General features: G+C 33.7%; 5 protein-coding genes, 1 long non-coding RNA gene and 1 other non-coding gene across 11 annotated transcripts in view; 2 read left to right on the top strand and 5 right to left on the bottom strand.

Annotated features, from left to right (window-relative positions):
* LOC107952030 (small RNA degrading nuclease 5) overlaps window positions 1-2,982 on the bottom strand; it is a 5,091-nt gene extending 2,109 nt beyond the window's left edge. Inside the window, exons 1-9 of one of the 3 annotated variants that reach the window (XM_016887269.2) lie at window positions 2,679-2,982; window positions 2,516-2,572; window positions 2,355-2,420; window positions 2,102-2,235; window positions 1,915-2,024; window positions 1,109-1,228; window positions 929-999; window positions 447-506; window positions 97-152 (exon numbers count right to left, since the gene is read on the bottom strand). In XM_016887269.2, the coding sequence (XP_016742758.2) occupies window positions 97-152; window positions 447-506; window positions 929-999; window positions 1,109-1,228; window positions 1,915-2,024; window positions 2,102-2,235; window positions 2,355-2,420; window positions 2,516-2,572; window positions 2,679-2,768 (764 nt within the window). In that variant the 5' untranslated portion in view covers window positions 2,769-2,982. Of the gene's footprint in view, window positions 1-96; window positions 153-446; window positions 507-928; window positions 1,000-1,108; window positions 1,229-1,914; window positions 2,025-2,101; window positions 2,236-2,354; window positions 2,421-2,515; window positions 2,588-2,678 lie in introns of all 3 variants that reach the window. The other 2 variants (XM_041091164.1, XM_016887270.2) reach the window with 2 other exon arrangements.
* Window positions 2,983-3,498: 516 nt separating this feature from the next.
* LOC107952028 (ribosome maturation protein SBDS) lies at window positions 3,499-6,136 on the top strand. Its single transcript, XM_016887266.2, has 5 exons — window positions 3,499-3,667; window positions 3,760-3,889; window positions 3,981-4,181; window positions 4,483-4,650; window positions 5,368-6,136. Exons 1-5 carry the CDS (start codon window positions 3,534-3,536, stop codon window positions 5,839-5,841), a joined length of 1,107 nt encoding a protein of 368 aa, XP_016742755.1. The 5' UTR covers window positions 3,499-3,533; the 3' UTR covers window positions 5,842-6,136.
* A 1,435-nt stretch (window positions 6,137-7,571) lies between these two features.
* On the bottom strand, window positions 7,572-10,782 carry LOC107952027 (mitogen-activated protein kinase kinase kinase 3). Of its 2 annotated transcripts, XM_016887264.2 has the most exons (9): window positions 10,323-10,782; window positions 9,369-9,632; window positions 9,198-9,285; window positions 9,031-9,093; window positions 8,703-8,939; window positions 8,568-8,627; window positions 8,374-8,481; window positions 8,032-8,258; window positions 7,572-7,912 (listed from the first exon to the last, which is right to left on the bottom strand). In XM_016887264.2, the coding sequence occupies exons 1-9, from the start codon at window positions 10,706-10,708 to the stop codon at window positions 7,828-7,830; spliced, it is 1,518 nt and encodes a 505-aa protein (XP_016742753.2). In that variant the 5' UTR covers window positions 10,709-10,782; the 3' UTR covers window positions 7,572-7,827. The 2 variants fall into 2 exon arrangements, with proteins under 2 accessions (XP_016742753.2, XP_016742754.2); XM_016887265.2 differs by lacking the exon at window positions 9,031-9,093.
* A 2,941-nt stretch (window positions 10,783-13,723) lies between these two features.
* On the bottom strand, window positions 13,724-13,795 carry TRNAQ-UUG (transfer RNA glutamine (anticodon UUG)). Its single transcript has one exon. It is a non-coding gene; the product is annotated as a tRNA-Gln (tRNA).
* A 4,636-nt stretch (window positions 13,796-18,431) lies between these two features.
* On the bottom strand, window positions 18,432-20,244 carry LOC121216021 (uncharacterized). The gene is made up of 2 exons (XR_005911989.1): window positions 18,860-20,244; window positions 18,432-18,692 (listed from the first exon to the last, which is right to left on the bottom strand). It is a non-coding gene; the product is annotated as an uncharacterized lncRNA (long non-coding RNA).
* A 23,458-nt stretch (window positions 20,245-43,702) lies between these two features.
* Window positions 43,703-44,830, top strand: LOC107952026 (thioredoxin M-type, chloroplastic). Its single transcript, XM_016887262.2, has 2 exons — window positions 43,703-44,199; window positions 44,411-44,830. Exons 1-2 carry the CDS (start codon window positions 43,986-43,988, stop codon window positions 44,728-44,730), a joined length of 534 nt encoding a protein of 177 aa, XP_016742751.2. The 5' UTR covers window positions 43,703-43,985; the 3' UTR covers window positions 44,731-44,830.
* Window positions 44,831-44,960: 130 nt separating this feature from the next.
* Window positions 44,961-51,292, bottom strand: LOC107952025 (transcriptional corepressor SEUSS). 2 transcript variants are annotated; one of them, XM_016887260.2, is made up of 10 exons: window positions 51,010-51,292; window positions 48,893-50,283; window positions 48,691-48,810; window positions 48,431-48,479; window positions 47,986-48,200; window positions 47,831-47,899; window positions 47,394-47,491; window positions 47,005-47,098; window positions 46,556-46,625; window positions 44,961-46,182 (listed from the first exon to the last, which is right to left on the bottom strand). In XM_016887260.2, the coding sequence occupies exons 2-10, from the start codon at window positions 49,943-49,945 to the stop codon at window positions 45,203-45,205; spliced, it is 2,748 nt and encodes a 915-aa protein (XP_016742749.2). In that variant the 5' UTR covers window positions 49,946-50,283; window positions 51,010-51,292; the 3' UTR covers window positions 44,961-45,202. The 2 variants fall into 2 exon arrangements, with proteins under 2 accessions (XP_016742749.2, XP_016742748.2); XM_016887259.2 differs by having other exon boundaries at window positions 50,736-51,141.
* Window positions 51,293-71,697: the final 20,405 nt, after the last annotated feature.

The raw sequence follows: 71,697 nt of genomic DNA, 5'->3' as shown, positions 1-71,697 counted from the left end.
TTGCTTGAATAACATTAAGAGATAGTAGACAAAAGAAATATAGTTTTCATGAAACTCTACTTGGACCTAACTTCAACAGTTCCAAATACCATTTACCTTGTGTTGTAATCGGTGATAGCGTTTGATGGTTTAACCAATTTATCCAGTACAACCTGTCAACAAAAATCATTTCATTTTTAGCCAATTTATCTAGTAAATGTGTTGTATCATTTACATGATGCAGCAATAAAAAGATGGTTTACTCTTTTCTTTCTTTTTTTTCCATCTTTCTTATGGGAGTAAAAGTTCATTAAAAAGATATAGGAGTATTATTTGTATGCCTTAAATGCCAATTATAGGCCACTAGCAAAATTATCTAAAAGAAACTGACAAATAGTTGGCTAGGAAACTGATAAGAAATATTAGAAAAGAAAAAGAAAAGAGAGAAAAGATTCCATTCAACATGCCTGTCCTTCAATATCAACCAGGGTCACTCTTGTAAGCTCAAAACCCTCACTTGTTATACACTGCATTAACGTAAGCAGACAAAAAATAAGAGAAAGAAAACAAAGTCCATCATGATGAGCACACAGAATTAACTACATAAATACAAGAAAACTTAATAGCCAGAGCAGAAGGTAAGAAGCGCAATTTTCCAGAGTATATAGTAATTTATTTTCTACTTGAGCAAACAATCACATAAATTCAGATCAGAGATGAACGTTTTAAGCCACAGGTGGGTCTGGAGAGAAAATTAGTGTACCAAGGAAATTCTAGGCAAAGCTCTCAAGCTTTATGTAGGATTTTATCTAACTTCTTCAGTAGAAAGCAACAATATCTTGTCACTGTACATTCTCCAACTAATAGTTTACATGATTTTATCTTCTTTCACAATAAAGAAGCAAAAAAGACATCATGATCTAGTCATAAGCTAACACACAGGATTTACCATTTCACAGTCAAGTGCCAACATTTCATAAGGAGAAGATCCATCAGGAGCAGGACGAGTACAAAGAAAACCTACATGTAACAAATCCAAGAATGAACCAAGGACATTTGAACAATGAAGAAGCAAGATTAAGATGCTAAGAAAAGTATATGTAACAGTCAGAGAAAACATTTAGCAAACCTGGTTGATCATAACAAAATCCATTGTCTTCTAGTTCCTTTGCTGTAAGCGTATAATATGAAATGGGGAAAGGAATGTCTTTCAAGATTTCTGCAGAGTCCATTGAAGAGATGGATGTTTCTGCATAAAGATGTCATTTTATAATCAACAGGTTATTGCGTTGGTAAAAATCCGCAAATAAGTTAAGATGTTACTAAGCAAAACCTTGTAATGTTGTGATGCTGAAAGCAACAAAAGGATTGCCAAGTGGCAACATAACCTATGCAACATAATAGGAACCATCTCATCTCCTAAATATAACTTTTTGATAATTGTAGACATTATAAAGAAAAAATCTTAATCAAGATAGTGAATGATTACTATGATTTTGATTTTACAAATATGAAAAGTAAACTGGAACAGAACATAATTGTTTACGAATTTGCCTTTCTACTTATTTGAATATTTTCTTTCTCACAGAGAATTTACACTCCCAATAACCTTATTTGATATGATAAATAACCAACATGATTTAAGGATTGCAGCCCAACTCAGAGTGAATAGTAAAGAACTGGGAACACCATTTATCAACAAGTGTGGAACAGCTGAAATACCTTCATTCTGTCTCAATGAAAATTAGTTAAGACCACCAGAAGAGTACATGGCACATGTTTAAGGTCCCCAAAGCTTTTCTTTTCTAGTCACACAAGTTGGACTAGCAATCCTCTAACGAAAATCAACTAACCCTGTCAAGCACCTAATTCCAGCATACAAGTAAGAAATTTATGCAAACAAAGAAGTAGACCAAGCAAAGACGGATTTTGCACCTTGTTCGGCTGATTGGCTTACATCCCTTGCTGAATCAATTACATTTCTCTTTCTCTTCACTTTGCACGTTAGGAGTGCGTCTATTGTCTGCATCCCATCTGATACACAACTATAAAAACAACAGAACTCATAAACACAGCACATTGCATCATAGACAGGAAATGCAGAAACAAAATCATTACGAACCTAAGTGCTAAAAGTGCCCGAGGATTGCCACAACTTTGTTTAAAACCAGAAAGTTTCATGGATTGAGCTATGTACAAAGCTGCATCCAAGCCAGGGACATAAAGCATAACAACTTTCGGTATCAGCGGCTTATTCTGCAAACAATGTAAAACAAGAACATGTTTTTTATAAAACCCAATAATGAAAGACTTTGTTCCACTCATTAATGAGGAAACCAATAATAAAGTTTAATACATAACATTATATTCTTTACCTTAATAAAGACCCAGGAAGGCATGAATCCATCGGCAAGAACCCAGGTAACAAGTCCTTGAACATCCTGGTACCAAAACAAAAATCCCCAAAGTTCAACTATGTTTCTCAGAGTATAAATAATGGTTTTCCCCCTCATAACGTCAGTTTTAAGAAACTTACTTGCAAATTCAAAGTACTGTCAGCTTCTGGCGTCTTGAAAACAAGTTCTGCTTTTGCCTGCAAAAGGGAAGGCTTCAAGTTTCATTCCATTCCCCCATTATACTAAAGATAATCAATATATTCTGTACATAAAACTTGAAAGCAAGAGAAAAAGGGAGAGTACTTGAGGTCCATAAATATCAAAATAATTAGACCTCTCCTTCTTTTCCTCCTCTGGAATTGCCTCTTCACTCATTTCCTTTAGAGACGCCATTTTCTTCTTTAAAAAAACAAATCTGCTTAGTCTCTCCCTAAATTTTTTTTCTGGGAACCCAAACAATATTTTTCTTTTTCTATTTTTTCTTTTAACAAATATGGGCAATTCGGCAGAGAATGGAATTGGAAAAGTAGAGTAATGGAAAATAGTCTGAACCCTTGTGCTAATTGCTAACTAAGATTGGGAATTGGGTTGAACCGGGTTTCTTTAAGGTCCAAGCGGTGCGTTTTTAACCTTCTGCGGCTTTTAAATATAAAGTCAAAATTTTCTGTTAGTCCTTGTACTATGTGTAAATTACAATTTAATTGTTGTGTACTTTTTTAAATTTGAAATTTAATTCTTAACCTAAATGATAGAACTTAATTAATTAATTGAATAAGTTAAATTTTTATGTTAATATCATACTAAGTATAATTTGTGAATTTAAATATTTTTCTCTAATTTAATATTTTTTATTTTAATATTATCTCAAAAGTTAATAATTAAATCCATTAATTAAAATAGTTATTGTTTTATAAAAATTATGTCAAAATAATAATCTGGTAATATTTTTTACCTATAAGATTTTAAAAATAAGAGAATTTAGATGAAAGAATTTAATATATATTCGATTAAAAATATCAAATTGAAATATAAAGATTAAATTTAAAATTTACGCATGGTATAAGGACTGGTAGCAGAATTTGTCCTAAACATAACCTGGAAGATCTGGTATATAATAGGAGGGAAAGAAGCGAGGGGGCTAGAGAGATAAAAAGAAGAATGTCGAAAACGCTGGTGCAACCGATAGGGCAAAAGCGGCTGACGAATGTGGCCGTCGTGCGTTTGAAGAAACACGGCATGCGATTTGAAATCGCTTGCTACAAAAACAAAGTCCTCTCATGGCGTTCCCGGGTGTAAGTTTTTGTTTCCAAATTTCACTTACTAATTGTTGTTATTGAATTTTGATTAAATTTTTTTAAAAAGGGAAAGAATTTTATTGCAACAGCGAGAAAGATGTGGACGAGGTTCTACAGTCCCATACGGTTTACTCCAATGTTTCGAAAGGGGTTCTTGCTAAGACCAAAGATTTGGTTGCTGCTTTTGGGACTGATGATCAGACTAAAATTTGTTTGGAGGTAATTCTAAAATTTCAATTATTTTACTAAGATAAAATTATTATTGGTTAATTCTCTGTTTGCTGATTGTGGGTTTTTGTTTGGGTGGTAGATTTTGGAGAAAGGGGAGCTACAAGTTGCTGGGAAGGAAAGGGAATCGCAATTTTCGAGTCAGTTTCGGGATATAGCGACGATTGTCATGCAAAAAACCATCAATCCTGAAACTGATCGCCCTTACACCATTAGTATGATTGAGAGACTAATGCATGAAATTCATTTCGCTGTTGATCCCAATAGTAGTTCCAAAAAGCAGGTCGTTTTTTTTGTTGTTGTTGAAGTATTTAGTTATGGATTAGCAAAAGAAACTGATGAATCTTCTTTGTTCAATGGAATTTTTCATGCCATGTTGAGTAATGCTTCTCCAATTGATTTAGCATCAGATATATTATTTTTGCTTTAATTCATATTTAGATGTGCGTAGTTATGCCTGACATAAAGTTGTTCATTGGAGTTGTATTCTTGTTCATTGGAGTTGTATTCTTTTAGTTGAATTTCATGTATAATATGATGGCTTTTTGTGTTTTCTTCTTTGCCTGATGGTTTATATTTCTCAGGCTCTAGAGGTTATTCGTCAGCTTCAGAATAACTTCCCCATAAAACGGTCGCCCATGAGATTACGACTCATAGTTCCTGGACAGAACTTTCATTCTCTTTGTGAGAAGCTGAATGAATGGGGTGCTACCATTGTTTCAAAAGATGAATCCGGAACTCAGCTGTCAGTAGTAAGTGAGCTGCTTCCTCTGTTTCCTCAAGGAGAAGCATTCACTCTTGGTTTAGTCATTTTATCAATGTTCTCTTAACAATGGTTATAAGTTCACCACATTTTTAGCATTATTTACTGATATATTTAAAGGTATTTGCCTGGATGCTCCATTTGGGTAGTTATTCAAGCATCATTTTTTTCGCTAGTTATGTGAATGTCACGAATTGAATCCATCAAAATTGGAAGTTAGGATAATTTGTCAAGCAAGGATGCTTGAATAGTGTTGATGCATTTTTTTTTTGTTAATTTTGATTTTTGTTGATTTTAATAACTACATGATTGAAGCCAAATAATGTGAAGGCATATTTAACCATGCATGAGCATAAACTTTGTCAAGCAGGTAGAAGCTTGTACCCGATTGGGAATTTTACTCTTATTTTAGTTCCATGCTTCTTGCACCCATAATTTCTGATTGACCTTCACTCGAGTGGTCATAGACACTAAAGTTATATGTGCATCAGTACATTTGAGAAGCATATCTGGAACTTTCTAATTAGCACCATTATGTTTACATGTCTGTCACTTCTGTTTTTATCATTACTTAATACTTTTGGGATTAAATTAGTTTATCCAAGTGACTGAGCTGGCTGTTGATATCTATTTAACTGTGTGCTTTTCCTTTTATCTTAGGGTTTTCTTTTTCAAGTACTTAAGCTCTTGTTTGCTGGTTTTTCAGATTTGTGAAATAGAACCAGGGCTTTTCCGAGAATGTGACTCCCTTGTGAGGAATTTACAGGGTAGATTGGAAATACTTTCAGTGTCTGTACATGCCGAGGGGGATACGCAAGTGGATAATTACGATGATGAGGATATATCATCACAGCTGCCCAAGGATTCGGCCAAGTCAGCATCATCACGTTTACCCCCAGAATCTTCTGATTCAGTTATCCAACTAAGTGAGAAAATACAAAAGCATACCATCTATTCAGGAAATGGGAATGCTGAAGGGGAGGCAAAGCAACATAAGTGCAGCACATGCAATGCATTTGTGGGGGATTCCAAACAGTACAGGGATCACTTTAAGAGTGAGTGGCACAAGCATAATTTAAAACGGAAAACCAGGCAACTTCCTCCTCTTACTGCAGAAGAGTGCTTAGCTGATGTGGAATTGAGTGACTCAAAATCGGATTTGCAGGATTATTCATTTTGATTTGGGGCTAAAAACTAATGTTAGTGCATATACCATTTCTTTTCTTTTACGATCTTTCGTTGTTTTGATCAGCTGGACATGAACTCAGTTGTAAATTTGGCTTTGTATTACTCGGGTATGACCATTAGATGCGGGTATTCGGGTGTGAGTTTCAGATACGAATATGTCAAATTTTGTTTAAGATTTTTATTTAGAGGGTTTTTGGAGGAGCACATCTCTATTCAGGTATGTCTGTGACTGGCTATATATTGGACATGGATTAAGTATATTAATCTGAAGAATTTAGCTTATAAAACTGGTGGTGTACATGCATATTTTTAATTGCGTTTCAGCCAAGGTAGTATCATATTAGTGAACATATTGTTTTTCTCCTAGTATTAGTACTGCTATGTATTAGGATTAGGGTATATTTATAATAATATGGATTTACTGATATTTTTAATAAATATTTAGGATGAAATAAATTTTGGACTTTGAATTTACCAATTATGTCCACTTTAGTATTTGAATTTTTTTTAGATCACTTTGGGATTTGATTCCGTTAACGTTAACATTTGATGTTGTAACTATTGTTCTTGAAATATGACTAGATTGGTCGGTTGATCGGATTGATTGGATTGAGAATTGATTGGTACATTGGTTCAAACAAAGGGGTTGTTTAAATCGATTGAATTAGAAATTGCTCAAAATTAATAAAAAAAAATTGAAACAAAAACTAATAATTGAATAGGTTGAACCGATTTAATAATTTTTTTTAAAAATTTTATTAATTATTAATTATTGTTGGTTTAACAGTTGAATCGATCAAATATATGTATATAAAAAATTAGTAGTTTAATTGGTTCAATTATTGGTCTAGTTAGGAATGTTCAAACGGTTGATTTGTTAATATCCAAACCAAATAACCATTGACCAAATTACAGGAAATGTAAAATTCTTTAACCGTTATTTGGAATGATTTTTTTTTAAAAACATTAAACTGAACTAAAATATTTTGGTTAATTTAGTTAGTTAACTGAATTAATTGAAATTCATATTTTTTTGTCTTCTGATTAAAATAAGTATAAAATATTAAAAAATACGTTGTTAATATTCATTTTTTTAATAGTTCAAAAAATTTTAAATAGAAGCGAAAACAACAAATAAAACATTTGGAACATTTGATAAATCCTGAAAGTTGACAATTGTTAACTTTCAAGATTTATGTAATGTTCCAAATGGATTATTTATTTCTGTTAATTGATTAATTCGATTAATTACCTGATTATGAACCAAATTAACCAATAACTAAAATTTAAGAAAAAATCATTAATCGATCTCCAATCAAACTAAATTCGTCTATCGGTCGATTAACCGAATTAGGCCAGTTCGGTCAGTTAATTCGGTTTTAACGAAACTGTGAACACCCTTAGGTTTGGTTATTAGAACACTGTGTGTGACACTTTAAAATTATTTTACATCATCATTAATTTTTTATATTTTTTAAGTTGAAGGATAAAAATGAATATAATTGTGAAGTTCGAATATAAAAAAGAAATGCAAATATCAAAATAGATATTAATATATTATAACTAAGTTTATTAAAATAATGTAATTAATCAAAATAGTGGTTGGATGAAATCAAAGGCGGTTGGAGTACGATTTCAGGTCTAGGTAGGTTCGTTTCATTCTAAAGTTGTCCCAAAATAAATGCTACAATTTGACTCCTAGCTAATCCCAATAGCATAAACTTTGATTCATAAATTTACTTATTTTGATGCATATAATTCATTTCCGAAAACAAATAATTATATTAACAAATACAAAACCTCCTAATATGTACAAGCAATCTACTTTACATCTTCAAAGTTGACATTCACAAGCCAATCTATCACCTCATTTCTTGCTTCTCACCTCTCTGGAAAATTTCAAACATAATGCCTCTACTTTACTTACATAACGTGTGGGATCCCAGGGGATTTCTACATTGATGCTGAATGAAACCAACTAATAAGATGTTTGATAAGATGAACGATGAGTCGAGTTCCAGCAAGGTGATTCGGGTAAAGAAGAAGCAAGTGATATTTCATCCCTGCAATCAATGACAAGATTTCAAAGTTAGATGAATTTACTCTTCTGCTTGTGAGACGCTTTTTGTGGGACAACTATAAGTACGGACAAGGACAAGATCATGAGATGTTTAGCAGTTACCATGAGCCCTTTGAAGGTCTTCTTCTATCATCAACCAAATTGAATTTTGTTGGTTCCACCATAGATTGGTCTTGGACAAAGGGATGCTGAAGCAGTTGCAGTGCTGTAGGGCGTGCAGTTGGTTCCCTTTGCAAGCAAAGCTTTATGAAATTCTGAGCATCCTTTGAAAGGTTATTAGGGATTTCTGGAAAACCCTTACTGTTTGCTATCTTAAATATGGCTGCAACCTGGTTTAAAAACGACATAAACAAAAATAAACAAAATTTAGGGGTCTTGGTTATAATTGCAATGGATGTCATCATGATCAATTACAATAAATATCGGTGATAACGGCGCTCGTACCCCTTCGTACTGGCTCCAGGGAGGTTTTGATGTCGCCATCTCAAGAACTGTACACCCTAGGCTCCATATGTCAACAGCTAAGCTATATCCATGAGCATTCATGATAACCTGGAAAGATCAGTGGATGTTAAGATTAAACAACTTCTAAAACATGGGAGAAAAATTGTATAAAATAGATATGGAAGAATAGGTACCTCTGGTGCCATCCAATAAGGGCTTCCTTTAAAAGAAAGCATTGAAGAACAAGATGTCATCTGGATTTTAAAACACAAATTCATCAGAAACATCTTCCCTTACTAAAAACACAATGTTAATAGTTAAATCCGTACATGTTTAGCCATTCCTAAATCAGCAAGCTTGATTTCACCATTAGGATCTACCAGTATGTTGGCTCCTTTGATATCCCTATGTACTGTATTCCTTGCATGTAAGTAAGCCAAGCCACTGAGTATTTGCCTTGTGTAACTTCGGATAACAGGTTCCTTGAATGGTCCATATTCACCTAGTAATTTGTGTACTGAACCCCCTGAAACGTATTCCAAGTAAACCGAAAGCTTGTCTGATCCCTGCATAAATTAAACTTGGATTGTTTCAACTTATTGACCAAACTTGTAAACAAATTGGATTAATAGACATGTAAAGGCTGCCAAGCCGAACCAGTTCACTCCCATAATTTTGGACAATGTTTGGATGAGACAACTCACTAAGCAAGGATATCTCCTGTTTCGCATTAGAAGAAAAAGATTCTAATCAATAACCCCCAAACATTGCCATGAAAGAAACGATGTTTTAAGACACTGAGATTTTGTAAAAACCAGACCAACCTGGTTCAGTTGTTTGAGACATTCTTTTGATGTTTGATCATCTGTAATGACCTTAACTTCCTTCACTGCACACATTGTTCCATTTTCACTGTTGGAAAAAGTAATATATAAAGCTTTTTCTTTTGAATTCATTCATATGAAAGGGCAATGAAATTATATCAAATATTTTACCTATTAAATCCAGCATAAACATGTCCAAATGTCCCTCTTCCTAGAAGCTTCCCTTTCTTCCATTTAGATGGAGATTTCTTTGGAGGTTTATTAGGTGAAGTAGGAGGAGGAAGGGGAAGACGATGACATGGATGTTTCTCAGTTGGGGACTCTAAACTGGCATCCCATGGTGACAGATATCGAGGTGATTGATGCATATACGAAGCTTTTGATCCTGAATTTGAGCCTTTTGACCATAAGTTGCTGTTATTTTCTTCATATACTCTGCAACCAAATCATAAACTATGTCACTTATATATCAGAGTTTTTATATTAATATTTTCTAAAAGAATCATGTGAGCACCGTAGCTTTAATGATGTTAACAACAGGGGAACCACCAGATGAACGGTATAAAATATCCAGCTATTATATTTGCCTTTTCTTCATTAAGGCAAAAGAAAATACATTAATTAGTATTACAAGTTTGGTAGATGATAACCGACACATTTCTGCACATAGCTTTTCAGGCACTTAAATTATAAATTATATGTTAAATAATTTGTCATAAATGATAATTATATCTTCTATTTTACTTTTTTGTTTTTGTTAATAATTTTTTATGCTAAATATATTCGATTGTTTACTGTAACATTGAAGCAATTCATTTTATCATTTTTTTCTTTAATTTTTAATCAATTTCTTTTTAGTTTAAAATGCCTAAATTTACTTAAAAGTTAAATATAATTTAATTTTATAATAATTCAATATTTTCATTATTTTTTAATGTTGTATATAATTTGATAAAGAAATATAAAACAAAGAGGGTGAAGTTTTCTGAAAATCAAACCAGTATTGAGTGGAAATTTATGGAATTTTCACTAAAATCTGTATCAGATAGTTATTATTTGATCTTCATGAGCAAAACAGAAGATGAAACAAGTTTTTTAAGGAACTTGAGAATATAAGCTACAAACCTGAAGGAACTGAAATCCCCATGAATATCATCATCATCATCATCATCATCAGAAGATTCATTTGAGGTAACACTTGAAACTGACACCCTTTCTGAACCAAAACTTGAACCCCTTTGATGGGACTCCATTGATGCCCTACATGAAGAAGCTGAAGGCTGTGGCAATGGATAAGCTTTCTTCTCCCTACTTTTACTTCCTAAATCTGAATCAGAATCCCACAACACTGAACACCCATGAAAGGAGATTGGATGAACTTCAATATCATAACTGTTTCTCGGAGATTTTTTACTCGCTGCAGCTGCTTCATGCAAGCCTTTTGGCTTCTCCATGCTATGTTTATTGTTGTTCCTTGTTGTATATGTTTTCTTCATGCTCTTTTCTTCCATATAATAAAGCACTGTGTGAGGAAGAACTAAGTAAGTTTTAGGCTGAAGTTGTGCTTTATGAACCCACTTGTTTATATAGTGGTTAACATTAATGTGATACCGCGTGCTTGCCTGTATATACACGGGTGTGTTTATCTACCGAGGCCTTCCACTGGCTACTTGGTGGTTTGAAATGATTTAATGTACGTCCAATCCTACGGTAAAATTTTATGACAATCCATTTTTGATATAAAATTAACTTCAGGTATCTTTTGATTTTCGAATTAAAATGGATGGTACCTGGATAGAGTCAGGTCTTCTCCATTTTTGGTTTGTTTTTGGATAGGAAATCAATATTACTTGGAAGAAACTTCGAAAATAAGCATATATCTAAGGACATTTACTTGACTCTTTGATTATCTGCAATTAGCCTTTATATGTTCATTATAAGAGCAAAAGATTGGTCAGATTATTACATAATGATGACGAATTTATGATTCCAAAGCAAAACAGAAAAACATATTGTCACTTCTTAAATTCTCCATTTTAAAACAATAAATCAGAGCAGATCAAATACATTCAATTATGAGCATCTTTTCAACTGCACAGCCTTGTCCTTAAATATACCATTAACCACTTTTTTCCTTAACAGTCAATCACTAACAAAGATCTTGCATCTTGTTGTATCAGACAACCTTTTCTTTTTATATAGGAAAGGATTGTAACTTGTTAATGGAGGGAAACTTGCTAATAGAAGAAAAGTGTTAGAAAACCCAACAATTCCAACCCTAACTTATTAAATGTCACCTTTCGAAAGACAGACATAAGCTTTTTGGTTTTAATGCTTTGTCTTCTTCTGCACATTTGACTTGTCTGCAACTTCTCCAATACAGAAAATTGCTTCCATGAGAAAAACACAGATTTGGAAAATTCAAACAAGTGCAAGCCACGAAGACAACATTCAGTACTCATCAACTTGGTTTCAACTGCATGCATGCCGCCCTGGTGGACATGGCAGTGGATAAATTATTGATGAAATACATGGCGTCAAAATGCTCTCCGCTACATTTTAGATATTATTGGTTTTGTGTCCCATTATAATAAAACCGAAGTGGACCTTACTGCATTGATGAATTGTCTTTGTCAGCTAAACAATTTGCAAAACCAGCAACTCCCCCCCCCCTCCTCTTATGGTGGAAAACCGCTGCCTTTCCTTTTCTGTTAAATGTCCACAACCTATATGATGATGTATGTTAGTTTTCTTATTTAGGGTGGACCTTTTAATTATGCATGAAAACATATGGAAACTTTTGACATTAGAATTCACAGTTTTGGCCATTGTTTCAAAGACATTAAACTCGGCAGATGATTGGTTATTCTCGTACACACTACAAGAAAAATGAGTATTTAATTTGTAGATGTTAAATTTAATTTTTTAAGATACTAATTACAATAACTAAATTAAATTATTGCTAAATATTATAAAGTTAGCAATGACTTTAACATATGTCGTGTAATTTAATTTTCTTTCTATTAATAGTAACAACACGATTTGTCGTGATGAATTATTAGTAAAAGGTATAGCAACTAAACAAGTTGTTGCTAAACCTTAAAATATTAGTAAGAACCTTAAAATGTTGTTACAACAAAGTGAATTGTTAATGAAATTTGTAACGACTAGAAGAGTTGTTAAACGCTAAAATATTAGTAATAGCCTTAAAATGTTATTACTTAATTTAATTTTATATTTATTCATTGCAACGACACGATTTATCGTTATGGATTATTAATTAAATTTGTAATAACAAAATAAATTATTGTTAAATGTTAAAATATTAACCATAACCATAAAATGTTGTTACGTATTTTAATCTTCTACTTATTGATTACAACAAAATGATTTGCCGTTATCAATTATTAAAAAAGTTTGTAATGATAAAACAAGTTATAAGTCATTTACACATATTTAAACGTGAGTATACGTAAAAAAAACTGGAAAAAAGGGAACATGTACGTGTTCGATGTAGCTGTTTGCTTTGCCTTTCATGGAGCAAATGATTATGAAAATCTCAAATTCGATGTCCTTCTGTCTTGTCTACTCATAGTTAAGCAACTTGATTCAGTTTCCCTGGCGCAACCCTTCCTAAAATTTCTTTATCAATAAAATGAATAGGACGATCACTTATTATTTAGTGCCTGATTCATCGAACATAGTACAAGGAGCTGCTTCTCTAACAATGTTTGATACCCTTTCAAATTGAATGTTGGATATACATTCATACATTAAGTCGTCGATATTATCACTAAACTCTTGCGTGGACGAGATCGAAGAGATAGTGCTAGAAACAGCTAACTAATTTGTTGCATGCTGGTTCAAATTTATGAAAGCTGTAAATTTTCAAATCAGAAATGAGATTCAAGCATTATTAGGTTTAGATCATTTCATACCGATTGAAGAGTTGTTTTCATATAGAATGTAGGATTGTTTCTTAGCTGCTAAATACACTTTGAATTATCTTATTTCACATTTGATAGATCAAATTAGAATTGTTTAGCAAAGATAACACAAATAATTTTTTCTGTATGACCTAAATTCGAGAATGACTACACTTTGGATATTAAGTTAAAATTAATGCTTAATTTTGATTATGTATAAGTTCAATTATGTATTAATCAAGTCCTATAAAATAATGAATATTTTAAATTACATGAATTTATCAAATCCAAAAATATTTTTGTTAATTTATATATTTCTCTTGTCTGTGCTATAGTCTATGTTCAAGGATTGTGGCTACTTTTCTCAACAATATTGTCTTCAAGATTCAAACCATGTTCTTCCTTAAAAATATAATGTGTCTAATCATTGCACTCAACACTTTATACAAATATAAATAAAATTTTATGAATTAAAACTTAACTTTCACTCGGAATCGAAATAATTGGAGATGTTGGTTGGATACAACTTATATCTATATCAACATAAATGAAAAATTCTAAATTATTGGAGATGCGGAATAGAAGTGAACTATATATAAAAGGTCCTACCGGGAGTCGAGCCCAGGTTGCTGGATTCAAAGTCCAGAGTGCTAACCACTACACCATAGAACCTTATAGCCATTGGCCTCGATTTATATTATTTATTTTTAATAAAATAAAAGATCAATCGTTCCACCCTGACAAGTTACTCATTTTGGTAACAAAAGCTGGAATTCGATAAGATCTTGGGGTTGCAGGGGGAAGCTAGTTCTTGCTGGCAAATCTGTTAGGATCGCGAATACACCCTACTGCGGGGCGAAAAAATAAATTTTATCAACCACAAGTCATGGTTTCATGTGCGAGGAATGAATCGGATTGAAAAATATAAAAAAGAATATATGTATATATATAAAGGACATGATAAATTTGTTTAAATTACACGAGATAATGGAGAAAATACCGTTGATGAAATAAAACAGTTTCAAGATGCATTGTGGGTTTCTCCAAAAGAAGTTTTATGAAGGATTTGAATCTAAATTAAATGAAATATCTCCTATAGTCATTAGTTTACACTTACACCTTCAAAACAAATAAATTGTGTGCTATTCGAAAAATCAAAATCTAGAGTATGTTTTGAGATAGGATCATATATTAAGAACAATGCTCATAGAGTACTTTGCAACATGTGCAAAACATAACAAAGCAAGAGTATAAAGAGTTTCCAGAGCATTATATATGGATTAAGAAAGTAATAAACTATCAAAATAGTCGTTTTGTTTGCTTCGGATTACATTTTAGTCACCTATGTTTGAAATGTTACATTTTAGTCACTTATATTATCATTTTGTTACGAAATGGTAACTCTATCATTAATATCTGTTACCTCCCAAATGATAGTCTGATGTGGCAATTAAAATGGGTTTAAAATGCTAACGTGGATGTCCAGCTGGGATGAGAAAAGGTTTTTTTTATAAAAATAGAATACAAAATTTGCCCTAAAACCCAAATTATTCACGCTGTACATCCCAAAATTTTGTATTCTATTTTCATAAAAGAATTTAAGTTTTCTCATCCCAATTAGACATCCATTTTGGCATTTAAAATACATTTTCACTTCCATGTCGGACTGCCATTTGGGAGGTAACAGATCTTAACGGCAGAGTGACCATTTCGTAGCAAAATGATAACATAAATAACTAAAACGCAACATTTCAAACATAAGTGACTAAAATGTAACTTAAGGCAAATAAAAGTTACTATTTTGATAGTTTACCCATAAGAAAACACAAGAATGGAGAGAATAATGAAGTAGAGAGTTCATTGATCATATAAATAGTGCTAATCCAGAAGGTGAAAAATTCTACCTTAGATTATTGTTGAATCATGGTACGGGTCCAACTTTATTTCAAGATTTTTTAACCGTAAATGGTTCTTCATATTTATCATTTAAAGAAGTTGTAGAAAATAGAGGAATTTTGAAATCAAACTAGAGCACATCACATTGTTGAAATGAATCAAACGAGAGCACATCACATTGTTGAAATGAAGCAAGTACATATCAAATGTCACAAAGACTTGGAAAATGATTTGCAGTGATATTGAAACATTGTGAACAAGGAAATGTAAGAAGACTATGGGATGTATACTTTGATGTCATTTCTGAAGATTTTTAAAAGATACATGCAAATGGCGAGGCTACAATTAAATCAAACACTTTAAAAAGTATCAACTATTTCTTAGAAGATAAATAATAACAATAATACCCTTATTTATTTTAATAATATTTCTTTATTAAAAATAAATATAAAGTTTTGAGAAAACATTTAGAAAATAAAATCTTAAATAATTTTATTTTTTCTAACTTTTATGGCAGTTATGGGCAAAACTATCAATGTTAAGAATACTTCATACTGTATTTTCATATCATAAGAGGTTGTTATACATTCATATATATAGAGTACATGCATGAAGGCTATAACTACTAGTTAACTAATAAATGCTAGCTAACAATCTTTAACTGTTGAATAACAGCTTCTTTAACTGTTAGTTTAACATTCCCCTGGTTTCTTCAGCTTTTGAGAGAACTTTAAGAGTTTGTCGAAATAAGACAAATTACTTCGGGGAAATTGGTTTGGTAAGGACATTTGCAATCTGTTTAGCCGAGGGAACATAGTTAAACTGTAAGGTACCATCAAGAACTCTTTCTCAAATAAAATGGTGATCGATCTCAACATGTTTCATTTTATCATGATGAGTAGGATTTGCAGCTATGGAGACTGTAGAGGTATTGTCGCACCAGACTACAGGTGTCTGAGAAAGTGTCAGACCGATTTTATTGAGTAGTTGTTTAACCCATAGCAGCTCGGATACACAGTTGGCTAGACTGCGATACTCTGCTTCAGAAGATGATCGTGATACTACAGGTTACTTTTTAGAGCTCTATGCAACAGGGTTGGGTCCTAGATATACCACATAACATGTAGTAGAACGGCGGTCTTCAACTGATGAGGCCCAGTCAGCATCAGAGTAGCACACTACTTCAATATTTCCTTTGGAAAAATACAAGCCATGATCAACAGTCCCACTAAGGTATCGGAGAACTCGTTTCACAGTTTTCCAGTGATTTTCACCCGGATGGTTCATATATTGGCTTAGTTTGTTAACACAGAACGATAAGTCTGGCCGTGTTATACATAGGTACTAAAGCATACCTATTGTGCTTCGATATAAATGTGCATCAGGAAACGAATCGGAGGACTATCATCTACTGTAGTCAACTTAGGTGTGCTATCCATGGGAGTTGGTGTAGCAGTTGCACCCAGCATTTCAGTATTGGAAAGTATCTCTCACACATATTTCTTTTGACTAAGGAGCATCCCTTGTGTCATGTGCTGAACTTCAATGCCGAGAAAGAAACTCAGCTAAGCTATATCCTTGAGAGTAAATTTTTGTTGAGCTGACATACCACATTATTAATAGCAGCATTTGAGCTCCCTGTGATAACAATATCATTAACATAGACCATAAGAAGTAAGATGTTGTCAGATGATCTTTGAGACCATAAGAAGTAAGATGTTGTCAGACGATCTTCGAATGAACAGAGAGGTATCAGTCTTTGATGCACTAAAACCAAGCTGAGTCACCAGAAAACTTTTGAGAGTGTGAAACCATGCTCTAGGGGCTTGGCGCAGGCCATATAGTGTTTTGCTCAATCTGTACACCAGCTTTTGACCATCTATCCTAGACACCTCAAACCCAGGAGGTTGATCCATGTAGATTTCTTCAGTCAGATCACCATTGAGGAAGGCGTTATTTACATCAATTTATCTTAAGGACCAAACCTTCATAACAGCAGTAGCAAGCACAGTTTGAATGGTTGCATCTCGAACGTCGGGGCTAAAAGTATCCCGAAAATCAAGACCAGGATGTTGAGAGAAGCCTTTCGCGACTAACCGTGCTTTATACCGTTCTACTATCCCATCAGCCTTTCTTTTGACTTTGAACAACCATTTGCAACCAACAGTTCTTCGATTTACAGGTAGAGGACAAAGAGTCCATATGTTATTCTGAAGTAAAGCTAGAAGCTCACTATGCATAGCTGCTGTCCATCGTGTATTTGTCATAGCATCATGAATTTCAGTAGGAGTATCACTTGATAAATAGGTGTTTTGACCAAGTAGGCTTTAGGTTTGAAAACACCTGCTTTACTACGAGTGATCATGGCATGAGAGTTGAGAGGAGCTGAGAAGGAAGACGATGGATGGGACGAACTATTGGTAAGTATATTCAAATTCAAATTTGAGGGATGATTGATGGATATACTAGGAGAAGTGGACCTACATAGTGACTAATCAACATGGAAGGTGTTGACCAGGAGGTTATCAAGTGAAGTTCGGATGGAAACAGCAGGTATGGTGTTAGAAGAAGGGATGGGAGTAGTTAGGTGATGGGGAGCCAGTACAAGAAGTTTGGAACTAGAAGGTGGTGAATGTATAGGAGAAACAACCTTTGAACTAGTGGTTTGAAAAGGAAAGACAGACTCATTAAAGGTTACATGACAAGAAATATATGTTTTGCCATCTTGATCTTGACATCGATATCCATAATGAATAAGTGAATATCCAAGAAAAATACACTGGGTTGAGCGAAACTGAAGCTTATGTTTGTTGAATGGTCTTAGATTAGGGAAGCAAAGACAACCAAAAACTCGAAGAAAAGAATAATCTGGTTTGACATGAAATAGTTTTTCATAAAGTGTGATATTACCTAAAGAAGAAGAAGGCAACCTGTTTATCAAGTATACTGCACTGCTGAACGCATCGTTCTAGTAGGACAGAGGCATGGAGGCATGTGCAAGCATGGAGAGACCGGCCTCTACAATCTGTCTATGCTTGCGTTTAACAAAATCGTTTTGCTCAGAACTATACGGGTAGGTAACACGCTGTCGAATGCCATATTGAGCTAAGTACCCTTTTAATGCCTAAAATTCACTACCCCCATCAGTTTGCAAGGCAAGAAGCGGACATCCAAGAGCCCTTTCAGCCTACTTGTGAAACAGTGGAAAAACAGTAAGCACTTTCGATTTCGTATGCAAAAAGTAGACCCAAGTATATCGAGAGCATGCATCAGTGAACAGAACATAATAGCGAAATATGTTAGAAGAGATCGAAGCTGGACCCCAGACATCGGCAACTACCAACTGAAGCAACTTAGAATACTCAGTTAATATCTTAGGAAATGGCAACTTGTGTTCTTTTACTAAGTGACAAACATCGCAACTGAGAGAGTCTTTATTCGAAATAAAAGAGATATTACAATGATGCAGAGCTTTTCTAAGTGTAGCATTACAAGGATGTCCTAATCTAGAGTACCATAGACTCAGAGGCACAGTAGCAATAGTAGCAAAACATTGAGCTGAGGCTGAACGAACAACAGTCTTGAACTGGCTAGGTAGAGTAAGTCTATACAAGCCATCATGGACAGAACCCCGAAGTAGAACCTCCCTAGTATGAAGATATCGAACCTGACACTGTGTAGGGAAAAACTCAAACATCACCTTATTGTCTTTTGTAAACTTTGAAACTGACAAAAGATTCTTGGTTTTTCCAGGCACAAACAATAAGGATTTCATGAATAAGGCACGGGACTAAGTACAAAAAGAAGACTGACCAGTAGACCGAACAGTGAGTGCCATACCATTGCCAACATAAACTTTATCTGGGACAGTATAGGAACCACTTTCACCTAGAGCAATAGGGGAGATTATGAGATGATGAGTTACACCCGAATCAGGATACCAAGCATTATCAGCAACTGTTTCGACGTAGCGAGAAGGGCCTGAGGATTTGACGGAACTTGTTGACGTGAACCAACAGGATGCATAGAACCAGCAACAATTGGATTAGTCTATATGGGAACATGAACAGGTGAAGTAAACCATCCTTGGGGCAAGTTGTGAGATGTACCAGCCATAGGAGATAGTACCCAGGACGAGATAGGTGCGCCACTATTAAACATGCACACATTTGCTTGAGGAGGAAGGGGAGGTAGTCTGTAGTTAGTGCTCTTGTAGGAGATATCAAAACGATAATAACAACGATCAACCATGTGACCAGATTTCCCGCACAACTAACACTGCATACGAGAGCCTAAAAAATGACCACGCCCACTGCTACAAGTGTTTAAGGGGGTCAATAAGCTGGCACAGAACCACCGTCATTGCCATGCACCTCAGGAGAATGAGAAACCAGTTTTGCTAAGCTAGGAGTTTCCACTGTGGTAATTTGTTGGCGTGCTTCAGCATCAAGAAGCATCATAGATACATCTTGGACACTATAAGGAACCTTACTAGCAGTAATTATTGTAACAACAGAATCATAATCAGCAGACAAACCATTGAGAATGGTAGTGACATGTTCTTGGTTACTAATGACCTCTCCGCAGCCAGTAAGGCAATCACAATAACCTTTTACTTTCATCAAGAAGTCTCGCATGGAGAGATCAGCTTTACGTTGCGAATGTAATGCGCGTCTATAAATCATCAACTGGGATATGGTTTTGCTGCCATATACACTAACAAGTGCAGTCCAAATCTAAGCACTCGTATTGAGACCAATGAGATGAGGGAGAACAAAAAGACTTACGGAAGACAGCAACCAAGATGCGAGCGCACTATCCTGCTGCTCAAACCGATCAAACTTAGGATTGGGATGTGATACCCCAGTATCATCAAGAATTGTCTAAGGGGGGGAACAGTACCAGGATCAATGAAATGCTGAAGCTTAAACGTTTAATTGCTAAAAGAATCTGTTGATGCCATAGCAGATAGTTGTTATCATCAAGAAGGACACTGATCTTCTTGGTAGAAAAGAAATGACTGTTAACTCCATCGGAGAAAGCGGACGCCATCATGTAACAGACTACTCAATAGATGGACTGGAAGACATAAGGCACGCAACAAATCAAGAAGCAGTTCCCAGGAAGAGATGGACCTCTGATACCATGTTAAGAATACTTCATACTATATTTTCATATCATAAGAGGTTGCTATACATTCACATATATAGATTACATGCATGAAGGCTATAACTGCTAGTTAACTAATAACTGCTAGCTAACAATCTTTAGCTACTGAATAACAGCTTCTTTAACTGTTAGTCTAACAATCAAAACTTATGATTTGCCTTTCTTTAAAAATAGATATTATTGATAATAAATAAATGCTACTGAAGATGAATTACAGACTTACAAAGAAACATTTGGTGAAACATCAGTGGAAATTCCTCTTGAAGATTATGAAATGCAAACAAAGTTAATTGTTGAACAAGAAATTGCATTTTAGATGGAATTAATTCAAGAAAAAGTGGAGCCTTTTTCATTGATGGACTTGGAGGAACAGGAAAAAAAATGTTATATCGAGCCTTATTTACTCATTTTAGATCAAGAGGAATGATTGCAATAGCAATAGCAACATCTGGTATAGTTGCTGCAATAATGTCAGGTGATCGGACGACATATTAAAGATTTATTTTGCCATTAAATCCCAAAGATACAACTTTATGTGTTTTTTCAAAACAAGATGGTGTTTGTAGAATTGTTAAAAAAAACATGTTATATTATATGGGATGAAGCTCCTATGGCTAAAAAAGCTGCAAATACATTTGTTGGCCCATCAAAATCAGGAAGATTACAGAGGATGATAATGATGGAAGAAGATATAATACATTATTGCTACTTCTTATTATGAGAATTTTTTAAAATATGATATCACTTACATATTTATATTTTGTAGAGAACTCAAATATCAGCATGTATTGTTTACTGAAGCAATATTAAAGCTCAAACATACTTTCTTGAAGAACAAGACTTACATACCCAAATCCTAAAGTCCAAGGAGTAAATCTTACATGCCCAAATGTCAACAAAAGTATCATTATAGAGGTGTTTCAGTTGACTGCATCAGTGACTGTTGGAACTGCTAACAGTAGTTATTGGTTCCTAGGGTTGTTCCCACGTTTCTGCCCACCACATTTATGTTGTTTGTGTGATAGTGGGGGCATGAATCGGTGCCGCTATAAAAATCCCCAAACAATGAGGTGGTTAAGTATTAAAAATATTTTCTAAAAACAATTGCATCTAGTGAAGTTTTTGGGTGTTTAGAAAATTAATGATTTTTTCTGTTTTCTAAATTTCGTGTTTTTGGTATAACTAAATATGATGTCCTCGTTGTTTGTTTGATGTGCTAGACAAGTGGTACTATAACATCTTGATTTTGGCATTTTAGTTTAGACAATGGTTGGAGGTATTTTTGTTTGATTTTTCCACTTTTTAAATTTTGTTTAAACCATGATTTATGCTTACAGTGATTCATTCATTACAACCAATCCTTTAATAACATTATGCAACATCTTTTTTTTTCATTTTAGATATCTATCGAAATAACTAGAAGTTACAATAACTTTATTCGATAAAGTAAAAAGGATTGTTAGTAGTCCAATATCAAAATATATAGTTTTTCATTACTATTAGGGTAAATAATTATTTGTAAATTTAATTCCATCTTAAATATGAAAAATTGAAGATTTTACAATTTTGCAATTTTTTCCTAATGCATAAAGGAAAAGAAAACAATGGAGAACCAAACTACAACAAAAACATGATTTCATGTGTAGGTAAAAAATATGTATTCTTCATCCATATGGACTTGAAATAAGACTCTCAGCAAACTCGAAAGCATTTAATAGCAAAATAAACTAAAATATATGACGAAGATCTTCTAACATCTACCATAAAAACAACGGCGGAGCCAAGTAGAGACCCAGGAGGCCATTCCCCCCCAAAGTTTAATTTTTTTCTATTTAGTCCTTTGTAAATATACTATGGCCCTCCTAAAAATATAAGTAGGCCCTTTAAGGTTTAAGATTTTTTCAATTTCCCCCTTGGCATATATATTATAGTCCTCTTAAAAATATAAGTAGGCCTCTCTAATATTTTTATAGTATTAAAAATAATATTAAAAAGTTGGTTCTTCATAATAAAAAAATCACTCATTATGGCTTTTGAATGATATTTTTTGTTAAATAATAATTTAATATTTATATAATATTTTACTTAAAATAATAATATTTTATAATTAATATATATATATATAAAAGGAAAAGAAAAGATGAACAAACTTTTATCATCTTTCTTCTTCATCTTAGTACCTAGCAAGAAAAGAAGAAGGAAAAATCATCATTTTTCCACCAAATTTTAAGTATAAGATATGTTTTTCTTCAAAATTTTTATAGATTTTGAATCTTTGAAGCTTGTTTTACATATATGTACCAATAGTTTTTTATTTTATCAAGTGTATTAAAAGTTGTTGTTAAAAGATATTGATGGAAGCTTATTTTGAATTGATTGTTTATATGTTTAAATCGATTGTTACGTAGCACGTCTAATTTTAACTTAACCCCCTCAAGATTAACATACTGGCTTCGACATTGAGTGAACATAAGTGAAATGATGAAAAAACTTTTCTCATAAAAAATAGATAAAAAGAAACAAAGGATGAAAAATTATTGTGATGGAAGACTATATGCATGCATCAAATAAAAATAAAAGGTCAAAAAGAAAAGAATATATAGAAAAGACTATGATCCTTTGAGGCTTATAATAAACAAAAAGAAAAATCAAAGTAAAAAATCAATAAGTTTCAATTTTATGTGCATTTTAATATTTTAATATTTTATAATTTCTTATATTTATTTAAGAGAATAAATAATAAATTATTTTATTTTATAATTTTTTTGAAATAAATTAAATAATATATGATTGTTGCACGTGAGTTGATACGAGAAGAGATTGTATGAAACTGTGATTCCATGACATTCTTATCCATTTCTAATAAGAGGATGACAAATCAGATTTTTCCTCCTAATTTTCAATTTTTTCCTCCTTCAAAATCAACTAAAACTGCTAAAAATTAGGGAGCAAAATCTGATTTGTCATTCTCCTATTGGAAAGAGATAGGGATGATATGGAATCTCAATTTCATACAATCCTTTCTCGATTTGATATTAGTATAAAAAAGCTCTAAGGCCTTTCTTAAAAGACACCTATCCACTTTTTTTTCTTACATGAAAAAATAATAGTTAAATTTTAGTTCTAATCACTCTACTTTTTTAAGTTTATATAAGTGTAACAACTTATTTTCAGTGAAATCGGAATAGTGGTTTCGGGACCACAAATTCGAGTCAGAAAGAAAATTTATTTTAATGTTATTCTATGGTCCGCATTATGATAGGAATGTTATATGAAAATTCTGATAAGAAAATTTTACCGATTATGTGTTTAATTAGGGAAAGGACCAAATTGCATAAAATGAAAAAGTTGAGTTCTAGTAGCTAAAATGATCAATTAGCTATGGAATTCAAAACAAGAAGTCCTTATATGGTAATTAGACCATTAAAGAAAAGTTATTTTGGTGATTCATCCATGGAAAATTAGAAAAAGCCAAGGACTAAATTGAAAAGTGGAAAAATTAATGGATGATAAATAACTAAATAGAAGTGTTATCATTTTATATCATCTTCATCCCCAAAATTTGCATGGAAACCCTAGGAAAGAGAAACGAAACTAATCAAGCTTAATTAGGTATGTTTTCTTGTCTCGTTTTTAGTAATTTTTATATTTTTGAGATCGGGATAATCTAATCTTTCTATTTTTGGGGATTAATTTGAAAAGTTATCAAAGTAACAAAGTTTTACCATGGATGAATATGCTGAAATTTTGAAATTTATGGTAGAAAATGAAAGGTTGTTGATAGATAAACAACTTTTACAAAGAGAATTTTGATGAAATTGTGATTTAGGGACTAAATTGAAAAATTGTAAAACCCATTGAAAAATTTTAATTTTTAAGAAATTCATGGGCTGTTATTAAGACATGTAAAAATCGGATAGGCTTGGAATAAGGATTAAATTGCATAAATTTCATTTTCTAAGCCTAAGGATGAAATTAAAATTTATGAAAAGTTTAGGGGCAAAATGGTAATTTTTCCTAGAGTGTAAATAGAAACCAATTGAATATGAAATCTGATAAATTGATGATTAAATTCATTTATATAGATCTAGAAAACTCAAATTCGAAATTAGATCGAGGAAAAGAAAAAATTTCAGATTCGTAGATTTTCATACACAAACAAGTGTCAAGGTAAGTTCGTGTAACCGAATTGTGTTTAATTATATGTTTGAATCGAATGTCGTATGTGATTGTATGAATTATATAAATGTAAAAAAAAATGAAATAATCATATTTTTAATCATATTTAGAAAATAATAAGATTCGTTTGAATAATGAAATTCGATGGATATATGTGATTTCCCATATTACATGGGTCATGCATATGTTGTAGATGGAATATAGCTTGGACGAGCAATCTTCTTAAAGCCCTCTTGATTATCTTGATAAATAGTTCTTACGAGCATCCTGATCGGTAGTGATCATGCATGTGTTGCGCACTACCGCAACTCTGTATGAGCGTCCTGTTACATAATTCGATCAGTTGTGATCCAGCATATAATGCGGACACAAACGTAGCTCTATGTGAACGTCCTGATATAAGCTCTTATGGGCTTTCTGACATGACTCGCTTGGACTCTCTGTTACCTTATCTGGTGCTCCCTAATAATAACTCTTCGAAGTTACTTGATAAGCTCTATGAGCTCCCTGAATAAAACTCTTATGAGTTTCATGTTTAGCCCGGATAAGTTACATGGCTCATCTGAGCATCCTGATATGTGGCTCGAGAGTGTGCTCTCTGATTAAGTGTCCTAATGGATACCCCTTATTATGAATTTACGGTTTACAGTTTTGTATACCTTGTGCGTACTACCTGAGTATCCATCAATATTTCAATAATTCAATGAACAAAACTTCTGACATGAGAAATTATGAGATTAAAAGAGTTATGCCCCAAATACTTTTGAAATACCTGAAAGGAGTGTAGCATAATGAGCTCATCCATGCTTACTTAATGTACATGTGAATTATATGACTAACTTGCTTATTTGAATGTATATGATTGGGCAAATTTGCTAATTTGTTGGAAAGCATGTTATTGTTACACTTATTTAAATGAATATGATTGGTAAGTTTACTTTTTGTTATACAAACTTAATAAGCATTAATCACTTACTAGGTTTTATTTTCTTTATTTTATAGTGCTCGGGAAACTCATAAAGGTTGGAGATCGGTCGGAGTATCATCACACTATCCACCAGTCTGTTTCGGTATAAAATGCAATCTTATTTTGGTATAATGGCATGTATAGGTTAACTTGGGCAATGTTGGAAAATACATGGTTGTTTGTAATTTAGCTATTGGAATGGTTAATAATGATTTGTTTTGGTATATTATTATGAGGTTATATATATCATGATTAACATATATGTATGTGGTTGGTTAGATTGAATTAGGGTAAAATATAAGTCTTTACTAAAAGGTAAGTTTGATCATAAGAATGTATATAATGTTATTTCATACATGTTATTGATGTTTGCTAATTTATATGACTTGAATTGGTTGGGAAATATATGCAAATATTGCTGTAGGTTAAATGTTAAATTTGGGTGAGAAATAAGGCTAGGAAAGGGCTTTATTTTGTCCACATAAGTAGACACACGGGTGGGTGTCTTGGCCGTGTGTGACACATGGCCTGGCACATGGGCATGTGGTTTAGCCGTGTGTCCTCTGCGTCTAAAAATTTAGAAACAGAATGCTCAGAATTGGGTACACAGGCAGAGACACGGGTGTGCGTCCAGTCGTGTGTACTACACGGCCTAGAACACGGGCGTGTGTCTTGGCCGTGTGAAACTTGCACCTAATTTGTGAAAATTAAATTAACCACATGGCCTAGCACACAGGCGTGTGGCAGGCCGTGTGGCATAAGTCAGAGAGTTACGTGGGTAAGGACACGGGCTGGGACACGACCGTGTGCCTCACATCGAATCCCCACACGACCTGAGACATAGGCATGTCACTTGGCCGTGTGAGCCACATAGCCTACTCACATGGGCGTGTGACCCTTGTATTAAAGAAAAATTTTAAATTTTGCAAAAAATTCTTTGAGATCCCGATTTAGTCTCGATTTGATTCTAATGTTCAAATAGGGCCTCGAGGGTCCATTCAAGGGACAATATGATTATTTTTTAATATGAATAGTAAATGATATGAATTATCTATAATTGTTCTGTAAACTCTGGTAATGCTCTATAACCCTATTGCAGCGACGGTTACGGATTAGGGGTGTTACAATAAGAATTATTAAATTTTAAATTTGATCATTATATTTTGCTTAAATTTGAGATTTTATTTTTATAATTTCTTTTGACTTAATTTAGACATCTATCCGCTCTTTCTTTTTCTTTTCTTTTGACATGAAAAAATAATAGCTAAATTTCAGTTCTAATCCATCTACATTTTTAAGAGTACACAAGAATTATTAAATTCTAATTTTGGTCCCTATATTCGTTCATATTTGAGACTTTAATTTTGACATAACTTAATTGTAATAACCCGATCTTGGGCCTAGTTGGAATAGTAGTTTTGGAACCACTAAGCCGAGGTTAGAGAAATTACTTTTAATGTTATGTTATGTTTTGTAGCATGATTATATTGTGCATGAAAATTTTGGTGAAATAATTTTAGCAATTGCATGCTCAATTGCGAAAAAAGACTAAATTGCATAAAGGGAAAAAGTTTTGTTTTTCTAACAGATGGTGTTAAATAGCTAAAGAATCATAATTAGGGGTCTTTAAAGGGAAAATAAACCCATTTCAATAGGGTGGTCGGCCATTGAGACAATAGGAGTCAAAAAGTCAAAAATTTAATAGGGTTGGTTTTGATTGTAACACCCCTATCCCGTAACCGTCGCCGGAATAGGTGAGGGGCATTACCGGACTTGTAACTCATGCCAGATCAGTAAAATTTTGAACATTTTCTTGGAGTAAAGATAATTGGTAGACACAACCAGGGATAAAATTTAAAACTTATAAAAGTAAACATTCAAAAGATGTCATATTCGCACGGCTTATATACATTAACCAAAATATCCTCCCACTACTAGTCTATTCTATACATGCCATAAGATAATCCAAAACATAGCAGTTCCAAACAGTGGATAGTGATAGTGTGACAAGTTACTGACGATCCTCGAGCAAAAAGGCCAAAATCAACAATCTATAAAACAAAGAAACATAACAACACAGTAAGCTTTTGTAAGCTTAGTAAGTCTTAAGCAATTTAAAACCAGTGAACTCAAATATAACCAATTTGTTTATTTGATTCACATATAACATTTCATTTCATATCTATAGTTATCCTCATCGGACAAATCAAAATGTATATCCCCCAATATCCTATAATATTTCTCCATAACCGAATACTCACATATTCATATGGCATTTTCATATTTGCTTTTCACTTTACAATCATGATTTAATTCTGATGGGTCTAACATGTACAAGTATTTATCACATACCTGACCAACCAAATTAAAAGTCGATCTTACGAATTCTCATATAACCTTTTTCTAGGTATACTACCCTTTTTGGTTGAATATACACAATTACGTAATACACAATAAGCAGATAAATTCTCACTTGATAGTGATCTCTTATAAACATAGGTACATTACATATTTTCACCTAACTTTTCACATTGACCAAATGCACAATAATCATAGAACAGTCTTATTGCTTTACTCACATATGCATCACATAACAACCTTGTGATTTAATCCAAATCAAGCTTAAATATAATCTCAAAATACATACTTGACCAACTTAACGCATTGAACGTATTTATTACCAATTGTTACTATGAAGTCGTATAATCTTATGCTTTACTCGAATCTTCAGTGAGACCTTTAGCTCGAATAATCCCTACACGTAGTCATCGGGTCTTACCCGGGCATAATCTCCACACGTAGCCATCGGGTCTTACCTGGAATATATTTCCAAGTTTCATGTACATTTAATCACATGTTACAACATTCACATCGACTGTCATATTTGTAATTCATTTGTCTCATCAAATATCTAAATATACACACCTTTCACATTTGGTCATTCGGCCACAATATATACACATCTCATACATATTTCACATTAGCCATTCGGCTTTACCACATATACATATCTCATACATATTTCACACTAGCCATTCAGCTTTACCACACATATATATATTTATCTTGTACATCAATTTCAGCAATAGCTTATAAGCAACTCAATTAGTTTCATCAATGTTTACAACAAAATCACATATTCACTACAAGCTATTTTCCTGAGCAACAGTCATTTAATTATTTGTAACTGGAGCTACGAAACTCCAAATGAAGTGCTGTTAATTTTCCCTGAAAACAGACACATATATCTTCTATCCATAAAATTTTCAGAATTTTTGGTTTGACCAATCAATACCAAAAATTTTCTTAAAGTTTCCCCTATTTCACTGTTTGACTATACTGACCACTCTTCACTACGAATCAACTTTCTCATTGTACAGAATTCAAAATATGTTCTTGTTTATTTCATTTGAAACTAGACTCATTAAGGAGTCTAAGCATACAAATTTTATCTTATAACAATTTTTTTTGTGTGATTTATAATGATTTATAATGATTTATAAACAGGGGATTTTGGAGTCATTCTGACACTGTCTCACACAACTTTAAATATCTCTTTAATAGAAATTCCTTTGCTTACACGGTTTCTTTTATAAGAAACTAGACTAATTAAGCTTTGATTACATATTTTATTCAGCCTATAATTCCACACCAACAATTTATGGTGATTTTCTAAAATCATGTTACTGCTGCTGTCCTAAGCAAATTATTACAATTTGCTCTTAAATTTCCAAGTCCAAACACTTATGTACTTACCATTTGAGTTTAAAACAAATCATGGCCACATCACATCTTATTAAATCAACTCATTATGTCCTATTATGATTGAATTTACTCAACGTTTAATCACTTAAAACTTACCTCGGAAGTGGTCAACGACTAGATATCCACGGCTATTCGTTTACTTTCTCTTTTCCCCTATCCGACTTTGATCCTCTTTGCTCTTAAGCTTAAGTAAAACAATAGATTTGCTTAAGTACTTAACTAATACTATTCACTTAACAATCACATTTGGCAATCACATATCATTTAATCTATATCTAAAACAATAGATTTCAATATGTATCATATTTAATAAAACATGCCATGACTCGATTTCATGCTTATTTAATTTATATCTAATTCACATTCACAAGCAAAGAGTCACTTAATTTATCATGCTTTCTTATACATGAATTTAATCATATTGCCGAATGTCCTTATGTGTACATGGTACATACATAAGGCATATATATATTTATATATATACCTATATATGACCATTACAATTTAAACATTTAATCATAATCGGCAAGCTTTATTTCAACTATTTAAGGTGCAAACCAATTATGTTATTCATTAACATTTCGTCATATTAAATCTTTGATTAACCAATTTAACACATACCAAAATCCAATCATACATCTAACCTTTATCTCAATACCAAACCGAGTTATAAGATTATACATTACACTAAGCATATCATTAAACATACCTATTCAATTTAGCTAATTTCATAGCCAATTAATCACCTTACCCCACATTACTCAATGCCGAATATTAACCCAACATCACAAGCATAATCACCATGAAACTTACCTTAATACACATTTTATCCCATTGCCGAATACATATATATCATCAAATAAATATTTATTCACATAACAACAATTCATTCACATCTCTATAAATGATCATAATCGGACATTATAAACAAATCAACTAGTTTAGCATTCAAATTCTTCTAACCATTCCTCAATCACTTACTCAATGAACAACAATCCAAGCACATCAAAGCATAGTCGAATGTATCATTCTTCTTAAATTCAAAATAAATGCATGGGCTAACTTCAAAATCTATCTAACAACTCAACTTTACCAAAATTATCAAGAAATTAAGCCAAACATACCTCCAATTGCTAATATAATTGCCATACGTCTAAGGGCCCCCTTTTGTTCTTCTTTGATCCTAAGAATCGGCTATTGAGAGAAAGAATGGATAAAACTTTGTTTTCATCCCCTTTTTTTCCATTATAAAAACTTTATTTCATATTTTATAAGTCTTTATTTAATTCTTTAACAAAATGTATATAATATCATTTAGTAGCCATCATTACAACAAATAAAATACATATTTTCTCACCTAAAACCATCATGGTCGGCCATTATCATGAAAAATGGGGACTTTGACATGCAAGTCCCCATATTTAATCCATGCAACAATTTGGCCATTTTAAAAATTAACCAACACATTTTCAATGTTTCTCACATAAGCCCTTTTGATTAAATTCGCATTCAATTGATAAAATCAAAGCATCAAAATTTCACACATAAATTGTAACATAAAATAGACATGAAATTTAACAATCAATTATTTGTGTGACTCGGTTTTATGGTCTCGAAACCACTTCCCGACTAGGGTCAAATTAGGAATGCCACATTGATGACATTAGCTAATTGAATAAAAAATAAAAATCAAAAGGGGTCATCTTTCTTCTCCATATTTGATATGACCCTGGTCAAGGATGCCCTTGATTTCAGCTTGAATTCAGCTCCTCAAGCTCCATTTAGCTTGGTTCAGCTCACCGAATTTTATTTTAGCTCACATGAGCTTAATTCAGCTCGTTTGAGCTTGGTTTAAATTCAATTCAGCTCATTATTAGCTTTTAGCTAAATTAATTTTATTTGCTGGAGTTTTAGACCATTTAAATAAGCATGTAAATAAGTTTCATTACAGCTTTTAAATATGTCTTAATTTATTACAAGTGTTTAATATGTCTTGATTTGGCTGAATTAAAGGTGTCTAGATGTCATTTAATTTGTCTAAATTATTACATGTTTTAAATTTGTCCAGCCGAATTTATGTGTTATGATTTGTTAATATTTAAGTTGTCTCAATGTTAATTAGGATGTTCACATTATGTTTTAATTAAGTTCATTTGTCTTATGTAGGTGCACTCAAATTTGAAGATACATTGGGCAGATTCATGCATGTAGATTCAATGAATGTGAAGGTACATCCCTTTGGACGGCACATGCATGTAAGGAATTAATGCAAGGTGCATGCATAGAAAGGTTCAATGGACGGCAATCAAGAGGCATTTGCATGTTCATGATGGTCATTCATGTATTTGAAGATTCATGGATCAAATTAATGATGGACCATGCATTGGACGGTTCATGTATTGATCATGTGTTCACACCTTGTGTTCACACCATGATGACCATTTAGTTGGATGTTCACACACAAGAGTCTACTCAAGCTCCTTGTTCACACCAAGTTTGATCCTTCATGAAGCTTCATTTAATTAAGCCACTCATGGTGAAACAACATGAATTAAAGGCTCCATTAAAGGAGTTAGCCGAATCTAGCCATGCATGCATGAAGAACATTTATCCAAGTACATCAATGCATATTCATGAAGCTAACCACTCACCTCCCATTCGGCCGAACATGGACAAGAACATCATTGGACATTTTTCTAGAAGTTTCATGTTTTAATTAGGTACATTACTTAATTGTTAAGTTCATGAATGGACTATTCGGCTAGCATAAGATACTAGTATAAATAGTTGGTTATTTTCAATTGTAAAGGACTTTTTGCCAAATTTCTGAATGAAATATAATTTTAGTGAGAAATTCACTCTCTTTATTCTCCAAAGCTCAAATTGACTTATCTTCAACGAGTGGCGTCAATCTGACTTTGTTCGAACTTATCACCCATTGGTGTGCCGTTCTTCATACCGTAGGTTCCTATTTTGCTAAATAGAGGGTCTCGGTTTTTTATCCTATTTCCATTTCTTTCTTTGAAACCTTAAGCCCGGGTCCTTATTTGATAATAAGGGTTCGATCTTGTTTCATCGAATTACCCAGCAAACAACAACCCATTAAACTCCTTTGTTCCTAAAGCCATCCAACTTCAAACACCAAGACTTGAATTTGATTCAATTCCGACACTACCTAATTTCGATCGGGAAAGATTACGACTCGTCTTTACATCCGAAACGAGCTCGTATCAATATTTTCCGCAGAAAAATGAAGTGAAAAACCCACATAGGAGTTTGATGGTTATTTTTGTTGATTTTTGTACTTTAGGGACTCTTGTAGCTTAATTTAGCTAATGGAGGGACTATTTTGCAAAATGGTTGAAATTATAGGGTTTTTCCATGAGATTTTTCATCTGTTTTACTGAATTTTTATGGAAGAAAATGAATCATGGTTGTTAAACAAACAACTTTTGTAAAGTAGTTTTCATGAAAACCCTAACTAATGACCATTTTACATAAGTTATAAATTATGGGGTAAATGTATGAAATAATGGGAATTTTGGGCTTCTTCTAGTATAAAAAATAATTCATCTAGACTTGGTTAGTGAGAAAATTTGATAAAAATCAATTTACGAGCCTAAGGGTAAAATAGTAATTTTGTGAAAGTTTAGGGGCAAAATGGTCATTTTTCCAAAATATGAATTATGAAATGCATTGATTAATATAATGATTAATTTAGTGAATTTTTATCATTTTAGATCAAGAAATATGAAATTCGGACCTAGACCGAGGAAAGGCTAAGTAAGTAGACTAAATCCAACTAGTCGCCCAATTTTTGTATACCGAGATAAGTTGTACATAAGGAAGGTAACTTTATTGTTATTATGTGTTGAATGATTAATTTTGCATAATATGATTATGAATAATGTATGATGAAATTAATGCTGTAAATTCCCGATTGAACCTAGGAATAGAGTGGAGATCCATGGCATGACAATTAAGTGATATGCGTACTAGTGTAAGACCATGTCTGAGACATGGCATTGGCCATGATATGAGAGCCAGTGTAAGACCATGTTTGGAACATGGCATCAGTGATGTTGTGTGAGCCAGTGTAAGACCATGTCTGGGATAAGGCATCGGCATTGATATGTGTGCTAGTGTAAGACCATGTTTGAGACACGGCATCAGAAACATTATGAGAGCCAGTGTAAGACCATGTATGGGATATGGCATCGGCATTGAGATGGAAGCTAGTGTAAAACTGTGTATAGGACATGGCATCGTCCTCAATATGTGAGCCATTGTAAGACCATGTTTGGAACACGGCATCGACAATTCACCCTCTTATAAAGCTTGTTAGAGATCCTTTAGTATTCCAAATGGTTTCACGAGTTATTTTAAAAGCTTATGACAATGATATGGAATGATATAATCATGTTATGAGTGATACATGTTCTTATCTGAAACTCATGAGATATGAGTCTAGTTATGTTGCCTTGATGGTAAGAATGACATGAGTAAGTTCTAGCTATGAAAATGATCTTGGGATGATATTGAAATCTTTGGTTTATACTTGCAATATATATAAGCACGTAGTGATATTTACCATGTTACTCAAGTAGGTTGTGTGGATTTATAATATGCATGGTTGATGTAGTTACTTATTTATATGTAACTTACTAAGCTTTATGCTCACTCCCTTTCCTTTCCATTTTCTTATAGTGCCACCAAGCTAGTATCGGGGATCAAGGGACGTCAGAGGCATCGATCACACTATCACCTGAAGCTTTGGTATAGCTAGTTTAACATTTGATTTTGGCATGTATAGGGACTTGAATCTTTTGTTTAGTGTCTCGTTAGTTTAGCCACAATGGTTGGCTTATATGATGGATGTGATATTCATTTTGTATAGGCCATTAATGTTGGCTAATATTGATTATTATTAAATTCATTTGATGCAAATTTCTCATGGTTATGGTTGATTTGGTTATATGGTTATGCTTGGATTGGCTTTGGTTGATATTGTGTAGGTTGGGGCAAGTAACGGTGGCAAAAAGGCTTGGTAAATAACTTTATTTTTATCCACACGGACAGACACACGGGAGTGTGTCTAGGCCGTATGTGACACATGGTCTACCCTACGGGCGTGTAGTCTGGCCGTGTGTCCCCTGCACCTCAATTTTAGAAGTTAGTATACAAGGTAGTAAACACACGGACAGAGACACGACCGTGTGTCTCAACTGTGTGGAGGACACGACCTAACACATGGGCGTATGCCTTAGCCGTGTGCCCTTAATTGGTTGATGATGTCAGAAATAGAATGTTAAGGTTTTTGTACACAGGTGTGTCATGGCTGTGTAAAGGACACGGACGTGTGCCAGGCCGTGTGAAAACCCCTGTAGGTTCGAATTAAAAAATAAATTCGCATGGTCTAGGACACGGGCGTGTCCTGATATGTTCAGGCCGTGTGAGTCACATGGGCCTTCAACATGGTCATGTTAAGAAGACACACGGGCGTGTCGTCCTTCCACACGAGCGTGTGCCCCGATCAGCTTAAAATTTTACAATGTTTTCTAGAGTGCACAAATTAGTCCCGAATCAATTTCAAAGTGTGTTCGGAGCCTTGTAAGCCTATAGTAGGGACGTTAAGGTATTATGAAAAGTTTTAATTTGGACCGAAATTTCATATCTAGGAAATATATGTTTGTATATATTTAAGCCCGGTAACACCTCGTATCCTGTTCCGGCTTTGAACTTGGGTAAGAGGTGTTACATTTAGTGGTATGAGAGTTATGGTTTAGTCTAGCTATACATGCCATAAATATATTGTGATAGTGTGACGACTCATGACAAATTTAAATTGTGCTTTCATATAATAAATGGATCATAAAGGAGCTATGGTGGATGATGTGGCAAGTAATGCATCGGCTCCCGCTGAAGGGACCGCGCCAGTCAAGAGTGGGCCCGTGACATTGAGTCAGGGTGGAGGGGCTAGAGAAGCCTACCTCTATATTATGGATGCTTGGTAGTCGGAGTTCGTTCGTGCAAATCCGAACACTCCACCTCCCCTATTTCCTCCGATTCCTCAACCTGCCCATATGGTTCCCCAAATAGTAGAAATGGTTAGGAGAGAAAAACCTACAGTAGATAGAATTCGTAAGCACGGGGCCAAGGAATTTTGAGCTAAAACTGATTATGAGCCAGAGAGAGCAGAGTTCTGGTTGGAAAATACCATTAGGGTATTCGATGAATTGTCTTGCACCCTTGAGGAGTGCATAAAGTGTGTTGTGTCACTCCTGCGAGACTCGGCCTACCAATGGTGGAACACCCTTGTGTCGATTGTACAAAGGGAAAGGATTACATGAGAGTTTTTCCAGGAAGAATTCTGAAATAAGTATATTAGTAAGAGGTTTATAAACTAGAAGAGGAAAGAATTTCTAGAATTGAAGCAAGGCCGAATGACGATAACAGAGTATGAGCATGAGTTTCATGAGACTCAACAAATACGCTAGGGAGTGCGTATCTACTGAAGCCACTATGTGCAAGAGGTTTGAAGATGGTTTGAACGAAGACATTCGATTTTTGATTGGTATTTGGGAGTTAAGAGAATTTGTAGTACTTGTTGAGAGAGCGTGTAAGGCTGAAGAATTGGCCAAAGAAAAAAGGAGAACTGATACTAAGTCACGTGACTCCAAGAAAAGAAAAATGAGAAGATCATTTCAGACCTCATCCAAGAAATCGAGAGAGTTTTCTACTCGAACAAATACGTCGACAGGATTCTCAAGAAAAAACAAGAATAAGCAGTATATTGCGTCTAAAGCTCAGACCACTTCCATTGCGAGCGTTGGCAGTGCTCGACCGAATAGACCGGAGTGTTCACAGTGTGGTAGACAACACTTTAGTGAGTGCCGAGGTAATGATAGAGGCTGTTTCAAGTGTGGTTCACTAGACCATTTTATTTGAAACTGTCTTGAGATGAAGGAGAAAGACAAAAAGGAAGATGTGAGAGCGAGTAATGCTCCCTCGAGGGGTAGACCACAAAAGAACCCTAGGAGTGGGGCTGGCAGCAGAGGTAAGCTTAGAGATTCTACTGTGAGGTCCGAAGGCAAAGCGCTTGGAATGACATACATTATTCATGCCCGTGAAGATGTCGCGTCTCCCGATGTGATTATGGGTACCTTTTCTATCTATGAAATATCTATAGTTGCTTTAATCGATCCGGGGTCTACCCACTCTTATATTTGCATGAAACTGGTACCTAGTACGAATATGCTAGTGGAGTTTACTGAATTTGTGGTAAAAGTGTCTAACCCGTTAGGCAAACATGTAATAGTTGACAAAGTGTGTAGAAACTGTCCTTTAATGATTAGAGGCCACTGTTTTCCGGCTAACCTCATGCTACTACCATTTGATGATTTTGACCGAATTTTTAGTATAGATTGGCTGATCATTCATAACGTGTTAGTAAACTGTGATAGTAAATTTATTGAATTGAGATGTGAAAATAGAGATATTATTCGGGTTGAATCAAGTTAATCGGACAGTTTACCAGTACTGATTTCTTCTATGACTGTTGAGAAATACATAAGAAAAGGGTATAAGTCCTATCTTGCATTTGTGTTCAATACCTAAAAGTCGAGAGTAAAGATTAAGTTAGTGGCAGTGGTATGTGAGTACCCGGATGTGTTTTCGGAAGAACTGCCCAGATTACCTCCAGCTAGGGAAGTTGAGTTTGGTATCGAATTAGTCCCTAGTATGACACCTATCTCGATTGCTCCGTATAGGATGGCTCCGACGGAGTTAAAGGAGTTAAAAGAACAGTTACAAGAATTAACGGACAAGGGTTTTGTGAGACTGAGCTATTCCCCATGGGGTGCTTCGGTACTTTTTGTGAAAAAGAAAGATGGGTCGATGAGATTATGTATAAACTACAGATAACTCAACAAGGTGACAGTGAAGAACAAGTGTCCCTTACCAGGATCGACGATTTGTTTGATCAATTAAAGGAAGCCACGGTGTTTTCTAAGATAGTCTTGAGATCCGGCTATTACTAGCTAAGAGTTAAGGAGTAAGATGTGCCGAAAACCGTGTTTCGAACGAGATATGGGCACTACAAGTTCCTTATCTTACCTTTTGGCTTAACAAATGCTCTCGCTGTGTTTATGGACTTGATGAATCGTATTTTCTGGCCGTACTTGGATAAGTTTGTGGTTATTTTTATCGATAATATATTAATTTATTCTCGTGATGAGATTGAGCACACAGAGCATTTAAAAACCATTTTGAAGACATTATGAGATAAGCAGCTATACGCCAAGTTTAGTAAAAGTGAATTTTGGCTCCGAGAGGTTGGATTCTTGGGACACATCATGTCGGGTGATGGGATTGGAGTTGACCCGAGTAAGATCTCGGCTATTATTGAGTGGAAACTGCCGAGGAATGTATCAGAGATTAGAAGCTTTCTAGGCTTAGCGGGTTACTATAGAAGATTCGTTAAAGGATTCTCCATGATTGCTACTCCGATAACGAGGTTGCTACAGAAGGATGTCAAGTTCGAGTAGACGAAAAAATGCCAACAAAGTTTTGAGAAACTTAAGGTGTTGTTGACTAAAGCCCCAATTTTAGTGCAACCAGAATCGGGAAAAGAATTCATAGTGTATAGCGATGCATCCTTGAATGGATTAGGATGCGTGCTCATGCAATAAGACAAGGTGATAGCATATGCCTCGAGATAACTGAAGCCGCATGAGAAAAATTATCTAACTCACGACTTAGAGTTAGCAGCAATAGTGTTTGCACCGAAGATTTGGAGACACCACTTGTATGGTGAGAAATGTCGGGTATTCACTAACTATAAAAGCTTAAAATATTTGATGACTCAAAAGGACTTCAATCTACGACAACGAAGGTGGCTGGAGTTGATTAAAGATTACGAGTTAGTAATTGACTATCACCCGGGAAAGGCGAACGTGGTTGCTGATGCATTAAGTAGGAAGTCATTGTTTGCCTTGAGAGCTATGAATACTCAGTTATCTGTAATCGAGGATGGTTCGATTCTAGTGGAGTTGAGAGCTAGACCTATGTTTCTCCAAGAGATTCGTGAGGCTCAGAAGAGTGATAAAGGTTTGCAAGCCAAGATGACTTAGTGTGAGACAGTTAACAGATTTGATTTTCGGATTAGTACCGATGGTTGTTTGATGTTCCGTGTGTACCTAGAGATGATGAGCTTATTGGGAAAATTCTTCACGAGGCACATAGTAGTTGTATGTCAATCCATACAGGTAGTACTAAGATGTATAATGATTTGAAGAGATCATATTGGTGGCCAGGCATGAAAAGAGACATCTCAGAGTTTGTGTTGAAATGTTTAATTTGTCAGCAAGTGAAAGTCGAGCACCAAGTACCTTTGAGTTTACTTCAGCCTGTGATGGTTCCTAAGTGGAAATGGGATCGATTACCATGGATTTTGAAACAGGATTGTCATTGTCACCGAGAAAGAAAGATCCTGTTTGGATCGTAGTCAACCAATTAACGAAGTCGACTCATTTTATCTCGATATGTACCGACTACTCGCTTGATAAACTAGTCGAGTTGTATGTTTTCGAAATTTTGAGACTGCACGGAGTGCCATTGTCGATTATTTTTTATAAGGATCTGAGGTTTACTTCACGGTTTTGGAAAAAGTTACAAAAAGCTTTGGGGACAAAGTTGAATTTTAACACAGCTTTCCATCCGCAAACCAACGGCCAGTCAGAGAGAGTAATTCAAATTCTTGAGGACATGTTGCGGTGTTGTGTTCTTGAATTCCAAGTTAGTTGGGAAAAGTATTTACCTTTGATAGAGTTTGCCTACAACAACAGCTATTAGTCGAGTTTGAAAATGGTGCCTTATGAGGCTTTATATCAGCGTAAGTGTCGACTGTCCTAGTTTTGGACTGAACTCAAAGAAGATCAAATTCACGGGGTCAATTTAGTCAAAGAGATCGAAGAGAAAGTTAAGGTAATTCGTGATTTTTTGAAGGCCACTTCGGATAGACAGAAATCGTACACGAATTTGAAACGAAAGGAAATTGAGTTTCAAGTCGGTGATAAGGTGTTTTTAAAAGTATCCCCATGGAAGAAAGTCCCCAGATTTGGTAAGAAAGGAAAATTAAGTCCACGTTTTATTAGACCCTATGAGGTGACAGAGAGAATTGGACCGGTAGCTTATCGACTAGCCTTGCCATTCGAGTTAGAGAAGATCCATGATGTTTTCCACGTGTCGATGTTGCGCTGTTACCGTTCTGACCCTTCGCATGTTCTTTCACCAATAGAGGTTGAGATTCGATCAAACATGACTTATGGCGAAGAACCGGTTAAGATCTTAGCCCAAGAGGTCAAGCAATTGAGAAATAAAAGTATAGCACTCGTGAAAGTACTGTGGCATCGACATGGGGTTGAAGAGGCCACATGGGAACCGGAAGAGACTATGATAGATCAATACCCCAACCTTTTCACCGGTAAAATTTTCGGGGACGAAAATCCCTAAAGGGGAAAATTGTAACAACCTGATTTTGGGCCTAGTCAGAATAGTGGTTTCGGAACCACTAACCCGAGGTCAGAGAAATTATTTTTAATATTATTTTATGTATTGTAGTATGATTATATGAGTGCATGAAAATTTTGGTGAAATAATTTTAGCAATTGCATGATCAATTGCGAAAAAAGACTAAATCACATTAAGGGAAAAAGTTTTATTTTTCTAACAAATGGTGTTAAATAGTTAAAGAATCATAATTAAGGGTCTTTAAAGGGCAAAAATACCTATTTCAATAGGGTGGTCGGCCATAGAGACAAGAGGAGTCAAAAAGTCAAAAATTTAGTAGGGTTGGTTTTTGATGACATTAGCTAATTGAATAAAAAATAAAAATCAAAAGGGGTCATCTTTCTTCTCCATCTTTTCCACCGAAAATTGAAGTGAAAAACTCCCATGGGAGCTTGAAAATTTTCAGCACAATAAACCCTTATATGTAAGTCATTTTGATGGTTATTTTTGTTGATTTTTGCACTTTTGGGACTCCTGTAGCTTAATTTAGCTAATGGATGGATATTTGCAAAATGGTTGAAATTATAGGGCTTTTCTATGAGAGTGTTCATGTTGTTTTTTTAATTTTTGTGGAATAAAATGAATCATGGTTGTTAAACAAACAACTTTTGTGAAGTAGTTTTCATGAAAACCCTAACTAAGGATCATTTTGCATAAGTTATAAATTATGGCGTAAATGTGTGAAATAATGTGAATTATAGGCTACTTATAGTATAAAAAGAATTCGGCTAGGATTGGTTAGTGAGAAAATTTGATAAAAATTGATTTAAGAGCCTAGGGGTAAAATAGCAAATTTGTGAAAGTCTAGGGGAAAAATGGTTATTTTTCCAAAATATGAATTATGAAATGCATTGATTAATATGATGATTAAATTAGTGATTTTTTTATCATTTTAGAACAAGAAATACGAAATCTGGACCTAGACCGAGGAAAGGCCAAGCAAGTAGACTAAATCCAACTAGTCGCCCACTTTTTGTATACCGAGGTAAGTTGTACGTAAGTAAGGTAACTTTATCGTTATTATGTGTTGAATGATTTATTTTGCACAATATGATTATGAATAATGTACGATGAAATTAATGCGTTAAATTCCCGGACGAACCAGGAATAGAGTGGATATCCATGACATGACATTTGAGTGATATGTGTGCCAGTGTAAAACCATGTCTGGGACATGGCATCGGCCACGATATGAGAGCGTAAGACCATGTTTGGAACATGGCATCGACGATGTTGTGTGAGCCAATGTAAGACCATGTTTGGGACATGGCATCGGTATTGATATGTGCGCTGGTGTAAGACCATGTCTAGGACATGGCATCAGCCACATTGTGAGAGCCAGTGCAAGACCATGTCTGGGACATGGCATCAGCATTGAGACGAGAGCTAGTGTAAGAACATGTCTACGACATGGCATCAGCCTCAACATGTGAGCCAATGTAAGACCATGTTTGGAACAAGGCATCGACAATTCACCCTCTTGTGTAAAGCTTGTCAGATATCCTTTAGTATTCCAAATGGTTTCACGGGTTATTTTAAAAGCTTATGACAATGATATAGGATGATATAATCATGTTATGAGTGGTACAGGTTCTTATTTCGAAACTCATGAGATATGAGTCTAGTTATGTTGCCTTGATGGTAAGAATGACGTGAGTAAGTTCTAGCTATGAAAATGATCTTGGGACGATATTGAAATCTTTGGTTTATACTTGCGATATATATATAAGCACGTAGTGATATTTACCGTGTTCACTTAAGAATGTTGTGTGGATTTATAATATGCATGGTTGATGTAGTTACTTATTTATATGCAACTTACTAAGTTGTATGCTTACTCCCTCTCCTTTCCATTTTCATATAGTGCCACCAAGCTAGTATTGGGGATCAAGGGACGTTAGAGGCATTGATCAAACTATCACCTGAAGCTTTGGTATAGCTAGTTTAACATTTGATTTTGGCATGGATAGGGACTTGAATCTTTTGTTTAGTGTCCCGTTAGTTTAGCCACAAGGGTTGGCTCATATGATGGATGTGATATTCATTTTGTATAGGCCATTAATGTTGGCTAATATTGATTATTATTAAATGCATTTGATGCAAATTTCTCATGGTTGTTGTTGATTTGGTTTTATGTGTTATGCTTGGATTGGTTTTGGTTGATATTGTGTAGGATGGTACAAGTAAGGGTGGCAAAAAGGCTTGGTAAATAGCCTTATTTTTGTCCACACGGACAGACACACGGACGTGTGTCTAAGCCGTGTGTGACACACGGTCTACCCCATGGGCGTGTTGTCCGGCCGTATGTCCCCTCCACCTTAATTTTACAAGTCAGTATGCATGGTAGTAAACACACGGGCAGAGACACGGCTGTGTGTCTCAGCCGTGTGGAGGATATGGCCTAACACATGGGCGTATGCCTTGGCCGTGTGCCCTTAATTGGTTAATGATGTCAGAAACAAAATGTCAAGGTTTTTGTACACAGGCTGAAACACGGGCGTGTCATGGCCATGTGAAGGACACGGGCCATGGACACGAGCGTGTGCTAGGCCGTGTGAAAACCCTTGTAAGTTCGATTCGAAAAATAAATTCACACGGACTAGGGACACAGGCGTGTCCTGATATATTCAGGCCGTATGAGTCACACGAGCCTTCAACATGGCCATGTTAAAAAGTATAAGAATTAAATTTCTGAAAATAAAAATATAAAAATTAAATTTTAAATATATAAAAAATAAAAAAATTTAAACATATTATAACCTTTAAATTTTTACTCTATAATTTAATAAAAAAATAAAAAAACCCAACCTAGAAAATAGTAACAACCATACTAGTAATAATAAAAGTAAGGTCATAAGAGCCTTCCCACATGACAGATGTATAACAGATGTATAGCCTTTCTACATGACACATTTACTATATCCTCCTCCTTTTTGGAGGTGATTAAAAGATAATGATAAATTTTCAATTTTGGCCCTTTTACTAGTTTCATTATGATTATATTTGATATTTAATATTTATATTTTAATTTAACATAATTCGATCTTTTATTTTTACAATGACATTAGTTAATTCAAATAATTATTATCCTCAATTAATTCGGTTAAAACGTTGATATAATTTTTTTCTTAAAAACACATTTTTAACGCACACAAATTTATCTCTACATGATAAATTAAAATGTGTACTTTTAAAAAAAAAGAAAATTTCACCTCAATATTTTAATTGAAATAACTTTGGTTTAACATTTATATTTAATCCAGCTAAAATTTATTTTTATTAATTATTTTATTCTTAAAATATGCATTTAAAGGTTTTGGTATATGCCTACTTACAAATCAATTCATTATTTGTTTTCGAAATGCTTAAGAAAAAAAAATTAAAAGCAAAAAATGATTTGTTAATTTTTTTGTTTTTCATTTCTAAATAATATATTTTCTTGTATACTTGCAGGGAAAATATCTTTAATAATGTATTATTTAAATTTTGCATTTAAATGGGTTGATTTGCAAGTTGATACTTAATTCACTTAGATTTTTTTAAATTTTTATATTATATTTTTAAAGAGTTGATCCATACATTTATTCAAAGTCAAGTTAAGACTGCTATTCTTTTACAGGGACAAGAGTACTCTAAGGCTTCCTTATTCATACATATCCAAATAAACACTTTTATTTATTTATTTTAAGATTATATAATAATAGTTAAATTTTAATTTTGATCTTTATATTATTATATTATTATTATTTTGACAGGATTTGATATCTCAATTTTTATAACGTAATTAGTTAATCTATCTATGTTATTTTAATTAAAATATTGAGTGAATTTTTAAAAATTGTTACTATCATTAAAGTTACCTATTAAATTTAGGTCTTTACATGTTATTTTTTGTCACTTGATTATTAAATGAGGCTTTTCTTAAAAAAAAAATTATAGAAAATTTTTAAAAGTGTTACTAGCTATATCTAAAAAAAACTAAATTCTAAAAGATATATATATAAATAATTATGTTAAAAAGTATAAGGATTTGATTAATAATTTGTTTAGGAAAGTATACAAGTTATGTTAAACACAAAAAGAAAAGGCAAAATCTATGATTCTCCTCTGCTCAAAATAAAAAAACGCACTAAAATTATCAAATGTTATCCAAAAGAAATTTGTAATACTCTTTCCAGCACCTCATATTTTTAGTTTACGGAAAGCTAAAGGACAGAATAAGATCCAAGAACGAAGAAGAATAAAAACAAAAAATCCAGTCTTGAAAGGCCATTATTTTATTGCCACTTATCATCCCTTCCAACCAGACTATCAAGGATGGCTCTAAAAAATTGTTTCCAGTTGACCTCAGTTTGCAACACCAGAGCTAGTGTGCTTCAAAGCTACCATCATCATCATGTTTCTTCTGTTGACAAGATCCATTTCCAGACATTTAAAGGGTTGAAATTGAATAAACCCAATTTATCATTCACTGCTGGTAGATGCCAAAAATCCAGGCTTATATGCAAAGCCAGTGAGGCTGTTGCTCAAGGTATGCATCTGTTTCCATTTTACTTTCTCCTTTTGAGTCTTATTATTACCCTTAATGCTATATGCATTTTCCTTAAGTTTATGTTGAGAAAGCTCCAGAGTTTCAATGGTGGATTGTTAATAATGTCCCAGAAAAGAAAACCCTGTTTAAATTTTGAAGAAACTAGTGATTGGTAGAAACAGATTCATAATCTGCAATCTGCAATCTGCAGTTGAAGTGGTGACAGAAGCAGACTGGGAAGAGCTTGTGGTTGGCAGTAAGACACCAGTTTTAGTGGATTTTTGGGCACCATGGTGCGGACCCTGTCGGGTGATTGAACCAGCTATAGCTGAATTAGCCAAAGAATATGCTGGGAAGATTGTTTGTTACAAGCTCAACACTGATGACAGCCCAAATATTGCCACAAAATTCGGTATCAGGAGCATCCCAACCGTGCTGTTCTTCAAAAATGGAGAGAAGAAAGAGAGTATCATTGGTGCAGTGCCAAAATCTACCTTGGCTGCTACTATTGACAAATATGTTGATGGCTGAACATGAAACGATATCAAAGTTTCACGTTCATGCCATACTATGCCAGTTCTTTATGTATCATTCATTCACAATGACATACTATGAATTTTCCTCTTTTAAATATTTTGTAAATATTATTTAATTAGTGTTCTGCAACAAAAATGATCCTTTCACTTTGTCATCCCCAATGCTCTTTTAAATTCAAAGCTGCAGGATTTGATTTAAGTGATCATTAATTAGGGAACAGAAAATAATAGGAAATTGGAGCAACTTCAAAGTTGCTTTTAACATTTCATTGATAAAAACACTATGCTATATGTTGTTTTTCACTTTTTTCCTGAAATTAGTACACAGTGGGAGGGGAAGACCTTGATCTATCATTATAGTGTTTGTACCACGAATCTGGCAGGGCCACAGGCAAGTCAGCCGATTCCCATGCTGCACACAACAGCACAGCTGTAATCAAAGAACCATCAGCTTTTTGCACTTTCTTTCATGGGGAAGGTTTCCAATCAAATTGATAATTATTAAAACCATTAAGTGCTCCAAGTCCATTCAGTAGCTGGTTCCCCATATCCTGTTGTTGGTGATTCATTAGCTGATCCCGAGCCATCTGTGCCATTCCCATCCTTCCATTCATGACACGGTTATTTCCCATTGTGGCTCTGATTCCATTCACCATAGCAGACTGCCCTAGTCCACCACTCGTTGAACCAAACCCCACACCACCAATAACTGAATTATTGCTGATGGTTCCATTACCGACCAAAGTGTTGCCACCGTTGAGAACTGTGTTGTTACTCGGTGGCAGCATTCCATTTATGCTCTTCACATCATTGCCTAGAGTGCCAGCACCAACCATGCCGCCAGTGTTATTAAGTTGGCTAGACATTATTTCATGAATGATTTTCTGAACAGAGCTTTGGGATTCATTGGGATCCGCCTCACTGGAAAGAGCTGGCTGCTGTATAGGCATGTTCATTGCTGGAGAATTTGCAGAACTCATGTGACTTGAAGCTGCTAAGGCACCATGCGGAGCTTGAGGAGGATTATTAGATGAGGAAGGTGTTGGCGATTGAAATGGAGAAGGATTTGCTTGTGTTTGGGGTATTGTGCTAGACGAACCAGGGGACGGGATCTGCACAGAGTTTCCACCATAGGGACTGCTTGCACTATTCATAGAATTCTGCTGTCTGGAGTTCATGGAATTCTGGTGTAGAGGCCCAGCAATGGTGCCAGCAGATGTTGATGCAGATGCTACATTAAGCGAGTTATTTACATTAGCCACACCATTGTTAGCAGCAAGCTGCATCCCAGAAGCCTGGGCAGAACTTTGATCACCATTAGAGCTCTGGGTCATCATTTGCTGTTGTGGTGTCTGCTGCTGTTGCTGATGCTGTTCCTCAGGCTGTTGAGATTGTGCATGAAAACCAGATGAAGTGCTCGTTCTTCGAGGGAACTTGGCCAAACTCTCTGAGGAAAAACTAAATAAATGAGATAAAGAACAAATGAATCTGAAGCTACACTTGTAAAGTTCTTATTTCTCACAGTAATTCCAAAATGCAACTGGTGAAATGAGTTAAATGAATACATTTGGCTGTTAATAACCAGTTAAAAAACACAGCCCTTCATCAAAACTCAAAAAATCAGAACATTTTCATACGGTTCCAAGCTACAAAAAGGGCTACCAGATCCAAGACTGTCAACCAGCTTATAGAACTCCCATTGAGACTAGTTACTACAGGAAGCCTTGACTGGTACTTTCAAGCATTATAAAGTATCTTCTAGAAAAAAGCAATGACAAAATTAAAATAGATTTAGCAATGGAAATCTTGTCAAAACTTACCCATGGGTCCAGTCCTTGTTTCTCTACTGTAATCAATCAAGTCTTTCATACTATTAACCACTTCAGATATCTGTTAAAACCCCAATAAAATAAGGAAACATGAGTAGTTTGAATACAAGTCAATGCAAAAAATTTTGAAAAGAAGATACAACTGTAGAACTCATCTTCACATTTTAGCTTTTCCCGTTGTCATAACATGATAATAAAACATTTTAACTACATTTCAATAATATTGTTTATTTTCTCTTAGACTTCAAAAGAAGCAACTGCTACAGCATTCCGATGATGCAAGTACGTACAACATTGGATCCAAACAAACTTGAGAAGATCGTAGAACAGAGTAATTTGTAGTGGAAACTTACAAGCTAGTAAGTGTTAAAAGGATACAAATTTTCCCTAGAAACAAACGAGAATTTTGGAAAATAGGTAGAGCAGATGCAGGAAATTACCTGAAGACACCTCACATATCTCTTTGTATAACCCAAATCATTTACCAATGGCACTTCCAAGGCTTTAGCCAATTGCCGAGCCGATGCTACAAACCTAAAGTTCATCCATAGCTAATTAGAATTCCATGAATGCAATATTATTATTTAATAAATCAAAAATAAGTAAATGGTATACTGCAAGTTAATTTGATGTGCCCAACCCAAGTGAGCGTGTATGTGTGTGTGACTGAGATCCTAATCAAAATCTATCATAATGAAGCATCTATCATAACTGTAAAGAGGAAAAAGAATAAATCTCAAGAATATGAAACAGACCATGATTTTAAGTAAATGAACTATTGGTCCATTGATTCGATTAGAAAAAAGTACAATATTAAAAAAAGACATACAAGTTACAGTTATTCTGCAAATCTGGAGCAGATAAATTTGTTGATGCAATTTGTGTTGCAGCTTGATACTTTTGAGCTGCAGCCCCAAGTTGACTAACCTGTACAACCCAACTTACAACCATCAAATACAACTAAAAACCAGAGAAGCAGCAGTCATACTCTTAGAATCCAAAGAATAAATATGACAATTTGCTCTTGATTTAGGGTGAGAATTCATCATCATCATTGATATGACATTTTCTAGATTGCAAGAATGCGCAAAAGGAAGAACCAATCATAAAATAAAAAGACATCCCAACTTCTTGATATGATAATCTCATAAAAGCAACATAAAAAGAAAAATTACAAGTCAACACAGGTTTCATACGGTTCAAACATACTATGCACACAGATCAAAAGCACATATCGGACATTCTCAAGCAATAGAGAATCACAACCTGAGGTATCAATAATCTTCTAGGGATGAGTTCCTCGTGACGCCGAGCACAAAATTCCCAAGAACAAATCTAAAAAGAATGAAAGAGCCTAAATTTAGTTAATGAGATCCCAAAACTTTAAGAGTCAATAGAAAGCCACTACTTCAATTTGTAACCTTCAGATCTGGGGAGAAAACTATCCTAAGCTGACCATCACGAACAACACGAAGCTGCTCAAAAACACTTTCTTGTATTGCTTTTGCATAGTCCAGGACAATTTGTCCTGATGAATTCTGATACTCACGGGGCATATCAACATAAAGAAGTTCTTCCAAAGTACCACTTTCATATTTAATTTTGAAAAGCCTAGGGAGAACCTCAACAGTCGCCTCTGAAAGCACAACAGGGAGAGATTAGATATACAGTAGAAAGGGATAAATAAAAGCCACAACAAACTTAATGTATACCACTTTACGCTGTAATGGGATATTGACACCCCAATAAGAAGCACTAATACATGTTAATCAAATAATATAAGATGGCAAACTAGTTGATTGACTGTATCCCGAAAAAAGAAAAGAGGAACAGGAACAAAAAGAGACATAAAAGAAAAGGGCATACCAAAACCACGTCCTGGCTTCCTATTGCATATTTCACAGTGCCATACATCCTGTAACATTTATACAGCAGTTCAATTATCCTTTTGCCATTAATATATACCCAAAACCCAAGGAGAAACTCAATGTATAAGTATTTACCATCAGGTGAGCAAACAAACAAAGATGTAAAGTTCTAAAGGTAACTGTCTTCATTCAATTACATAAGATGCCAATTGAATAAGGTTCAGAGTGAGAAGTATAGGCAAGTTTTTATCAGCAGACCTGAGGGAAAACACCAGTTGTTTGGCGGCCATTTCCATACATAGAAACGCACCACTTCTTTTTGGCATTTGGCGCAAAGTACTCAGCAACAAACTTTCTCCAGAATTCAATATTGTTGTCCTACATGAAAAAACAGAAATGTTACATCCAGAAAGCCACTGCATACATGTGGAAATAGATCTTCAGACCATGGAGATCTTACTTCAGGTCTATGTTGTTGCTGATACATGTAATGTGTCAGTCGCCGAGCACACATCCCAGGCTCATATGCTGATTTCACAGGTGATCTCAAAGACAAATTCTGCTGTTGAAACTGCTGTGGTAATTGAGGCCTTTGTTGAGGCATTGCTTTCAAAAGTTGTTGGTGGTGGTGTTGCTGTTGTAGCTGCAAGAGTCTTTGTTGATGCAAAAGACTGATTTGGGCGGCAGCAGTTTGTGGGGGCTGTCGTGACATTTGGAGCAACTGCTGCTGCTGTTGCTGCTGCTGTTGTTGCTGCTGATGCAAAAACGACTGATCTGAATGTTGAGGTTCCATTTTTACCTGTGCCAAAGTTCTTGAAGGCGGGATTTGTTGTGGTTCCAATTTCACAGGAGCAAGATTTCTCAGCGATTGCAACTGCTGTGGCTGGCTGTGCTGATCATTAGTCAGTTGTGGCTCCAATTTGACAGCCCCAACACCAGCCATCCCTCCTCTAATAGATTGAAACTGTTGCTGCTGCTGCAGCTGTCCTTGTTGGGTGTTGTGAGGGGCAGAGACCTGTTGCATCCCTTGTTGACCATGTTGGAACTGCTGTGACTCCGGTTGTTGGGGCTGTTGTTGATCTGGTAAAATATGGTTACCAGAAAGGTTAGAATACTGCTGACCTTGAACTTGACCAGACGACCCAGGGTTTGCCATGTTCGATGGCACAAATGACGATGGGGCATTCAACCCCATTCCAGTACCCACATTTGAAAGTGGATCGGATTCAGCCCCTGAATCGATTCCTCCACGCTGGCCACTCCCAGGACCAGAAAGCTGAGGGTTTGGACCCCCATTCCCAAATGACTGATTTAGAAGGGAAGAAACATTAGGCACATTCCCGAGCATATTCATATTATTAAACTGAGTACGAGGAGACACTAATGAAGGAAACCCAGATTGAGAAGGAAGACCACCGCCTTGTGATCCTAGCATCCCCGAATTTGTTCGCAAAAGAGACGATGGAACAGACTGCGCACCACCTATTGGAGTAGAAGGCCCTAATGGCACCATGTTTCAAGAATAACTGCCTAAAACTCACTCACTCACAAAACTGTAACAACTATCTAAAACAACATGAATTCAACTAAATAAACTACAGTTAATAGAACAAAACACAAAAAAATCAGCCGCAGAGTTCAAGAAATCAGCCCAACTTGGCTGCTTTTAACTTTCCAGTCCTCATTGTGGAAAAATAACAAGGGATCAGTTCGGTGCCTGAGCATATAGCTTTCTGTTCCACCATACAAGCGGCCATTACCAAAGAAAACCGAATCCCAAGAAGAAACTCTGATTCTGAGCATTCTAACATTTACAGTCAAGCAACACTAGAATGGCTTTCCCTCGAATTCCTAATAAAAGAAAAGAAGACATAAGAATTTTCAGATCCACTGGAACATAAATCATCCGAAAAATAATTTTACTAACATTCAGCACAAAAAGTAACTAAGACTGTCAACAAAAAAAATGTAAAACTGAAATCAGATAACCGTAAAATCAAACTCCAATCGAATCTTAAAGAAAAACCTAAATCTCAAAACTGTAGAAATTTAAAACTCAAACAAAATTTTACTTAAAATTAGAGAAAGACAGTAAAATCAACTGACCAAGCTGAAATTTTTAACCTCCAAACCCCCAAAAAATTGCAACTTTATTAGAAGAAAAACGAATGTTTAACCAAATACATTAAAAAAAGCAACTAAACTCGATCCAGCCACTAACAGCAGAAATCAATGATCCAGACTTAAACCCCAAAAAAAAATAGCAAAAGGGTCAAAGCTAAAGAGACTTTAAGAAGACTTACCAGCGTTGAAAAATTCCCACAGTTACTGTCAAAAGATAAACAAAGAAGAAGGGGAAAGAAAATAAAAAAGTAAAGAAAGTTTCCCAAATCTCCAAAGCTTTGATTTCAATCAAAACATACCCAAAACTAAAAATACCAAAATGTCTTTTAAACTCTCTTTCTCTTCAATTCTTCTTCCCTTTTTTTTCTTTTTTTCTTTTTTGCTTCAATAAACTGAAGCAATTAATATGTTTACACTTCACCAAAAAAAATTTAAACCAAACAAAAAAAAAACCTTCTTTTTGCTCTCCTCTTAAATCAATTCTTCTGCTTTTTCTTTTTTCTTGTCTCAGTACGTGCCCTGTTCTTCTTCGCTGTATCTAGAGAGAGAAAGAGTGTTTGTATTGTCCTTTGCGGACGTCAAAATTTCATTCCATTAGATTGAATTTTCTTTTATTTTTCCCCCTTCACTCCCTTCCTTTGTTTCCATGGAATGATGATGATGATGATGGATGGCATCATATCCATCCATCCATCCATCTATCATGAATTATGGATGATGGGATGTATTAAAGTGACGCACTTGTTTCGTTGCATGTGTATGCTTACACTTATGCCACATGATTGTTTCAATTTTTTTTTCAAATATTGATTATTTTAAAATTAAATTAATCCAATTAAATTACCATAAACTGAATATGGGTTAAAAGTAAAATTTTATTGCCATAAAAATGTGTGTTGGATGTATATAAATTAGAATTAATATAATTTATTTAAATTTAAATTTAAATTTAATTCAATCCAATCAAAATAACATTTGAGAGACTATGATAAATTAATTGAATTATTCAAAATTAGAAATTGAATAATTCGATTATCAGTAGAGTATCGCCTCCATCTTGGTATTCATCAGTAGCTGCCTATATTTGTAGCAGTTTACCAACTACTACTAGCATATTTATTTTTTAAAAATAAAATTATGTTATTAATTTAATTTATAATTTATAATATTTAAATTTGTATTTATATATTATATATTTTACTAAAATTTTAAAAATAAATTATAAACATCAATACTATATTTAAATTTTTGGCTAAGTTTATATATAAGTTAACAATATATTAATTCAATTGAAAAATAATTAAAATCTCAATTTCTTTATAAAGTAGCAAATATTGATATATCTGAAAAAATTTCATTCTTGACAATTTATTTTTTTAAGAGTAAGGATTGTATAAAACTGTGATTTCATGTTATCTCTATCTATTTCCAATAGGAGAATAACAAATCAGATTTTTGCTCCTGATTTTAGTATTTTTCAGTTGGATTTGAATTTTTTTAGGAGAAAAAATTGAAAATCAAGAGAAAAAATCTAATTCCTATTAAAAAGAAATAAAGATGACGTGAAATCACAATTTTATACAATCTCTTCTCTTTTTTTTTAGTTACAAAAGAAAGTTAAATTACAACACTCAATTGATAATAACAGACTGATTACTCAACACTTATCCCTCAACATTACATATTGCACCACCAAATGTGATAATGAAAAAAATAAAACCACGTTTAGCAACACCTTACCATCTTGTTTATAGTACTAATAGCCATGTTCGTTGTTCGTGATACATACCGAATCTCAACTTGCTAATTCTCATTATCCCGTTGTGAATGTCCAATGTCAATATTGTGTAATAATATAATGTATGTAATATTTTAATATAGATAAATTGAAAAATGGTCCGAAATCCCAAAATAACGTCCAAACAAAAACAATACACATACTACTCTAATAAAAAGGAAGAATTTAGACAAAATATGTTGTTCGTTTAGCGGTCTCAATCGTGGCCGTTGAGGAGTCCTAGGCCCACCCTCACTGCTATATTTTTAAGGTTTTTTTATGAAGTTTTAATTATTTATTATAAATATAATAAGATTGATATCCGAATATATTAACCAAAGTATAGTCCAATTAAATTTTAAATATATTCCAACTTAAATTAAAATAAAATTCATAAATAATGAGAAATTACAAATATTATACAAAATGAAACTCAAAATACTGGTATTCAGCCATGACTTTTTAAAACCTTATTTATTCACTATAAAGTGCTTTTTGGAGTAGTATATACGGTATTGTCATAAAGCCATAATGTCATTTGATGCTATGTGTTTGCCATTCATTTTTTTTCTAAAAAGGGTTATCAAGCATCATTTATAATATACAAAAAATATATTATAATTAATTGTTTTTTAATGTATATAAATATCATATTTTGTATTTTTAGCACAAAAATAGATTTAATAAAATTATTATGAATTTTTTAAACTTAAATACATTATATATATAGTACACTAGCTTACATCAAATTTTTGTATTGTGTTTAAAATATTTGAACCTAGTTAAGATCTATCATTTTCTCCCTATTTAGCCTATTCTTAGAAATATTAAGTATAATGCATTTAATTTTACTCTTGTATGTCTTTTTTTTTTCCTTTTTGAATTTGTTTTTCTGAAAAGTAAAAGTTAATTACTGAAACTGACTTTTGGGGTATTATTATATACTTTATTTTTATTTATTCATGTAGACATTAAATTTTAATTAGTTAAAAGGTGAGTTTTTTTTATAAAAAAGAATTAAGAGAAGGGAATGAAATTATTTAGAATCAAATAACATAAAATTCTTCTCATTAAATTAAGAAATTGTTGACAACTAAGATGGTTATATGGTTCATAATGAAAATACTAATTTTATTTCTTTGTAAATCATGATTCTGTATTTAAAAAACAGGGTCCACAATCTTAAATGCATCAAATCAATACAAAGAAAAGAAAATTAAATTCAAGAAAAATATGAAAAAAAAACTTTATGGCAATAGTATTTTCCATTTATTTTAAAAATGATGCTTGAATATTTAATTATTTTAAACATAATATAAGTAAATTTATTAAAAGTAGATTATGACACAATTTTATGGTATGAGTGTAAAAAAATTAAGTAGATTTTATGTTTATAATTCTTTTGAAAACAATAAAAAAAATTTTGATTCAAACGGTAAAATTGAGGTGTTAAAAAAATCTGGTGTCATATTTTTTAAATCTATTGTTCTAAAAAAAACCTTCATGTCCGGGTTTTTTATAGATTTTATATAAAAATATGAAAAAATAAAAATATTGTTATAGCAATATTTATTACTTTTTTTGAAAAATAATTTTTATATAGTTTCTTATTTAAGTTGGTCAACAATAAATTTGTGACACCAACTTAATTAATAATTATATAATAAATATAAATAAATCATAATGAAAAAAGGACAAACATAATTTGAATAAAATAAATTATCAAATTTTATATAATACCTATTATAAATATATCAAATAATTATAATTATAGTACTTTAAAAATAAAAACAATATATATTATCATTTATACTTGTATGATGTATTTGACTTAATTGATGTCATAAGTTAATTCGGCACTAACTCAGTTAGAAAAATTACTTAAAAATTATAATTTTATAAAGTATTGAGTATTAATATAACGATTATTTCGACTCTTTTATTATTTTTATATGAAATGCTTAAAATAAAACAACTAAAAATGATGTGTTTAAATATTGAATTCGAGCTTAAAGAAAACTTATTTATGAATGTAATAATTAATTGTTAAGTAATTGGCTAAATAAGGCAAATATGTTATTTTTTTAATTGGTCTTTTAGGTCCTTTTTTTTAAAAAAAAATTAAGGAAGTAGGCTATTTTTAGGGAGAGTGTGTCAAAGCACGTCGTTTTCACTCTCTCTCTCTCTCCTCGCCTTTTTTTAATTTTGATAAGGTTAAGGTTAGGGGTTTTAGGGGTAAAACCACAAAAGTTTATATATAGAATTGAGGGGTTGGGGATGATATAACGCATCTCAAAACACATACGTTTCATATGTCATGCCGGGATAAAACCATTACATCATAAATTAATCCTATGGAAGTCAGGTTTCAGGGTGATAGTGCTTGATAAGGTCACGGGTCAAAGTCTAAGTGGAGGTCTCAGTCAGCGGTCGGTGATTCTGACACGGGTTCGAGTATAACTAGGGGCTAGTTGACGGTCGTTATGCAGTCACGAGTTCAAGATTTTTGGATACATGATACCTTATATATATCATACATAAGATTGAGGGCATAACCATAGGGAAAACGGAGGGTTTTTCGGTATAATCAACTTAATTTTTTTCTCTATTTCCAGGTAGTCAGTATCTTTAACCTTTCATTTTTATTCGAAAGCTGGCATCGAAGTGGACAGAAGAGAGCTCTCAAGCATAAAGCGAATGTTCCAGCACAGTAGAGGTCAAACTTGGGTTGGCACGACGATAGTTGTAGTTATTAATGAGTTGTTTAATAACAAAAATCGTTGTCACCCGAAAAGGAGCATCACCTCTACTGCGCTACAACAATCGCTGTCCACCTAAAAGTCCTCCTATGTTCACAGCAGTGCTGGCCTTCAGATAAGAAGGAATGTTAAATATACCAGTTATATGGAAATAGAGAAAAAAGTATGCCAATTATAGTGAGAAGCCCCACAATTTTTCCCTATGATTATGCCATCAAACTTCTGTGTGGTATTTATAAGGCAACATTTCCAAGTATCAGAAAAGTTTGAGCTCGTGTCCGCATAATGACTGTCAATTGGCTCCCCCTATTATACTCTAATCTAAGACCACATAGCGGCCATCAATTGAGACCTCTATATAGACTTCCACCAGTAATCGTACAAGGCAAAATAACCCCGAAACCCATCTTTCATAGGATAGGTTTTAGAGGTAATGGTCCCATCTCGTAAGGATATATGAAATGTGTGCATCTCAAAGTGATATCGCATTACCGACGACTCTAGAATACCTCAAACCAAAAATTTTATTGTAAACTAGATGGATGGAGGCCAGAAGAGATGATGTTTTAAAGATGATGGAGTATAGAGGGGGAGCCGCCTTTTATAAGCGTAGGGGAAGGGAGAGATTGCAAAGGAAAAAATCTTCGTGGTTGAAATCCCGTCACAAGACCAGCGTTTTCATCGAATATCATCAAAATGTGTTTCAAATCTACCAAAAAATTATCGGGGTTAGGGTACTTTTTTTGCAGACTTTATGAAAATGTTAGTGAAAACTCATCTAGCTGGGCGAGCATGGCAAAAAGCTCGCCCAGCTAGACGAGTTTTCACTAACATTTTCATAAAGTCTGCAAAAAAAGTACATGACCCTAGGAATCCCAAGTAAACTCTGAATCACGTTTTGAAGCATTAAATACCCTCTGAAGTATACGTCTGATGAAGTTATTTTATTTGTGAAATGCGTTTTCGAGCATCGAAGAGCATTTCATTATCATTATTCAACAAAAGCGCGTATTCATAAATGGATTTTAAAGCACGCATTCCCTCTTTCCTTGTTTTATTTTGCTATTAAAGTACTGAAATATTTAAAACTTAGGCATATAGCAAATTCATATCAAACATTAAATAGTTGAGTTACGAGAATTGTCTACATTTCTTTGGATAACTGTCTAAACATTTTTTTATTCTAAATATCCAATTCGTTTTAAATTGAAATGAGTCGATGAGTAAAATCCGTCATTTACTATGACGGTCGAATCTGTAATACGGAAGTCAGGATCGTATTTGCAAGAGCCTTATCTGTGGAATTGACTTTCAACCGTACCATTTAATTTGCGTGAACTATGGACTTGAATCAGGAGAAAAGTCAGAAGTTCGAGTCGGGGAAGAATTTCAAGCTTGCAATGTAAATATATGGCATCGACTGACCTATTTAAGTATGAGCTATTTGATGTGAAAGGTAAGCTCAGTCTGGAGGCGGTCATATCATCTCACTGCTTAAGCAAAAATGTTGTAATGGAGTTATTTGTCGAGTTGATCAAAGTTGATGGAGCTGGTCCATTTTCAGCCACCGTTGCAGCTAATGTTGGAATTGAAGCTGAAGTAGAAAATCTTATTACTCGATTGTGCGGTGGGTTCACTAGTTTGTTACAAAGCTCCTATTATGATGTCCCTGAAACATCAATAGGTAAACATTTTTCGATTTTCGACACCGATTTAAACTTTAGTAGTTGCTATCAGTCAGGGTATGTGCATAACCTGAACCTCGACATTTAGGCATGACATTCGATCAGTGCGTTTGATTTCAACTTCAGTGGATCGATACCTTGGGTAGAAGCACTTATACCAAGGGGCCATCAACCTACACCAATTCACAATCTAATGCAAATTTTACTAGGTAGATGGGGTATAGAAGAACCAATGACTTACTCTCTACGACTAGGTCCGACGAGGGTATATCGAACCCTTTGGTTGAAAATGACAATGAAGGCATAGATGAGAAAGAAGATGCAGCCGAGGAAGAATGGGTAGCAGTTGCATTTAATAGATTAAAGTCAAATCTCGATCCAATCAGATAATCTGGTACGGAAGTAGCATTTTTTTCTAAACAAGAGCACGTTCCAACTGAGTTAGAACCTTGCGATTCTGTCGATGACGGTTTGGACAATATGTCGAATCCAAATCCGATTTAGGGCATACAAACCTCCACCCCACATGACCAACATCGACCTCTCCGCCAAGGGTGTTTTAGAGTTTTGGCAGCTACCGCACAGAACACTTGACCATGCAAGCTTATCATTAGATGTTCGAGTATATGAAGTTAGCATGGAATACCTCGACAAAGATGCTTTTCTTTTCTCGCTGTACTGAAGCGGTACATCTTCAAAAACTATGTGAACTATCACGTCACAAAATCTCGTTTAGAGAAATTCGACGAAATACAACAAAAGCGAACATTATGTATGTTGTGTGTCACTCACATCGAAACCTGTAATTTTAGGTCACAGGGTATGCTAGGCTTGAACATGACATGTCAGGGGCATCATATCGTGTCAACTTACCATAAGGGACTTACAATTGTGGGAAATTCCTGATACTTCGATTCTCATGAGCACATATAATTGTCGCATGTGCGAATGTACGAATTGAGTACACACATTATATTAAAGATGTGTATAGATTGGAACGCATGCACAATGTATGAATACTTGAATTCTCACTCGTCCTAGATGAGAGTATGTGGCCGCTAGTATCCAACGCGCTGTTCGAGTTGGCCCAGAAAATGAACTTGCTTTGCCTCCTGAAAGGTTGCCCGAATTCCAGTTGGATACCCACCAATATGGATGTTTAGGAGAAGAACAATCAACAAAGGTTAATGTGGGTACTGTAGAAACCCAGGGTATACGAAGGCAATATGTTTCGTATTGAGGGGTACATTAGGGCCTCAACATCACTAGCATTCATTTTTTTAGCGATATAAAATTGATTACAATACTTCCTTTTTTGTGTACAAAATCTATTATTTCTTTTTAACTTGAATTTCAATTGTATTTGCCGTTGTCTACCAACATTTACGTAGTGTAAGAGTTGCTACTTTAAGCACTACTTCAAGTATGAACTACAGTTTCTCGGAGGATTGAACTTTTACCATTTTTACGAGTTAGTCTCTATACCTTTATTAATCATTAGTTTAATAAAGGTACCTATCCAAAGTTACATAGTTCATATCAAATATTATATATAAAAATTTACTTATAATTTACATTAGAATTTAACAAAGACAAGTATGAGTGGTAATAGAAATATACAAAAAAAATTGATCATTTTTTATTGATGTCATTCATATTTACATCGCAATAAGTAAATAAAAAATACATCATCGGCGTCGTCGGGTTGAATGTGTGCCGCAGGACGGTGTCTGACGGGTACGTGTAAGATCTCTGCGTGGTGTCGACTTAGAGTCTTGATCTTGATCATCGTCCTTATCTTCTTCTTCTTCACTTTCACCCTCATTGTCATATTCATCTCCACTCTCGACTTCATCTCATCCCCACTCTCGACTTTGTCTTCGTCTCCTTCTCCATCGCCTTCCTTCGTGTTTGACTATGGTGCCATCCTAACCTCCCATTATGTGTCCTCCATTCCACGAGAAGGTGGTTGTGTCGATGACCGACCTCAGTAAAACAATGACACAGTGGGTGTTTATGATACTATTGTGAATAATTGTATGATATTACAAAGCTTGGATACGTCGACATTAACTCGGGCATCGATACTAGGATCAGTGTTGCCATCAGTGTCAATGGTTACGTCGACATGGGGGCATAGAATAATGGGGACGGAGATGTATATATAGGATGTTGCTATAGTGTATAGTGTGGTGCCTGTGAAAAAAACACGGGGTTAGTGAAATGAGTAGGAATAAGTAGAGTGAACTGACCGAAATGTGGCGTGGACATCGGTGGATCTTGTTGGATTGAAGTCGAGGGTGAACCCATCATGGTAGCTTTTTCGGACCTACGCTGTTTGGCACTCATCATGGCTAGAGGTGTGCATGGGTGGGGCCACTCGACCCGGCCCGAAGGCCCGCCTAAAATGTGAGAGGGTTTGGGCACAAATATAGGCCCAAAAAATGGGCTTGGGCAAAAAAAAGGCCCGTTTAAAAAATGGGTCGGGCCTCGGGTAAGGTATTTTTGGCCCGGGCCTGGCCCGAATTCACTACATGACAAATTTTTTTAATATTATTTTCTTATTGTTTTCTCCCTATTTTGCTACTATTTTACTATTATGTTGCTACTATTTTGTTGTTATTGTTTGGATATTGTATAAAACTTATTTTATTGTTAATTTTTTTATTATTTTAAAGACATTTGTTAATTTTGTTATTATTTTAGAAACATTTGCTTGTTAAGTTGCATCTATTTTAGTATTATTTAGGTATACATATTTTTTAAAATTTATTTTCAATTTGTTGAGAAATATTTATTTGATGTTTTTAGTATTTTTTATGGTTTATATATATTTTAAAATTATATTAAAATAATATAAAAATTAATATGGGTGGGCCGGGTAAGGCCCGGGTTTTAACAAATTTATTCGGGTCGAGCTTGGGCAAAATTTTAGGCTAATTTTTCTGGCCGGACCTGGCCCGGGCCTAGAAAACGGGCCTAAATTTTTAGTTGGGCCTGGCCCGGCCCATACACACCTTTATCTTCTAATGTAGTTTCCTACTCCTCGCAGCCATCGGTAGCAAATATAACTAGTCAACGACTTTGAACCAAGGCATGTACTCCAAACAAGTCGGCGTGTCTGATGAGAAAAAGGGTTCGTAGATGGGTAAGAATTCCATCCTACGATCCAAATGCCTGTATACTCCTTCTGGTAATCTCACCAATTCTTGTCGATCTTCTCCTGTAGATCCAACATGTATAGTGAATTTGTTGCCTCCACCCGAACTGCCGCATCACTTAGTCCAACTCATGCATCTCTACCGTCGCGTACACTACCAATGGCCCTTTCGTGTCCCACATATTTTGAATAGCTAAAAATTTGGGCGCGACGCATTTTATGATATTCGGATCTGCGTATGGCATCTATTCAAATTGCAATGCATAATTGTAAATTTTGTTTTGTACGAAATTTTAAATTACAAATCATTGCTTAATTATTATAGGTTTGAAAAAAATCAGTAACTAACCTCAACTTTCGAGTGTTGATCTAACAGCAGCTAGATATCTTCAAGTTGCTCCGTAGACCTGATCATAGGCCCGAAAAATGGGCTTGGACAAAAAAATAAGTCCCATTTAAAAAATGGGCCGGGCCTCGGGTAAGGCATTTTTGGCCCGAGCCAGCCCGGCCCAAATCCACTAAAGGACAAAAATTTTTTTTTTTTAATATTATTTTCTTGTTGTTTTCTCCCTATTTTACTACTATTTACTATTATGTTGCTACTATTTTGTTGTTATTGTTTGCGTATTGTATAAAACTTATTTTATTGTTAATTTTGTTATTATTTTGAAGATATTTGTTAATTTTGTTATTATTTTAGAGACATTTTCTTGTTAAGTTGCATCTATCTTAGTGTTATTTAAGTATATATATTTTTTTAAATTTATTTTCAATTTGTTGAGAAATATTTATTTTTATATTTTTAGTATTTTTGATGTATTATATATTTTCTAAAATTATATAAAAATTAATATGGGCGGGCCGGGTCTTGCCCGAGTTTTAGCATTTTTATCCGGGTCCGGCTTGGGCAAAATTTTAGGCCATTTTTGGGCCGGGCCAAGCTCGGGCCTAACAAACGGGCCTAAATTTTTAGTTGAGCTTGGCCCAAACCCAGCTCGGCCCATGCTAACCTCTATTGCTCCGATAGTCCCACATAACTTGGTCGACGGTTCCACCTATTTAAACGACACGTTAATTCAAACATATAATAAAAAAATAACATTTACTAAATTAACTACATATTATTATAAAATGATTTTTATCTTGTCACCAATAGGAACATATAAGGGTCGCTCACTTGGGAACGTAGAAACGGTAACCGCCACACATAGAAACGTCCTCAAGTGTGATTGTACACTCATTGTATGGAAGATGGAAAGTGTGTTTCTCGAGCCTACATCTTTCCACCAATGTGCTGATGAGTGTAGGATCGAGGTTGCAGCCTCTGAGCATTCGAGACACATGCAAGAATCTCGCGTCTTGCAAGTAACCACGAATTTCAATATCTAGGCTCTTTGACAAGTTATGTATGAACCCCTCCAAAACACGATCATCCGCCTATTTATATCGACAAAATAAATTAATTTAAAAAATAAATACTTCAAATTTAAGTTAATTGAAAATAATAGAATTTAAAATTTCGTCTTACCATTATTACTTGAGCAGCGAAAATGTGGTTGTCATCGAAACGAATCAGAGAGCTTGCCATTCGTGAAAATTTAATCGAAACGAATAATATATGAAATAATTAAATAAAACTATCATATTTTTAAACAAGTGTATCGGAAAATTTATAACAAAACTTGAGAAAATTAAGAGAGTTGGGAGGTTAGAGAAAATTGAAAGAGTTGAGTTTGAGTGAAAAGGACGAAAAATTGTCTAGTATTTATAGGAAAAAAAATTATCGTTGGAGCCTTAAAAAATTTTATCATTGCCAACATTCAAAAAAATATTGGAGAAATGATTGTTAGAAGAAAGCACGTCCAACTGGACACGCTTTTACTAGACATGCTTTTACATACACTCTCAGAATGTTTTATTTTTCTAATTTAAATAAAAAACCGACCAAAAAGGCCAATTTAAAACAAAAGCAACATATTTCCCTTATTTAGCTTAAGTAATATTTTAAAAAATATAATATTAATATTTTCTTTTAGCTATACGAGATAAAATCTAATATTTCAATAACATTGATTTATGAATGACCTTGTGAGTGAAATGACGAAAATGCCATAATCACAAACCGACAGCTGATTCTTCAATGTTATCGACTGTATCATTTCTAATGATGAAATATAGCCCACATATCCAATATCTCTGCTCCTATTTTCTTTCAAATGACAATTTTACCCTTTCATGATGTGTGATTCATATTTTAATAATTTAAATATCATATTTTATATTCCGTTAACTTACATCATGCGAGTCAAATTGTATGTCAAAGAATTTGATTGTTTGTTTTATGTCTAAAATTTCTAACAGTTATATATATATATATATGTAAAGTAATATTTTGAAGTAATATGATAAAAGTATAATATCAATTTGAAAATTTATAAAAATAATAAATACAATTATATTAATAAATTTAAATATTATTTATTTTTTAGGAAAAACATTATCAAATTTAGCAATATGAATAGCATCCACCATTGCAACTTGATGAATAGCCTGAGGATATTATTCCATCCAAATAGTTTCAGACATAGAGGATAAGCTAAAGCATGAGCAACTTGATTCGGGTTTTTCTCCTATAAAAAGAATGAAAGTCTGCAAAATTAAGCTTGCACTAATGTAAATATATCTATTTTCTTAAAATAAATTATATTTTTGAATGTTAAATTGATTTTATATTATAAAATTGTTGGGGTCAAAATAAGAAGTTAAAAATTTTATTGGAAGATTTTTAATTAATATATATATATTATACAATGGTAAGATATATTATATTCTCAATAAGAATATATAAGTTTGAATCTTAAAAATGATGTTATTGAGAGAACAGTCACAAGCCTCAAACATAAATAATAAAACGTACATAGAAAATAAAAAAATATAAAATGGATTGTAATTTATAAAAAAATTTATATATTTTTTAATTTGATATTTTTTTGTTAATTTGGAGTAAATTTAGATAAAAATATTCAAATTTGTTTTCGTTGTTATTTAAATTGCATTTGTTATTCAAATATATACTTATATTATATATTATAAAAGGAAGATCCAAGAGGTGTCATTATTTGACACATGTCCAAAGTTCTTTCTTGCAAAACAAAAAAAAAACCTTAGGTAGCATTCCATGCTTATCCTAAAAAATTGCATTATCACATTTGATTCACTAAATACTTTTTTAAAATATATTGATAATTTATAAATTTATTCCTATTAAATTAAAATAATATTTATGTATTCAACATTTTACAATAAACTTTATCATTAATAAATCTTTAGACTAAATATTTAATAATATTACAATTTATAATTTTAATTGAAATCAAAATTATTTTAAATTCATCTTTCATGTGTTTGGTAAATATAACAATGCATATATAAAATCCTGCATATATAAAACTTGTTTAAGAATGAAATTGAAATTTCAATCAAAATATAGAAAGGGAAAGAGATAAAAACAATAGAAAATAAATATCATATGTAAACAATATAGTATTTAGATGATTAAATATGCATGTCAAAAATAAAATTGAAAAAAAAAACCTTACTTTTAAAGAATCAATTGAAATGACAAGAGAGTTGGTAGCAGAAAAGAGATAATAGGATTTTTTTTTACGTTTAATAAATCAATACCCTAAATCAAAATAAAATAGGGTTAATTTTGTCTTTGATAACTTTTTAACTTTCCAATATATGGGAAAGTAACTTTCTCACTTTTTATTATGGGAATCACATTGCCATGTTTATGGGAAAGTAATTCCCAAAGATAAGTTAGATTTCAAAGAAAGTAATTTTTTTTTTGACTTATCAAATGTTGGAGTAACTTTCCAACTGATTAAATTCTCAAGAAAATTATCACTTTCCATCATACTAAATGCTACATTTGATTAAATATAGAGTTTACGCAAAGTTCTTAAAATAGGGATCTCTTAGCCTCAACCTAGAAAATAGAAACTAAAGTCTTAGGGGATTTATTACAATCATAAATAAAAGCATTGATAGGCGATTCCTCTAAGAAGTCATTTGATTGTAAATTGCACATTAGATTTTGATAACTATCATATTTAGAGTTATTTTAATATAATTTTCATAATATTTTAAAAGGTAATTTTAGTATTTAGATTAGTTTCTATTGCAATTTATAGTTTTTCGGATTAACTATATATTATTTGAATCTTGTTTAATTTTTTATCATTTTTAAAGTTATTTTGAACTTATTTGTTATTTTCCTTTTCCCATTGTAAGTCTTAGATGAAGAATGGAAGACTTGAAACATAGAGCAAAAAGTGGTGAAGAGAAGCCTTTAACTCTATCGAATTTAATTTGGTAGTAAGCAATTCACTCCACCACAACTCTTGCGCATGGTGGAGCAGGACAAATAGAAACCCTAAAAATAAGGGTGACAAAAATTGAGTGAAAAAAAAGAGGGAAGGAAATCAACTTGGAGGCAAAAGAAAACTCTAACACACCAAGAGGAACTTCAAGCTTGCAAAGAAAATAAGAAAAAGAGGTCCATATAGCTTGGCATTAATCCTTTAATTGTTTTTTCTCTATATATATATTACTTTTCATTTATGCAAGTTTGCTTTGAATATCTTCTTTTTTTGTTGTTTTCTCAACTCAATATGAACAAAACTTTATTTTCTTGAAACAATGATGGATCTTATTTCTTAATTAATTTATTTTCTCTTCAATTGTTTTGATGCTTGTTAATTACTTATTCAATTTTGCGCTTATTTAATCTGCTTGTTTGGCTACCAAGTTGTATTAATTTGATCATCTTGATTTGTCTTAAAAGAGAATATTAAGATTAGGATCTATACTGCATAAATTAGGATTAACTTTAATAGTGTCGATGAACGAATTAATTTACGGCTAGGATAGGAATATATCTGATGCTCTAATCAACCTAATAGGTTTGTTTTTTGCAACTTCACTCGACTTGCCTAGCATAAGAATACAACTGGTGGGGAAGGGGATTAACTTAGCTAAATATTGGAAGGATTTAATTAATGCCATTGAATCTTGGGTTAGTAATTACATAGGATGAACAATTGAATGAGAGATAATTGATTAGCTAGATTAGGTGAAGTTAGAGTTCCAAGTCTTTACAATTGATTAAGAAACTTTAAAAGTTTCTTTGTTATAGTTTAATAATATCTCCATAATTTGCTTAGTTTAATTTTAATAGTAAGTAGAATTTATTTTTTTGATCCAAATTAGATACAATTGAATTTTGGTACTTAACAACTTAGAAGTTCGTCCTTGTGGGAACAATATATACTTATCACTTTATTACTTGATAGATATGTCAAGTGCTTAGAATTTTAGCCAAGCAAACTTGAGGCCTTAGACACGATTCTTTCACCAACGAGTTGACCGCTTCTCGACGTGTAAAGGTCAAAAGTGTAAGTACTGCAACAAAAGATATGGAATGAGGTGATGTCCGCAAGTATGCGAGTCAGGTTGTAATATAGTTTTTATAATAAAACATAGAGTATTTCAAAGATCATACCCAAGAGAGGCCTGATTAAACAAAAATTAACTTCTACATTACAAGTCTAAACAACACTCAGATAAAATCATAGTAAGAACAAGGAAAGATAAAGATAAGTTGGGAAATAACATGCAAAATATGAAAATAGAATAAGCAATAAAAAATCACTCAAATACACAAATAGAAGACTAACTCATTTTAGTGTTCATAATTAGCTACCGATTTAGGGTTTTACTAATTAAAAAATAATTAATCTAGTTATTGTTGGGAAATATGTTCATTTTGTAGTAAACATGTAACTATTTTCTATGTATTTGAATTATGAATGAATAAAGTTAATTTCACATTTCACTATTATGTCTTTTGTGTTTCTGTCTTTCATGTTTTGCATACATAGCAAAATTGTGACAAGTAAATATTAGCTCATTGATTGGCTAAGTTCAAATTGATGATAAGTGGTACTGTAAGAAAATTTACATTACGAGAAAGACAACTTACTTCAATAGATAATCTAAATGAGTCCATAATCCCATAAAAGAATCAAAATGGGCATTTGATTTAATGACTTAGAAGGATTATTATGTCGTCTACAATTCCAATTGAGGAGATGACTAGTCTTGACTATTAGAGCAGTTGACTCCATGGGTAGAGATGTAGATATTTTTTTGGAAGAATGATACATTTGACTGGACCCAAGATGAATTAATTCTGAATCTATTTTTGAATTAGTTCACTTGTGATGTTCATGGTGTGATTCACTTAAATCATGAGTTAGTTACTAATCATGTGTATGTAACTCACGTGTTTTGATATAAGTAGAGGCTTACACTGTCACACTCGGATTCTTTCAAACCCAGTAATTTGAGACTCATTTAGGGTTTAGACTGAAAGAGATTGTAAGTTGGCAGTTTTTATTGAAAAACCAGGAAAAATTAGAAACAAAATGTGATTGAAAACCAATTCTGGTTCGATTAAGAGATAACCAATTGGTTCCTTAATGGGGGAGAACATGATTGTGAATGGGTGGATGTTTCACGATTGAGGGTTATGTGGGTAGGGCTATAAATAGTTGAGAAATGACTTCCCGAGAGACTTCTTCTCCAGTCTGTCTCGTTTTTCTTATTTAACTTCTTCTTTAGTAGCTCTTAGAGGAGATGGTTACAAGAAAGCTTTACATGGAGCGATGATCAGAAGGTTTAAGTTGGGAAAGTAAAGAAACTAGTGAGCTCGTAACGTTCTGAGCCCTTCGGTGTACGTAAGACTTATAAAACAAAGTTAAGAGTTTCTAAAAACCATTTTTAAGGGATTCTGCATGTTTCTAAAAAACTAAGTTTAACTCGTGAGTTGGTTTTCTTGCTTAGATTCTTGGGAAATAGAAGATCTGACATTTGGAAAATCTAAGATGGTGAGACAAATGAGCATCAGATGAGTTTCTATACTAAAACCCCAAACTGCTAAGTATGTTGAAAGGTTGTATGGGTCTTTGAGTACCTGCCATGGTAGTCTAATGAGCATAAATTAGCTATAATTCCATGGTATTGCATCTATGAAATGTATGGAAGGAAACACTGCTGGGTTAGGTGAAGTTAGGAAGGGAAAATGAGATGATTCTGTTAAATACCGCTATAAAGTGTTGCATGTGCACCCGTGATAAGCAAAGCTTCGAGCCTTGTGGAGGGGACACTACGGTGTTCGAGCATTAATGTATAGGATGGTGAAATGAAGGAATGAATGGAATCAAATAAGAAAAGTAAAGATCATGGCTAGGCCATAGGTCCGATCGGAGGCTACAGGCTTAAAAATAAGTAAGATCATAGTTGAAAGATGCTATAACATCATGATGAAAATGAGTAAGACCATGGCTGAAAGACACTATGGCATCATGGTAAACAAGGCTAAAACCATAACTGAAAAATGCTATAGTATCATTGATAGTTTGCCGGGATAGAAAACACGGGGCTACACTATGTAAGACCCTAGCTAAATTTCGTGTATTAAGGAGAAGTTCGTGTTAAGAGATTAAGGGTAAGTATAGGAGGAGTATTCGCCAAATTATAGTACGCCTAATTTGTCTAGAATATTGTACTATTTAGATTTTAAGTAACTTTTTTAGAAATCAACTAAATATTCAAGCTAGACAATTGTGATTATAAGGTATTTAATAATATTCCTCTCAGAAACTGTAGGCTATTAAGAAGGAAAATTTTAAAACATATGACACTTATTAAATTCCACTAAGTAAGTTGAGTCATATTTATATGTGGGAGATAGGTTCTGAAAGGGTTTTTCTTTCTTTTTCCTCTTTCTTAAATGGTATTTACTAACACTTTCCTTAACTTTGAATGTATCTTAAATCGATGATTTGAAAGCTATGGTTTTTTTTCGATCAGTGGTTATTTTGCATTAGGGTAAGTATTTCAGCTCTGCATGTTAAGTTCTAAATGAGTAAATCTGAATGTGATAATTGAACAGTGAAATTGTAAGTATAAGGTTTCTTCATGGGATTGTCAGCGATTTAAATAATAATTAATTTGTATGTAAAGGAATAGTGGTAGTGAAATTAGGTTCCTAAGCAGTGGTTGCTGCTAGTTCGAGATGAATATTTGGATCTGGAGCTTCGAACTGCAATAAGTAAGGATTAGGTGAGTTTCTACTTTGACTCTTGCATGTATACTGTTCATATAGAAGTATATCTACTTGAAAGTGATCCAACTATAAATTGGAAATCATGGATAGTATGGAATGAATATGATACTTAGGAATAAAGTTATGATTAGATTAAGAGATAATTTAACTTGCTTGAAAATAAGTTCTATAGGATGTATGAAAAGTGTTATGAAATTATGAAAGCTTGGATCTGGGATGTGTCTGGTTCATAAAGTTTATAAATTGAGTCGAGTCACTGTTGTGGTAAATAAAGAAGTCTGTTGAGATTATAAACACGAAATTTGATATGAACTCTGAAGTAAAAAAAGTCATTGACCATGGAATACTTTAAAAAAGAACTGTTGAATGACATTTTATCTAATGGGGTTCTTTGCGTGGCATCATGTCAGCCTTTGTGGCGTATTCTAAATGAATCGCCTTTGTGGCATACTCTGTAGGGATCTCCTTTATGGCATACATTGATTAGATTGCTTTAGAGCGTATTCTGTAATAAGGACTTATAACGCGTTCGGTATATCATTTGTTTTCCTTTGATGTGTTCTGTGAAGCTCGTTGGGACAGTAAACAAGAGATTCTATATGATTGCCTAAATGACGTGCTTTGTTTGGTCTACGTGGCATGAACTGTTAGGAGGGTGTAGTATGATTTGAGTCTGAATATTTTTTTCTATGATAAGATATGAGTAAGTTCTTTTAGTTCTATAATAAGTATGGTTAAAATGAGGTATTGATATGTTTTGAGTTAGGGGTGAATAAGTCTTAATGGTTTCCATAGGAAATATATGCGTATTTGTATGTTAAAAAGGATATTCGTTATGATGATATATAATTATGGAAAGTGAGAGGTATTGTATCTTTTTCTAGTATTATGTTGAATCTAGATTAGTGTTATCTTATGTTATGGGATTCTGGTATAAAATGATATGGAATTCGTCAAATATCAATATGGATGTGTGTGGTACTGAATCAGGGTATGTCTGAGTATGAATTGATGGTAGTAAATTCTGCATAAGTATTCACCGAAAATATATGTATCTCCTCGTAATAAATGTTAGTGAATAATTGTATGAAATAAGAGAATGGGTTAAGGCATGGATTGTTGGAAGTGATTTCTGAGGGTATGTTCTAATTAAGAAATTTTTATGGTACAAGAAATTTATGAAACGTTGAGAAGAATTCCTCAGTTAGTTAGACAAGAATGATTAAGTATGACAAGAATATGATAGTTGGTGTATAAAAGAATGGTAAACTGTGATGGTATCCGCAGAAATAAATGATGCGGAATAATTGGCACACAGTAGTTCATACAAGATTGCAAAGTATCCATAAATGTATTGTTATAATAAATCACTAAGTACTCCTATACTTATAAGATTTGTGTTTGCTTTTTAGGTATTTGATAAGAGACTTTGCTTGAAGGGACAACGCTAGGAGTACGCCAAGGTGGTGGGGGCGGAGTGGGCTATTATGCATAAAGTGAAGTTGTGATGTAGTCTAGGAATAAGTATTTTGAGTCTGTATTAAATAAACTTTCATTTTGTAAGGATTTTTATTGAGTATGTTGTTATAATATTATTTTAAGTTACTTCTCTTGATTTCAAACAATAATTTTTTAAATAATATGTCAAAGAAAACATTTAAAGAAATGGAAAATTGTAAATTGTTTTAGTTAATGGCTTAGCTTTGTGAGGTAACACTCGAAATCCAAACCTGGTGAATCAGGTTGGGTTTGGTGCGTTACATTATCACACTGCATGAATCATCTATGTTAATCTTTTCCCCTTTCTTAATTTTCCTATACCTAGCCATTATTTCTTTAAAGTACTTAGCATATTATGAAATTTTCTTTATTAGTTCAATTAGGGTTAACATTAAGGGACTTAAAAAATGTTTACAAAACTTACAATATTTTCTTCGTCCCTTCTTCATCTATCCTCTAGTCTAGATGGGGATGGTGTGCTTTTCATGCCAGGCTCATAATCATATTCATCATCTAGTTAAGTTGGTCACTGATGTCAACCAATTGAGTGTAGGTTTGGGAGCAATCATACTACACCTATCAAATTTCGGTTCTCAATTACTGCATCTCCAATTTTATTTTGTCCATTCCATGACCACATGTATTATGATCATTTATCATGGGCCTCTCCTGAGCTCTTTCAATGTATGAAGATTGATAAGGAGGATTCTATCAGTTTTGCATGTAGTTCCCCCTTCCTTGATTACCTCCCTACTTTAAACTGGGTTGATCCTTTTAACCCACATTATATGTATTGGAATAGGGGTTTCCACCCATATTATTCAAATAATTCACCTCCTTAGGTTTGCTTTCTAAGTACTGCCCATTTGTTCAAACTAGTTCTTGCAATAAAGGTTTGGTGGCATGGGTTTCCAAATGGTTCACCTTGACTAAAATTTGCTGGTATTTGTCCTCCTCTTGGACAGATTTAACCATTGGTGGTCTCAAAATATAGGTAAACCTTTCGTTTGGTCATATACATGAATTCATGGCCATATTTTCGATCAATTAATAAGTATCTTCGTACGTTTTATTCATTAAAGCCCCTCTTGATGCTTTATCTAGCCCAGACCTAAAATTTCCATCCAACCCATTATAAAAAATTTGCATTTGCAACCACTCCTGCATACCTTGATAGGGAAACTTCCTCAACAATAGTTTAAAACGTCGTTCCCACGCCTCATATAACTTCTCACCCTCTAATTGACGGAAGTTAGCAATATCGCATCTCGGCTGGATAGTCTTATTAATTGGAGAGAATTTGTGCAAAAACCATACGAAAATCTCCTCCCCTGTAATAATCGAACTTGGAGCCTGTGAATCTAGCCAAATGAATGTGTTATCACATGAAAAGGGGAACAACCTCAGATGAATAGTGTTATCGGTGACCCTATTAAACTAAAAATATAGCATAATTGAAAGAAATGTTTCAACTGTTGATTCAGGTCCTCAGTGATGTTAACGTAAAACTGCAGTTTATTTTGTATCATTTGGATAATGGTTGTCTTGATTTCAAAATGATTGGAATTAATTGATAGCCTATCGATTCCGCCTTGCACTATATCTGGAATGGGTAGCATATAATTGCGTTGAGTTCTTTCCTGTTGTGCCATGGGTGTCTCTATTTGTACCGGTGCTATTGGTTATGGTGGATCTTCAGATAATGAATTCTTATATGGTGGACCAGCTAGAACTGATGGATTATTTTCCATCTATTGTTGTTGCTACCTTCGATTACGTTTAATTATTCTCTCTGGATTGGTGATTGCTTCCATAGGGTGCCCCTGCTTCAAGTCATACATTGAAATTAGAAAAAAATTAAAGAAGTTGGTAAATAATAAAAATTATAAATAAAAAAATAAAAGTCGTATCTATAACTTAAAATTTTCCTATTTGGGTTACTAATTACAAAAATTAAAAACTAATATAATGCTGAAGTCTCCCCGACAACAGCGCCAACAACTTCATCGCTTATCGACGTGCGAACGTCGAGAATATAAATAGTGTAACAAAATATCTGGAATGAG

The sequence above is a fragment of the Gossypium hirsutum genome, chromosome A02 (genome assembly GCF_007990345.1).
Source record: "Gossypium hirsutum isolate 1008001.06 chromosome A02, Gossypium_hirsutum_v2.1, whole genome shotgun sequence".
In the NCBI taxonomy this organism is placed as follows: domain Eukaryota; kingdom Viridiplantae; phylum Streptophyta; class Magnoliopsida; order Malvales; family Malvaceae; genus Gossypium; species Gossypium hirsutum.
The sequence above is the reverse complement of the archived record's forward strand: the minus strand, read 5'-3'. Positions and strand labels throughout refer to the sequence as shown.

What these genes read in the sequence shown, in the direction of transcription:
- LOC107952028 (XM_016887266.2), top strand. Translation starts at nt 3,534, where the DNA reads ATGTCGAAAACGCTGGTGCAACCGATAGGGCAAAAGCGGCTGACGAAT. An exon ending in CTCTCATGGCGTTCCCGGGT is followed by an intron (nt 3,668 to 3,759) that starts GTAAGTTTTTGT and finishes TTATTGCAACAG; the next exon opens with CGAGAAAGATGTGGACGAGG. An exon ending in ATAGTAGTTCCAAAAAGCAG is followed by an intron (nt 4,182 to 4,482) that starts GTCGTTTTTTTT and finishes TATATTTCTCAG; the next exon opens with GCTCTAGAGGTTATTCGTCA.
- LOC107952027 (XM_016887264.2), bottom strand. Translation starts at nt 10,708, where the DNA reads ATGGAAGAAAAGAGCATGAAGAAAACATATACAACAAGGAACAACAAT. An exon ending in GTTTATGCTGGATTTAATAG is followed by an intron (nt 9,286 to 9,368) that starts GTAAAATATTTG and finishes TTTTTCCAACAG; the next exon opens with TGAAAATGGAACAATGTGTG. An exon ending in AAAATTATGGGAGTGAACTG is followed by an intron (nt 8,940 to 9,030) that starts GTTCGGCTTGGC and finishes TAATTTATGCAG; the next exon opens with GGATCAGACAAGCTTTCGGT.
- LOC107952026 (XM_016887262.2), top strand. Translation starts at nt 43,986, where the DNA reads ATGGCTCTAAAAAATTGTTTCCAGTTGACCTCAGTTTGCAACACCAGA. An exon ending in CAGTGAGGCTGTTGCTCAAG is followed by an intron (nt 44,200 to 44,410) that starts GTATGCATCTGT and finishes TGCAATCTGCAG; the next exon opens with TTGAAGTGGTGACAGAAGCA.
- LOC107952025 (XM_016887260.2), bottom strand. Translation starts at nt 49,945, where the DNA reads ATGGTGCCATTAGGGCCTTCTACTCCAATAGGTGGTGCGCAGTCTGTT. An exon ending in TTGCAGAATAACTGTAACTT is followed by an intron (nt 47,099 to 47,393) that starts GTATGTCTTTTT and finishes GATGAACTTTAG; the next exon opens with GTTTGTAGCATCGGCTCGGC. An exon ending in AACAAGGACTGGACCCATGG is followed by an intron (nt 46,183 to 46,555) that starts GTAAGTTTTGAC and finishes GTTTTTCCTCAG; the next exon opens with AGAGTTTGGCCAAGTTCCCT.